Source organism: Rhinolophus sinicus, chromosome 14, assembly GCF_057876585.1.
Source record: "Rhinolophus sinicus isolate RSI-liver-muscle chromosome 14, RSI-T2T, whole genome shotgun sequence".
NCBI classification, from domain to species: domain Eukaryota; kingdom Metazoa; phylum Chordata; class Mammalia; order Chiroptera; family Rhinolophidae; genus Rhinolophus; species Rhinolophus sinicus.
The window spans coordinates 24,587,984-24,660,072 of NC_142514.1; the positions used below are offsets into that span (position 1 = coordinate 24,587,984).

General features: G+C 42.3%; 2 protein-coding genes across 2 annotated transcripts in view; one reads left to right on the forward strand and one right to left on the reverse strand.

Moving 5' to 3' along the window:
- The window catches only part of TFAP2E (transcription factor AP-2 epsilon), a 16,742-nt gene extending 7,880 nt beyond the window's left edge, over window positions 1–8,862 (forward strand). The window contains exons 4-7 of the mRNA XM_019726604.3: window positions 3,681–3,903; window positions 5,206–5,324; window positions 5,903–6,044; window positions 7,823–8,862. Of these exons, the coding sequence (XP_019582163.2) occupies window positions 3,681–3,903; window positions 5,206–5,324; window positions 5,903–6,044; window positions 7,823–8,105 (767 nt within the window). The 3' untranslated portion in view covers window positions 8,106–8,862. The remainder of the gene's footprint in view (window positions 1–3,680; window positions 3,904–5,205; window positions 5,325–5,902; window positions 6,045–7,822) is intronic.
- Window positions 8,863–12,512: 3,650 nt separating this feature from the next.
- Window positions 12,513–41,397, reverse strand: PSMB2 (proteasome 20S subunit beta 2). Its single transcript, XM_019726503.3, has 6 exons — window positions 41,176–41,397; window positions 36,625–36,747; window positions 34,144–34,214; window positions 16,319–16,481; window positions 14,781–14,830; window positions 12,513–12,747 (listed from the first exon to the last, which is right to left on the reverse strand). Exons 1-6 carry the CDS (start codon window positions 41,264–41,266, stop codon window positions 12,640–12,642), a joined length of 606 nt encoding a protein of 201 aa, XP_019582062.2. The 5' UTR covers window positions 41,267–41,397; the 3' UTR covers window positions 12,513–12,639.
- Between the last annotated feature and the right edge of the window lie 30,692 nt (window positions 41,398–72,089).

Genomic DNA, 72,089 nt, shown 5'->3' on the forward strand with positions numbered 1-72,089 from the left:
CCTGCTTCCCTCACCTTAGGTTCCATCCCTCTTGCCAATTTTGTTGTTGTTGTTGTTGTTGTTGATTTGAGGGGGAAGAGGCTCTAAGGAAAAGGGGAAGGACACGTGGGGGAAGCAGCAAAGTCTCTCATTCATATACACGAGCACATGTCCACCTGTCACGCACCTACACTCAGCTGCACCTATGTTTGCATAAACCTGGGATACCCTATGCTTCAATATACCAACAGGAGCAAAAGCACTCGCAGATATCCATATGCATGCTGTCACATTCCTGCAACACTCAGAGCAGGGCAGAGACTGTCTGTGTGTACAGCTGGGGCTCAGTATTTGTTGAGTTAGTGGGCACATACACAATCTCCCCTTCATTGTTCTATGACAGGGCATATGATTTTTGTGTGTAGTCATTTTTGTGACACACATATGCTCACCTTGTCCCTGTCTTCACCTTTAATTTTGCACCCAAGGTGATTGATTGCCTCACTTGCCTCACCCTAGTTTTGATCCTGTTCTGGGGACAGAGAAGTGGCCTAGGGTAGGGTGTGTGTGCTGCTCATTCTCTCTACATCCCCCACCTCACCACTTCTCTTATTCACCCCCATCCATGACCTTTTGGCTCCTCCTTGGTGCCTGAATGGGGACCCAGGGAGGAAGGGCAGGTTTACTATTAGGTGCTAACAAAGGAATGAGGCTCCCCCAGTGCGGCTACCCCCACCCCCAAATCTGGGTTGTGGGCCATCAGTCTTCCTAGTTCAGGTTTTTGTGTGTGTGTGTTTTTTTTTAAGGAAGGCGCAGCTCGGAGTGGCCCAGGTGGGGATCGAACCAGCTACCTTATTGTTAAGAGCACTGCTCTCTAACGGAGCTAACGGCCCACCCCTCTAGTTCAGGTTTTGCGGTCCCTTGTTTCATTCATTTATTCCACATTCACTGACACCCACTTGTGCCAAGACTCCACCCTCTAGGCCCTCCTAGGTGGTGGGGAAGATGGAGGTGGAAACAGATATGAAGTTTCAGTATGAAAGGACAGCAAGGGAGGGTGAGAGAGAACTGGGGTGGAACGCCCCGGAAGTTTTGCACTGGGGATGGTGCTTGAACTGAGGCTTGGGGAGGAGGGGCCCCTGCTCAGTAACATGGAGACGGTGCCTGAGACAGTGAGGAGTATTGTGGAACTTACAGAGCTTACACCCTGGTGGTCCCACGTCCCAAGTGGCACTTTACACATGTTCCATTTAGCCTGCACTGAATTTTTAAATGTTTGAATCAGTTGTCAATGTTTAAAAATGCAGAGATTTCACATAGAAATCCAAAACCCTGGTCTCACGAGAAAACAAACCAACAAACTAGGATTTCTGGCAATGTTGGTGTGTCCTGCATGGTAACACTCAGCGAGCAGCGTCTTTACACAGGGTAGCATCAGTGCCCGCTCTCCCACGTCTTCTTATACTGCCTGTGTGCTCTCCCCTCTTTGAAGTCTAGAGCCATGTTGTCCACTGTGGGAGCCACTAGCACACTTGGAATGTGGCTAGTCTGAATGAAGATGGGCTGTAAATGTAAAATACGCAATGAATTTTGAAGACTGAGTACAAGAAAAGAATGTAAAATAGCTCATTAGTAATTTTTAAAGTGTTGATTATGTTTCAGTGATATTTTTGATAATTGGGATAAATAAAATATATTAAAGTTGACCTTACATGTTTCTTTTTACTTTTTTTACATGGAACAATGAGAAAATGGAAATGTATATATGTGTCTCATGGTATATTTCTATTGGTCAGTGTGGGTCAAGGAGCGAAAGGATGAATGGGGAACCAGACAAGAGGCGTAGGCACAGCCAGACCACAAAGGAGGGTGAAGGAGGGCATAGTGATGGCTAAGGATGTGAACTTTGGAGTCCGTGGTCACACTTCAAGACCCTTTTCTGCTCCTTACTGCTGTGTCATCTTAACCTCTTTGAACTTTCAGTTTCTTAATTTAAAATGGGGATGGAGAATAGCACCCACTCCACAGAGCTGTTCATGTAAAGCACTTGGTGTAGAGTCGGCGCTCCCTGAAGGACAGGTGATACCATTTTGCCCAGCTAGGGAGCTGGGATGTGGTTCTCAGGCCACTGACCAGGCACTGACTGGGTTTAGGCTGGGGAGTGATGCATATTTCAGAAAGATCCCTCTGGAGCAGGGCAGGGAGACCAGAGCAGGGGCTGTGCTGAAATGCAGGCAGGAAGTGAGTGAGCATCTGTGTGTATGCAAGTGGAGAAATGGCTACATCCAGGGCACGTGGAGAAATGAAAGCCGTGGGACATGGTGATGGATGGGATGTGGTGGGAGAGGGCGGTGTGGAGGTTTCTGGCTGGGTGACTGGGTGGAGGGTGGGAATGCACATCCAGAGGGAAAAGCTGGGGGGCTCTGCTGGGCCAGGGAGCTGGTCGGCCTTGTCTGCCTCTGCATTCCCGAGGCCTAGCACAGCTCCTGGCACACTGGCACTCAGCAAATATTTGCCAAATGGCTGGAGGGCTACGAGTGCTGCCTTTGAGACCACAGTCCAGGGCTTGAGACTAGTTCTAAATGTATCAGCTGTACGTCAGGCACACTACTTCACCTCTCTGGGCTTCAGCTCCCTCATCTGTAAGATGGGAATGATAAACGAAGCCCCATCGTGGGTTGTCCTGAGGATTTAGTGAGGTCGTCTGTGTAAGCACATAGCAGAGTGAGTGCTCAGTAGCTGTTGGGCTCAGACTAGCCACTTGATCCCCTCCCAACCCCTCAACACATATACAAGGCCTGGCTTCTCTACCACTTCCTTGAAAGAAGAGAAGCCCTGGAGAAATGAGTCCCTCAATTATTCTCCCTTCCCCCTGAAGCTAAGCAGGAGGACGGAGGGTAGACTGCAGGAAGAACTTTTTACAGCCAAGAGCATCCAAATTGGTTTTAGAAAATCAACTTCTCAGATTCCCTTCCATGCCCTTCAAAGACATTAGTAGATAATTAGAGATGATTTGGGGTAGGGGGCTATCGGACATGCCTCCTTATTCCTGGTCTCCTTGAGCATCCCAGTGACTTGGAAGGAAGGGGCCAGGCTGGAGGCTCAGTGGGGTCATAACCTCCCTATCCCCAAGATGTGGGACTCCAAAGCCCCCAGGGCCCTCGCTGATCTGGGGGTGGGGAAAACGTGGGGATCACAAGTGGGCAGAGGGGAGTTGGGGAGCCCTTGTGATTGTGCAGATCTGGCTAAGCCCTGCGACCAGGACCGTGAGCCCTGTCTTCAGCTCAGACGCCATTTCCTCATTTCCAACTCCCTCTCTGATTCCACACGCCTACACTCCAAGACTGCGAAAGCAGTTTGAGTTTTAACAGGGAACCAGCCTGGCTCAGTGAAGGGAACATGGGTTCAAGAGCCAGACAGCTCTGGGTTCAATTTCTACCCTGGTAGCTGAGTGAACATGGGTGAGTCCTGTTAACCTCCACGTGCCTCTGTGTCTTCCTTTGTAAAGCAGGGCCAGCAGAACCTCTCTGTGAAAGGTGCTGGGACATTTAGATGCCGCTGTGTGTGTGCACAGCATGTAGCAGGGTGCCCAGCACACAGCTGGTGCTTCATCAACGCGCTCACTCCACTGCTGGCTAGTACCCTGTGGTCGCTGGCTCAGTGCTGTCTCTCTCTCCCCCGCTCTTGCTTCTGCTCCACAGTCCCCACCCCCTCCAAAGCCAGCAGCCTCTCAGCCCTCTCCCTGGCCACAGACAGCATGGTTGGCGGCATCACGAACCCCAGTGAGGTCTTCTGCTCCGTGCCAGGCCGGCTCTCACTGCTCAGCTCAACGTCCAAGTACAAGGTGACAGTGGGGGAGGTCCAGCGGCGCCTGTCACCCCCCGAGTGCCTCAACGCCTCACTTCTGGGTGGTGTCCTTCGCAGGTAGGGAGAAGGCCAGCCCGCAACGCCCTGCACAGTGCCGGGGCCAAACCCGTGGTCATTTCAGACCTTCTCAGGGGATCAGAGAGGGGCCAGCCTCACCCCAGGTCATAGGGCCAGCCACGCCTCAATTTCCCTGGGGGATTGTGCTGCTCTGGGGCAGGCCCAGGTCCCCAGCAGCAACCACAGGTTTGCGGGCTTGGGGGTGGGAGTGAAGGAAGAAGCCTGAGTACAAAGAAGGGTTGGAAGACTCACCCACATTGGCCGGACAGACAAGGCTGGGTCTGGGGAAGAGAGGGTGCCATCTTCATCTTCTCCCCCAGGACCCTGTGGAGCATAGGCCTCTCTGGTGTGTCTGTTTGGGGTCCATGGTGATCTTCACAGTTGTGTATTTGTCTCTCTTTGTGCATGTCCGTGTGCCTGGGGAGGGTATTTGTGCTTCAGGGCTGAGTTTTGATGTGTCTGAGGTGGTGCGTGCATGCGAATGCATGCATGCATGTTTGTGTGTGTGGTGTGGGGGACGGCCAGGAGGACGTTTCCATGAGTGAGTTTCGTGTTACTTTTGATGGGGTGTGTTGGCTAGAGTGTATCCTGCTCTGTGTGTACGTGTGATTGCATGTACATCTGGAGCTAGACATGTATGTTTACAAGTCGGTACCTGCGTGGGGGCTGCATTTGTGCAGGGGTGGGGGGTATATCTCCTTATTCCTGGCATCTTTGAGTGCCCCAGAGGGGCTTGCGTGAATCTGTAAGCGTCTATACATATGTCCCTGGGATCTTGACTTGATGTGAACATTTGTCTCTGTGTCCCTACGTGTCCCTGAGTATCTGAGTCTGCTTGTCTGGGCACGTCTGTCTCTGTTGGGGTGTGTTTGTTCTTGGCCCTCAGTGTGTGTTCGCATGTCTATGTGTACCTGTGTCTCCTGTGTGTGTCTGCCTGTCCCAGTGTATCACTGTATAAAGGTCTGTGTTTCCCTTGGTAACAGTGTATGGCCCAGCTGGTGTGCTAAGGTGGGGAAATGGCGCCAAGATGCGGCCTATCCTGCCCCATCCTGGACTGTCCCTGCTGTTGAGAGGATCAGGGAGAAACGAGGGGCCCCTGGAGCTGGATGCTAGGCCCCTGCCCCATCTTGGCTACAAAGCCAATAAAGTTAGGAAGAGGTTGGGAGCAGGCTGAAAGAGACCCCAGTATCCCCAGGGCCAGACCCAAGCCTCAGCAGGGGTTGGCAGAGGCAGCCAGGCCACTTTAGCCTACACGCTTCTCTTGTCTTCATAGTGTATCTGTCTCTCTCTGTGCATGTGAAGGGCCAAATCCAAGAATGGAGGCCGGTGCCTGCGGGAACGGCTGGAGAAGATTGGGCTCAACCTTCCAGCTGGCCGTCGCAAGGCTGCCAACGTGACACTGCTGACTTCACTAGTGGAGGGTGAGTGAGGCCTGGGGGTGGGCATTAGCCTGAGCACCTGTGTCATCCAGTATGACTGTGCGTGACTGTCTCTGATGCAGGAGGGTGGGTTTAGTCACATGTGTATTCTCTGTGCATCATACGTAAGCATGTAGTGTGTGCGGTATGTGTGTATCATTTTATGTGCATACACATGTGTACATAGGCCCATATAGTAGAGAGGTGTGTGTGTGTGTGTGTGTGTGTGTGTGTGTGTGTGTGTGGCGGGGGGAGTGGCCAGTGTTTCGATGTGGTAAAGGGATGAGGGGGTGAGTCGCTTCCCTGAAGGTTGGTGACTCTGGGCTTGCTCATCTCAGGTCAGGCTCTGGGATACATGCGGGGGTTCAGCTCCCACCCCTGAGCTCAGAGCCCATCCTTGGTGCGCAGTGGGACTGGGGCTGGCGTGAGGCTGTGGAGGGAACTCAGAGGAAGGCATCTATGTAAGCCAGATGGGGGAGGATGGCTGCTGGCCTGGGGTCAGAAGTTCAAGGTGGGGCTCCAGGCTCAAAGGTACACCTAACCATAGCGACAGTTCATCTGGCTTCCTCTCCCCATGCCAGGGGAGGCCGTGCACCTGGCCCGAGACTTCGGCTATGTCTGTGAGACCGAGTTCCCAGCCAAGGCAGCTGCCGAGTACCTGTGCCGACAGCACGCTGACCCTGGGGAATTGCACAGCCGGAAGAACATGCTGCTGGCCGCCAAGTGAGTGAGCGTGCATGTGTGGGTGCTTTTGGACACCATGCTCAGGCTGTCATGGGTGCAATGCACTGACAGACACCAAACATGGGCACAAGCGGCACCACACATGGCGTATCTAGGCTCCATGCAGTGCATATCACAGGGCACACATGGACATGTGTGAACATATCTGGATTCTATGCATCAACAAAAACAGTGTCACAGACGGATTTACAGTCTGTGCCAGACCCCCATACACTGTCCCGTGGCAGCATCAGCCCTAGTTCCATCATGGGCCTGAGGTTCTATGATCTTTCTCCCCCTGCCTGAGCCTCACCCACCAGCCCTTCTGCTCTAGGGACTTCCATCAGGGCACCGACACCCACCCAGGCCCCAGACTGACCCTCTCGTGTCCTCACTTCACACGTAACCCCTCTGCCAAGTCCCACTGGTGCCTCCCTTCACTACCATTCACATGCTGCCACCTCAACTCTGGTCTCCTAATCGCACTCCTGGACCTTTACCCTCGTGCCCCACTGTTTCTCAGACTCCCTGCACATGCACTGCTCCGCTGCTCAAGAACCTTCAATGGCTCCCACTGCTACTGCATTGATTTTCAAACTGGATTCTGTGGGGATGCCTTGAGGTCTGTTTAATGAACTGGTATTTTATTAAAATTTCATTTTCAGAAAGGATCCCATTGCAAGAAGGGACAGAAAGGGACAGAGAAAGGGGAGAAGTTTAAAAACATTGAAAACCACTACATTTTAGCAATAGGGTAAAGTCCAGACTCCTTTGAGGTCTCCACAATCTGGCCTGTACAAACCCCACCCACTCCAACTGACCTACTCACTGTCTCCTGCACCCCCATCCTCGGGCTTACTCTTCTGCTTAGAATACTATCCAGTCCCCCATCTAATGCACATCACAATTCCACCTTCCCTCCTCTGAGGCTTCCTCAAGTCCCCTAGGCAGAAGTGGCAGCACAGACTCAAGGCACTTCAGGGGACCTTTGAGGCTGCTCAGATTCTAAGTGGAGAAACCTAGCTAGGGCACGGCTCATCTCATTAATCAGCTAACGCATCAAGTACTTCCTGGGTCCCAATCATGTCAAAGATGCTGACTGGGTTCCATGGGGGGACAAAGGTAAGACATGAGGGATGCTCCTGCTTGAGCCACACACAGGATGCACGAAGAAATGAGTGGCCGCAAACTGGAGCTGAATTCAAATCCCAGCTTAGCCGCTTGGGCAGGTCATCTAACCTATCTGAAACCAATTTCCTCATCATATGATGGGGATGATGATAACAGTATAGATTGGTTGTGAGGATTAAGTGAGACGATGCCTACAGTGTGCTTGGCACAGCATCTAGGCCTCAATTCATGTTTACTACTAGTTATTATTTCAGTTATTCAAGGCAGATGCTGGATTGTTCCCTAATAATTTTAAAGACAAAGCTCTGCGAGGCCCTGGGTGCTTGGGGTGGGAGTAGGAGTGGGAGAGGGGATCAAAGAAAGTTTCCTGGCTAATCAAGTAGAGCTGGTCTTTGAATGCAGGCAGGAAGGGAAATCATAGGGTATTGGCCTGTGCTGTTTACTAGCTGTGCGATATGGGGCAAATCAGTTAATGTCTCTGAACCTTAGTTTCCTTTTCTGTAAAATGGGTGTGATCATCATTTGCAGACTATTGGGCGGGGTCAGCAATGATAAATATAATACATACCAAGTGCCCAGCACATGGTGGGTCCTTCTCTGAGCTCATACCTTTGTCCTCTAACCTCTGACCCTCGTTCCCCCATCAGGCAGATCTGCAAGGAGTTTGCTGACTTGATGGCTCAGGACCGCTCACCACTGGGCAACAGTTGCCCCGCCCTCATCCTGGAGCCAGGAGTACAGAGTTGCCTGACACACTTCAGCCTCATCACCCATGGCTTTGGTGGGCCCGCCATCTGTGCTGCCCTCACTGCCTTCCAGAACTACTTGCTGGAGTCACTCAAGGGGCTGGACAAGATGTTCCTAAGCAGTGGGGGCAGTGGGCATGGTGATACCAAGGCTTCGGAGAAGGATGCCAAGCATCGGAAATAATCACTTCCCATACCCCATCCCTGAAGGGCTCCCAAGGCCTGAAATGCAGTCTTAGCTCCTGGGGTGGCCACGCCTGAGAGGATTAAAAGGTGGGGTTAGAGTCAGGCCAGAAAGAGAATATTAATCCAGAAACCCTGCAGTTAGGGGTCTGGGTTGGACAAGGCGGGTGGCCTCTCTGTGTGGTTTGTTGATAAGGGCCCAGTTGTCTGCCTCACATGTGCAATTTTCTGACCCTGGATTGCTAAGAAGTGCTCGACAGGAGATTGGCATGCAAGAGCCTAGTTCTTGGGGCTGCTCCCTGCCCACGAAGGTGCCTGGGCAGTGCTGGGTGCCCTAGCGTCCAAGGCCTTTCTGTTTTCACTGATGGCAGGAGGGAAACTGTTAACAAACAGAGGTTCTACTGAGAAGCTGGCACCCTTTATCCCAGAATCTCCTACCCCCAGAAGAAGGGTGTAGGTAGGAAACCAGAGTGGGCTCTTTGGGCCCCTCCCACTCTTGGAAAGACATGGGCGGGAGGCGCCCTCAAGGAACAAAGAAGACAAAGCACAAATGGTGGAACTTGAATCCAGACTGCACTGCACAGTCCTGTTACTGTCTGTCCTATTTATTTACGTGTTGTAATTAAATTTGAAAGTTTCAAAATGTCCAGTGCAACTTATTTATCCCAACGAGTGTTGGACTCTTATTTTGCTGTTTTCTGCTCATGCACCAGGCTATCTAGCTGGACCAGGATGGAGAGGGTGTTTTTGCTCACAAAGGGCTGTGGGGAAGGGCGGGGAGGCTGGGAGGGAAGAAAGACGTCAGGGACCCTGAAGTTGTCGCTGGGATTTCGTATGTGCTGTTTCTCTGGACCCTGCAGTTGACGTACCTCCCCAACTCTCAGACTGCTGTCTCATTCTCTTAATAAATCCTTTTCACTGGATGTGAAGCCCTCCTTGTCCTTTAGCCCAGGCCTGTATTTGCCTCCCAAGAGGCCCTGGGAATTAGGAAGCGGGGTTGGGAAGGGGCCTCCAAGGGTGAATCAGAGGAGGGGGCTGTGGGCACCTGTGTGAGAGAAGGTACAGATGGTAGGTCTATCTGGCTTGTCACTGTGGCTTTTAGTTGTGTGTGTGTGTGTGTGTGTGTGTAAGTGACCCCTGGGTCTGTCTGTATGTTGTTGTCACTTGGTGGGCCTGTGTGTGAATGTGTCAGTCTGGCTGTTAGGTCTATGTGATGTGTTACCATTGGTGATAGGTCTGTATGTGTGTCAGTATGAATGCTGTTGACGTGTGTGTGTGTGTGTGTGTGTGTGTGTGTGTGTGTCTTAAGCCAACACTAATCCAGCACTCTTGTCTTCTTGAAGATTTCATTCTTCAGGCATCTTTTCTTTCCTGCATAATCAGTGTCTCTCTTACTGAATAGTCTACTAGATCATTCCCCAAAGCACACATTCTAGGATCTCTTACCTTAGAAAACTTAAGTCCTCTCCCCATTTATTTCCTTTGCAGTTCAAGTTTTTGAAAGATTGCTATACCCCTAACTCCACTTCCTCACACCTCAGTTCACTCTTCGACCCACTTCAATCTGGCTCCTATCCCCACCAGTCTATCGAGAGCCACTCGGCAAGGTCATCAGTGGCCACTAAGTCAAATCACAGGCCTTTCCTCTGAACTTAGCAGCATGTGACATACTTGACCACTTGGTCTTTCCTGAAACACTCTCTTCTCTGTGGTTCCCAACTTCTCCTGGTTTCCTGATCTCACTGGTTCCAACCCTGGCTCCTTCTCTACTTGGCCTCCAACAGTTGGCCTCCCTGAACTCCAGGTATAGATGTACAAGTGTCTGCCTGATGTCTCCACTGGATTGTCTAACAGGCATCTCAAACTTATGTCCAAAATGGAGCACTTGACTGAAGTACTCAACTTTTAATCTCCAATACATTTCCCCTCAATAAATGGCACCACCCTCTACCCAGCTGCTCAAGCCAAAAACTGGAGCTCTATTTGCTTCTTTCCCTACACCCAATCCATCAGAAAGCCTATCCTGTTCTATCCCTTCTGCCACCACCTTAGCCCTCCGGACCACTGCAAGGCCCTGCAGGGAGGTATCTGGACTTTGCCTACCTCTTCAACCTTATCTCAAACTACTCTCTTCCTTTGCTCCAGTCATACTGGTTTCCTTTCTGTTCCTCAAATTACCATTTTTTTATGCCTCAGGGCCATTGCACTCACTGTTCTGTCCGCCTGGAAGGTTCTTTCCCTGGTTCTTTGCAGGTGTGCTGTCAGAGAGCGATGTTGAATGTTCTGCAGAAGTGAAAGGAACATGGGGTCTGGGCATCATCTCCCAGGTAAAGGTCTGAAGATGTGATTTCCTAAGAAGTTTCATTACCTCAACCCACCCATATGAAAGGAGGAATGGAGGAAAGGCTGGAAGTATGCTGTGCTTTAACCAAAGCCCTGGGCCTGGCAAGAGGCATTCAACTACTAAAATTATCTTAAGACTATGGGAAGTTGAGGGGGATTAAATAACACTTAATGCCCACCACATGGTAACAAATCAGCGAAAGGTTGTAAGTACCTCTACAGTGAACAAGGAAGAAACTAGTTTACTACAAACTTTTTCAGTGCCTGACAACTTTCCCTAAGTTAACCAGGTCCTCAGCAAGTCCTATATTAGAGATAAGAAAATTACAGCTCAGAGTAACTTGCCCAGGTCAGGGTGAGTGGGACTCACAGATCTGTCCGATCCGCCCATCCCTTCATTTCCACTGCACCCCATGGCCCCCCGGAGAGGCTTGCAGGCCTGAGCTGAGCAAGGGGAAGCAGGTCCTCCCATCCCTTCAGGACCCAAGGCTCTGCTCCTCTAGCAGATCAAGATCATAACAGTGCAGAGGCAACAGTACAGTGTGGAGACTGCAAGTGGCATACGAAGCTTCTAAGGTCTCACTGTGATTCTTCCCAGTAAGGTTTCCTCCCCCGACAGCAAAATAGGGTTTTTGCCTCTATCTGGGTTTAGTCCTAACAAAAAGTCAATGACGATTAAAGAAAAAGTACACAAGAATGGTTTACATGGCTTCCTTCTTGCAAAGCAAGTAGCTGCAAGTTAAATGGGGAGTTGACTAGGTAAGCATCACAATTTCAGGTGTTTATATTCATTTATGGAAAAGACTTTCCTGTTTTCTTCTAAATGACCACAATGCTCCAGGAGGAATGAGGGCAGCCTTTGAAAATCTTCCTTCCCTCAAACCTCATCAACAGCCCTCTGGGAAATGTATGATTTGGACCATTTTACAGATGGGAAAATCACAAAGCAGGACTGCCTGTGCTTTAGTAGTGGCACTCAGCTGGGGCAGGTATCACAGTCACCTTTGGGGCTTTAAACAACAGGTGTCTTAGAAAGAGACTCGGGAATCTAGCCAAAAGCCCAAACCTACGCATACTGGCAGTGGCACTGGAGGTTGAGCCAGCCATATGCATCATCTTTCCCCCATTTATCCAATGAGTAACTTTCTTATGGTATAAAGCTTTTACCATTGGTGTGTTAAAAAGTGTATGACATTCAAATCTGATGTTAACGCAATACTGTTAATACTAATGTTCTGATCTGTAAGTAGTGTCTTAGATATTTCACTTCATATACACCAAAAACCTATCTTTATGTGGTAGTAAGAGTAGCACGAAATTGGATAAAGTAGGGCTAATCTTACTCGTACGATTGGAAATGTTAGAAATGCAAAATCTCAGGCCACACCCCAAACATGCAGAAACTACAGGGGTAGGACCCGGCACAGTTTCAATAAGCCCTGCAGGGGACTGGATGCAAGCTAAAATTTGAGGACCAGTGCTGCAAAGCAGCTTCAGTAAGGTGGTTCTATCATGACTGAAGAATTACTGGGAAGCTTTAAAAAATATTCCTATGTTCCAAACCTACTTAGTTGGAATCTGGGGGTGAGTGCAATCTTATTTTTAAAAGGGTACGTGTGTGTGTGTGTGTGTGTGTACACACACTGCATGTTTTATACAGGAACAGTATACCTCCTAAAGGACAGATGAGAAATCAGTAGCTGAAGTTTCCTCGGGAAAGAAAAGCAGGTTATCAAATTATAGGGGCAGGAGAAACATTTCTTACTATGTCTTTGTACTGTTTGCATTTTTTAAAAGTGCATGTATGACCTATTCGTGTCAATTAATTAAAAATTTTTAAGCTTAGGGGCAAAAAGAACCAGTGCTTCAGAGGGAACAAGACATTAGCAAGCAAGCTGGGCAGTGAAATAGAATGTGGGGTTGTCAGCTGCCCAAGGGCAGTGAGAGTATGAAGGGAAAGGGACAGGAAGAAAGACAGTCCTGGCAAAAAGTCCAATGCAAATAATCCTCCGTCCATTTCCTTCCTGGGGTGATGTCAGGTGAACTGAGACTCAAACCAGAGAACTCAATTTATCCATACTTAGCTTTATTCTGAATTAGCCATATATCAAGAGTGCACATCCAAAGAGTAGAAAAAAATAAAGGAGCCCATCAAAAAAAGTTCCCTGGCACGTGGGACATAGGGCATGACGTTAGGAGCCCTGTTTAGGGAAGGAAATGTTGGCCAGGTCATGGATGCCATTTTTGTCAATGATTCGAACACTGAAGGCTGGCAGATTCAGGATGAAGCGTTTCTGGAGCTGCAGAGAGACATGAAGGAAATTAGTCAATAAATATTTATTGAGCACTAACTATGGGCCAGGCTCTGTTTGAGGCACTGGGCATATAGGCAAATAAGAATCCCTGCTTTTGTGGAGCTTACATTCTATTGGGGGCCATCGGTACCAGGACACTGAGGAAAGCCCCAACTGCAGTGGGAGACTGACAGGATGGTAGTAAGCAAGAACTGGGAGATGGAGCCAGGAGCTTGTCTCTGGTCAGTCAGCTGACAAAAGAATGAGACAATCCAATGCTCTATTCCCACACTCGGCTACCAATCAGCCTGGTAAACACAGACTTCTCTTTTAAAATGTCTCAAGGTAGTAAGCCAACAAAGGATGACTGCCCTAGGAACAAGCTTTGGACCAAAGCAAGGTATTCCTAGGTACCCCCAGTTTGTTCCAGTCACCCTCCCACACTGTAAGGACTGGGTGTGTGTACGTTTGCATGTGTAGCTGGAGGGGTGTTGGGAAGGATGTCAGCAGAACTGCTCTTGGAACAACCCCTGCTTCGGTCTTCTCCAGTACAAGCTGACCTGTCATTGAAGTAACATCTCTGCTTTCTCGTAAGACTCAGCTTCAGCTTGAGGCTGTTCCAAAGGAACTCTGGTCTACATGCCTCGAAGCAGGCAGCCCCACTGACCTGGCTGGAGATTACCGAGGAACACCGCTGGAGGAAATCTCTGCTTCTGTGGCTACCCTTTCTGGATGCCTCACTTAGTCTCCAGAGAGAAGGCACAAAGATCTCTACCTGCTCCCTTAGGAGACTATTCCAGAAATGTCCACCTCCCCAGGCCTAAGCCCTCCCTTCCTTGATGTTTCCTAACTCCTTTACTGCTAAGGACTGGGCAGCAACAACCCACTCACTTCCAGAGTCCTCTCTGGCTGATGACGCCTAGGTCCAGAAACAAGCTCCAAGATCAAGAAAAGGTGACCATAAGGCAATATGGGTTTCTAAAATGATCGTCTTTAGGCTCTATGAGGAATAAAGTCTCAAAGCACTTGATATTCCTGGCTTCTTCCTGGCAGCCCCTTGCAACGCTTGGGACTGCCAGACTAATCGGGCCTTTCAGCTGAATGGTTAAGAAAAGCACATGAGTTTATTCTCAGCTTCTGCTTTGGAAAGGGGATTTACAAACGAGGAAGAAGTACTGTGGACAGGAAATGACGGACACGTGTAAGAGGCAAACTGACATTTCGTCCAAGGCTCCTCCTGCTCTCATCCTCTTACTCTCTCACCATGAATTCAAGTTAATCCTTAGGCCACAAGAAGAGTAGAAGAATGGAAAAGCCTAAGGGAGCTGCTTTCTTTTCCTCCTCACCCTCCATTCATACCCAAAAGCCTCTGACTCTCAGGAGTAGTACTAGAATGAGTGGGATCCATGTTTCTGGCCTCATAAACTAAAGGCTTCTCTCCTCTTCTGCCTGCAGCTTCCTAGTTGCTTTCCATGGTGTCCTGAATTCTCAGGGAAAGCTTTCTCTCCAGGACTCATGCACTGTTAAGGGAGCAGGTAGTATGGCAATTCCAGGTGGCACAAGAATTGAGCAGGTATAAAATCTAGGGCAGCCGTTCTTAAAATATGGCCCAGTTACCACCTGCAGCAAAATCACCTGGGACTGCTGGTTAAAATATTCTCAGGCTCTACACCAGGACAACTGAATCAGGAGGGGGTTGGGGGTGGGGTGGGGTGTTGAATCTGTTTTTTTTAAACAAGTTCCTCAGATGATTCTTATACATGCTAAAATTTGAGAACCACTAGTCTGGATGAACCAAAAAGAAAAGTAATTAAGCTGTAAAATTGACATTGATGAAGAGGTAACCCGTGAGAGGAAAAAATAAGCTTGTTATCCACCAAACTCTATCACTGGTAGCAACTTCACATCTGGTTAGTGGGTATTTATTACATCTCTGGCAAGGATCAGAAAAAAATGCAAGTGAGGAGCTAGAACAATATTGGCAAACAGGGGAGACAAAACTTTTTCAGTCCTTTCAGGATCTCATGGGAGCTACTCACCTCCTCTAGACATTTCCTAAGAAGCTCCACTGCCTTCTCCCGTGAGATAGCTGAAAGAGAACACAGAGGCCAAGCATTCAAGGTGCTGCCATTAAATCCAACTCTCCACCGCAATTTGTGATTAGTTTCAAACTTCTTGCGTGTCACACAAACGGCAAAGACAAAATAAAATTTGAGAAATAAAATAAAAATGCCTAGCCTTCTAGCTTACAACAAACTTATTCCATATGCAGTTGAGGGTGCTCCCCCCAATGCTCTGGCAGCCACAGCCATTGCAAATTGATTTGCTACAGAGAAGGGTAAGCATGACGGAATTCTGCCTCCCATGGCCAGGGCCTGCCTCTAGAGAAGTCCAGAGGCCTGCCTCTTTTTTATAGCCCAACCCCCCACCTCACCTCCCCTACCCCCCTTTTAGACCAGGGCTTAAACCAGTTCCATCTGCCCTAGCCAGCTGCAAATCAGGGAAAGGGAGGACAGGGCCAGAGTTTCAGCCTCACTTTCCCAGCTGGGTCTCAGTTTAACAATGGAAAGAGAATTCATAGGATGGGGCAAAGACTCATAAAAGAGGAGCCAAAGGAACTGTCCATAGGCATGGCAAACTGGGATGACATATTATGTAGTTAGGCTTCAGGGGTGGTTGGTGGTTATTTTGGTGGGCAAATCAGCTGTATTACTGACAGATGCCAAATCAAGAAACAGTCACTGGGAGGCCATGCTAATTCTTTTCAGGATGTGGCTTGGGGCTCTGGCAAGGCTGAGGTTGAGAGAGAGGGCAGCACCAAAAAAAAAAGGAATAAACAAGCCAGATTTTCACTATACTGACAGGGAAGAATGGAATGTAAGAAGTGGTTATCTGTGCTGCCTCGATATCCTGAAAAAGCTGACTCCCAAACCCCTATTGCTCACAGTGGCTAAAGTTGAGGGTGGGATTGGGGTCAGAAGATAGAACTTAGCATAAAAACATCCCTGTGTCGGAAGCTTTGCCAAGCTGACAGTTTACTGACAAGTAGAGGGCCACCTTTATCTTGCAGGAGCAGGGAGCCATTAGGTGTAAGAACCAAGGGCCCCGAATAGTGGCCTATAAAAGCTCTGACATTTAAGCAAAGAAATCCTCAGTTGTCACACTGGGAACCTGTTCATCCTCACAAGCTCAAAACAAACACACCAACCACTTGGTTTACTTCTTCATTCTCAGCAGTTGAGATACTAATAAGCATCCAGGTAGGGCAAAATGAATGAAAAACAAAAACAAACAAAAAACCAAACTGAAGAATTATTTTTACTCACTACTCCAACCCCCTTTAAAACAAAACAAAACCCAGCTCTGGACCCATGCAGTATCTCATTTTGTTTGGCAAAAAAGGGACTTTTGCGAGCTTTTCAATAACCCTACTGACAGGAGAGGACACCAGCATGTGCTTCTTAGAATCCATCCTTTATTTAAGCCCTGGCCACCCAACTCCAAGGGGTGGTGCACAAACGGAAGCAGCAGAGGTGGGGTTCTCCTACCACTCCCCACTCAGACTGCGGGAACTTACTTGGTGTGTAGTATCGGTCCAGGATACTGAGAGTCAGGAAGGCACCATAGCCGTGGGCGGCAAAAGGGGCCTTGGCCAAGGCTGCCAGGTAGTCCATGTAGTAAAGCGCTGGACCCTCATGCTCGTCGTAGCCAGCCAGGAGCAGGTTGACATGATACGGGGTCTGCCAAAGAAAGACATGGCGGAGCGATCGTCAAAGTAGTATTACCAGCATCTCTTCCCACGGCAAATGGGAACATTCCAACTCTTAATGAATAAGAACATAGCAGCGCTAAGTAAATCATGATGAAAGTAAAAATTTAGAGAAACCTAAAAGACCTAGAGTGTGGTAAGAAGTAAAGGGAGGTCAGCTTGTTCTCTTTGAACAGAAGAGCACTTGGAGCACTTTAAGGTACATGAAAAAGCTTTCTTCTTAAAGCCTATGGAGCAGAACCTGTTACAAAAGCATTTCAAAGGCAAAGCATGGGCGCTCTTGTCTCTCCTAATTGCTGAAACCAACAAACAATTCTGACAGTGTCAAGCCACAGACTTAGAGAAAGCAGCAGCTCCCACCACATCCTCCAAAGTAAACAGGCTCAGTCTGAGCACCTCCAGCAAAATCTTAAGTGGTTAGCTGTATGTCCCACTATTAAAGAAGTAACTCTTAGGGTGGTGAAGGATAGTAGGTCTCAAGCATTTAAGTCAAATCACTGAACTTTTAATGCAGACAATAATACTGGAAGTTCATGAATACAAAAAAACCCAGAACTACAGATTTAGGTGACATGCTAACATTTTCCTAACATGACAAGGTTCCCCTAAAATAACTAAGAAGTAATTTTTATCAATGAAACAAATAAAAAGTAACTGTAACGTGGATTTATAGGTGTCTTTTCTTTGTTTTACCTGTAAGTCTGAGAACACGAGCTCCTACAGAGAACCCTGACTAAGCCTGCCTTGTTCTTCATCTCCAAATGGATGATTTTTTTTTTTTTTAAACCAGCTGGGCCATTTTCCATGTTAAATTCAGTCTGTCTATGCCCCCAGGCATCAGCAGTGAGACTCCCATTTTGCATGGCTTCCTTTTTTTCTGCAAAACGTGGTTTTCCTCTTCCATTTGCCTCAGTGAGCAGGTAGTGAGCAGGCCTTGCCCAAGGTTATGTGTCCATCCCTAAACTTATGTATTCCATTGAGTGCACATTAAATGAAACTGAGTACCTTTATGCCCCCTATTATAAAGCATAGACTAATAACAGCTAATGGCCCTAAAAGTGACATCTTACATTCTTGGAACATTGATTAACATGGGCACTTGGCAGCCTGAAGAAATTCATGTTAGAAGAATACATGAAAATATTATATACTTACTTGGAATTCTAAGCCAGCTGTGCTAAAGATTACAGAGTAGCTCTAACCTGCAAACAAATTTCTGCCTTGGGGATAAGACGGTGGATAGTCTCAGAGGAGTAAGAACTGACCAGCAGTAGTCCAGTCTTCTGAGAAAATAATTACCTGCCTATCACATTTCCCAGTGGGTAGTGTGCTACACTCTGCCAGGCTCTGGAATTCACTGCTGCATCCTGTGACCTCAGGCAAGACACTTAACCCCTGTGAGCTTCTGTTTCCTTATGTGTAAAACTGGGTTAATTAATCCTTCCCCTTTCTATCTTCTAGGGAGTATAGTGAGAAAAAATAATAGAGGTGAGGCATCTCAAACTCTGGAAGAAAAGATGCTCCCTAAATTCCTAGAATATTAGCTACACTCCAGTCTCCTTTTGACAGCTTCCACTTTAAACAACAGTGAAACTGTTTAAATTTGCTAAAGATAAAAAAATATACAGCATAACTAATAACATTTTTTGAAGTGTGAAAACAGTACTGTAAAATCAGGCAAACATAAAATACCTTGTGTTCTTACAGCTAAAATTAGAATAGCAAAAGGGGTGAAGGTGGGGTGGGGGTGTGTGTGTGAGAGAGAGGATTCTAACTGGTTTCCCTCCCCAAGAGATTTAATAATATAGTCTCTTACCTATCACAAAAATAAGTTCATCTTTTTGCTAAGAAGATAACTGTACTTGTCTTCATTCACGAGCCAAACACCCACTATATATTTAAGCAAAACAATTTTATCAAGTTGCAATGGTATATTAAGAATCCACCCAGATATCCAAAGAGATCTACCCAGCAGAACACAGGTATATTCTGCTCCAATGAAGATCTTGCCCATAATATAAGATTACACTGTATTTAAAACAATTAATGTGATCTTAAAAGCCACCACCAAAAGATTTTACATGCAACTATGTCAACAGAATTCCAAAAGCAAAGTGTATTGCTTAATTGGTCTATATAATATCATTTATTTATGCTTAGGCATCTGACACACACACTTGTCAAAGTTGGTATTCAGAAGCTACAACACGTGGTATAGAAGATAACTCACAAATTATTGTGTGACTTCAAATTACCAACTTTTGCATGTGTGAGATGCTTAAGCATAAATAAATGGTGTTATCTAGACTAATTAAATCAATACATCTGTGTAACAACTTGTAGTTTCTGAAATTCTTCTGACAATGCTCCATCAAAGATCTCTGGCTCACACTAGTTCTTTAAAATTTTAAATAGTCTTGTGTACTGTCACTCTCATGCTCTTCTACAAATCATGGCATTCAAAGTGACAAAGCCATAGTTATAGGTTTCTTGACTGTTACATTTCTTCATTCTACATATTCTTGATTCATTAGTGTTTTCTTGGAATGAGACAAATCCCAAGCCATTCAATTCCGTGCTAATCTTACAGCATATACATGTGTGACTGCTTGTGGTGTAGTTAGGGAAATACTTGGAATGTGTAAGACACAACCCATCTATTCAAATATTTATACCAATTATAAGTTCCATGAAGGCAGGACTATGTCTGGGATATTTAATGATATACAAGCATATAGTATATGCTCAATAAAAATCTGTTGAATAATAATCACACTAGAATGCATTACATATGTTTTAATACATGTGGCTAATACCTAGTATCACAAGAAGAAAGATTCAGAAAATCACTAAACAAATGTCCTACTTTTGAGAACTGGCTCAAGTTCAAATCCACTGGAAGCCTCTGTCTGAATGCACACATGTTTTTTCCTAGACTCCTGGGTCCTTCTCTTTCTACCTTCCTTAAGACACTGGTTGCTAAGTAAGGAAAAAGTTAGGATACAGGTCAGGCGTTTAGAATTAAATAAAGGGGAGAACAAGAACATAAATAAACAAACATCTCAGGAAGAAACAGCTGGGTTACACTGCAGAGTTAGACCCGAGCTTGAAATTTGGCTCTATTACCAGATGTGTGGCTTTAGAAAAGTTAGTCACCTAACCTCTCTCAATTTCAGTGTTCTCATTGAAAACATGGAATTAATACCTACTACAAAAGGGCTTCAGTGAAGATTCACAGAGATAATGCATATAAATAATAAGCAGGGTGCCTAAGACAGTAAAGTCTCAAAAAATACTAAAATTATTAATAGGAAAACACAATCATCTATGAAAGTCAGTATCTATGAAATAAACAGGGCAAGTACTCAAAAGAAGCCCATTTATTCCTGGCACTGAAATACAAGTGAAATTTTTCATATGTCTTCATAAAGGGACATGGAGAGATGTTTACAAAAAGTGCCCACCGTGCTGCCTGACACATGGTAAAATGCAGTAAACAAGTTTCCTCCTCTGTCCTTCCCACATTCTTTTCAGGGGCCCTAAGGTGACCGTGTTTATTGTCAAAAACATTCACAAACATTAATACTTAGAGCATATCTGGTTTATAGTCAACCTACTTTAACCCATCTTGAGATTGACATAGGCATAGAGTCAGAGATTTCCAGAAGCCTGAAAAAACAAAATGAAAAACAAACCCTACATCCAGATTTGGAGAGCAAATTACCATTTATTAAGTACTTTCATGCTGTTTCCGCCCTTACAGATATGTCCATCCTGAGTGCTAAGCCTCACTTTCTAGCTACTTTTTCATTGGTTCCCTTCTTCCCCACGATCAGTATCACATGTGAGCATTTTCCAGTTATTCTAATAGGAACACTAATCAATCGTGACTGAATTTCCAGGAATCCTCTAGCTTTTACAAAGTCATCCTTATTCTGTGCCTGATGTAATTGATTCTTTGCCAGTGTCCACTATTCTAATTGTTTAGGTAGCAAATCTAGATAATAAAACAAAGTCATGAGGTCCCCATGGGGAGGAATTGTATCTTATATGCCTCAGTATCTTCTACAGCAGAGGCCAGGACTGAATATTATTTATCATTTTGAACGAACCTAAACATCCAAATAAATAACCAGTAAATGAATGCAAACATTTAGTTGAGACACTCGGCCCAAATGGCCTTGAGGATCGCCATCAATGGTTTGCACTGCAAATACCAATGTGCTTAGTTTTAAAGTTGTAGCTAAGTGATATACAAAGAAAAAAATTTAAAGGACCCATCCTGGAAACTCAAAAAGAATTTTAGCTTCTAAAATAAGATACCATCAAAATTTTGCCTCTTTACAAGGGGAGGGGAACCTTAGACAAATGTATTAGTATTATCTTTTCCTTCCTTAAAAAATGCATGACATAGGCTTCTTTTTAAAGTGGAGAGCTTTAAGTCATTTTGACATTTCCTTATCTATACAACAGAGATAATAACAGTGCACATCATTATAGGGTTGTGGCAAGGTTTAAATAAATAAATGTGAAGTCCTCGATGTAATTCCTGTTACACAGTAATAATACAGATTAGTTATTACCACCATCATCACCACCACCACCACCATCATTTTTAGGATCTTACATTATTTAACAGATCTGACTAGATAATAAGGTGATCCAGAAGATGAACCACAGGCAGCCGATAAAATGATCCACCTTTTTGATTGCTAAAAGGGACAAGAGTTAAGCCAGGGGAATTAGCCAGTAAACACATCTTTTACGTACTTCTCCCTGGGATTGAAATGGATTTCCTAAGTACCTCTGAGCCCTGCAGAACTGAACTCTGTTCTACTTTGTGCATTTGAGCTCAGTTCCCGTGTACGTTCGGGGGTGGGAGGTGTACATGGCACACAGATGCAAACTTCCCTTGAGTCAGATGGAATGGTTCCCTCCCCTCCAACTCTTTCGCTTACAACTCTTTGTATATTTCCTCTCATGAAAACGAAACACTGTAGTGATTAAGAAGAGTGCGAAATTCCATAAATTTTACAGCTAAAGAGAACAGTTGTGATAAATACATTGAAACAACAAAATCAGTGCCGAGTGTCTGGGCGGTGACAAGCAGCGGTGTGACATCTGGCGGAAGCCAAAGTCACAGCAAGGGGGAGAGAGGAGAGCGTGAGGAAGCATCCTGCAGAGCATGGACATAGAAAAAGACGAATTGACAGTCTTCCTTTGGAGCCAGGCCAACCTTTGCCACCTCTAATTGAATAGGACGATGTTGCTCTGAGAGAGAGGCCTTGGAGAACGGTGCAGTGTCTGTCGCGATGTGCTGCACCACAGAACATAAGCAGTGTGTGAAGCATACTTCCGTTCCTGGAGGGGTAGTCATTTGGAAGGAGATGCAGAACCACCAGTGGGACAAAGGAGTTTGTCTAGTGATGACAGCGTTTTAATAAACTTCTAATACACTAAACAGAGCCTGGGCTTTGAAGGGAACAGTGTTTGCTCTTTCTTTTAGTCCAGCCAATTGTAAAAGTTGCCTAAAATTCCATTTTTAGCATTGAGTATTTCAGAAAAATGCAATTTATAGAGTTAGGAGGGATCTAAAAGCTCAATTAGTTTATCCAACATCCCTTTTCCAAATGTGGGGACTCAAGTTCAAAGAGGAGACAGTGAGTGATTTGCCCTAAACCACACAGCTAATTAGCATTTAGAGTCAGGACCAGAATCCAGGCTTCCTGATTCCAAGTCTTGTGTGCTTTTCTAAGAAACCATGCTGCCTCCACAAAATGGAAATTAGTGTGAAAATATGATTCAGTATGCAAATGTCAGTTTCACACTCAAATATTTCAGAATGTACTACTTTGCATACCAGCATCTATTGTTCTCTATTTCATGTATCACATCTTATATGACCAATAATATTTTAAGTTTTAAAAGGGCAGGTTTAACATCAGACCATCATGACTCCTCTAAAGGGTCTAAAACTATGTAAGATGTATAGTAGGTGCTCAATAAATACATATGATAAATTGATACCAACACCTTAATTACTTTGCCAATGCCCAACTTTTCAACTTTATTAACAAATAAAATGGGTCAAATATTACTTTCTTACACTGGTGCTCTGAACTTTGAATCAAGAGCTTGTTCACAGAAAATGAAATTCAGAAACCAAGTGGAAAACATTCACTAAAAAGAAAAAAAAAAGAGCTTGTTTCCAATAACCAACAGACTTTACTAGCTATCTGCTTTGGGTGGGTTTGGTGTTCTAACTTGCAATGCTCACTATTTCAAACAAAAAATATCTCAAAGATTTCAGCAATTCATGATCTGAGTACGTTTCCCTGCTCTAAAAGATTATGGTTCTATGGATGGGGCGGGGGAAGAACTACCTATGCCTAATGCATAAGCAATATAAAATCATTTGTATCCTGACTTTCTCTTTGACACAGTCCTTTTTAAGGAAATCCATCAATTGCTTTTTTTATTAACAATGGTGACTATGCCTTAAGTATAAATGTACACAGTTTATAAAAGGTTTCAACTAAGTCCTATGAGAGTTCTCTGAGACTACAACACAGACAATTATGAAATGGGCAGATGCCCCAATCAATTTCACTTTTGCATGTAGAATGTGAATATATTATAAATTCAATAATTGTTACTTAGCATTTACTCTATGAAATGCATTATGTCAGGTAACGAAGATGGAAGCCTGAATTTGGAAGGCGCTCACAAAGTTGATGGGTAGGAAGGATTCTGGATAAAAGAAACAGCATATGTGAAGGCAAATAAACACAGAGAAACATAGAATGTCTGGGTACTGGTGATAACAGGATATGTACACCTCGTGAATAAGGTGATTTCAGCAGGAAGGAGAAAGGAGGAAGTGGGGTGATCGAAACTAGGACAATATTGTCATTGGCTTCCTCAAGAATATGCGCTTCAGTATATAAATCACGGAGAAACCAGTGAAAACCACCCCCACTCTCCTGCCAATCCAAGCCGTTTTCATGTCTCAGAACATTGCAGAAGCAGTAGGAATAGAGGGGAAGATATGGAACAAGAGATGTATTTTGAAGGTCGAGCTGACAGGAATTAATAACTAGCAGACTAGAAGATGAGGGAGAAAGAGTTGTTAAGAGGAATCTCAATGAGGGGAAAGGTGGTAGAGCAAATGTAAAAGACTCAATGGGGACTCCATGAGCTTAAGTTAAGCTGTCCAGAGGCAACTGGAAAGAAAAAATGGTATACAACTGAGATCATGAATGAAGAGCCAGCCACTTAGGAGGCTTTATTTACACAAACACACATTCCTATGCTTACATGTGGAAGACAGTGAAGAAAATTCCAACGGGACACTATGGCAGAGGTATTACTGGGTTGCCATAAGAGCACAAAGAAGTTCAGGGTGACAGGAGTGGCCGGATGGCTCAGTTGGTTAGAGCGCGAGCTCTCAACAAGGTTGCCCGGTTCAATTCCCACATGGGATGGTGGGCTGAACCCCCTGCAACTAAAGATTGAAAACGGTGACTGGACTTGGAGCTGAGCTGCACCCTCCACAACTAGATTGAAAGACAACGACTTGACTTGGAGCTGATGGGTCCTGGAAGAACACACTGTTCCCCCATTCTAATAAAAAAAAGAGAGGAAAAGTAACCTACTCTAAGGCACAGAGCTAATAAATGGTGGAGGCATAATTAGATTGAAAGCACTACTAGATTGAAGGACAACTTGGAGCTGATGGGGGCTGGAGAAACACACTGTTCCCCAATATTCCCAATAAAATTTATGGAAAAAAAAAGTTGAGGGTGACATATGTGTATGGGGAAGTAGAGAAAGTTTCCCTGAGAATGCTGAACTGAGTCTTAACTGGCAATTAAAAAGAGTTAGCTAATTGGAGACGTGGAAGTACATCAGGGGAGAATAAATGGAGTGTGTACAGGCAGAGATACAAGAGAGAACCACAGCAAGTTAGGAAAAGTGCAGGTGATTTGGTATGAAGAGGAGAATGTGAGTGAGAAAAGGGTAAGAGACAGAGCAGGGGAAGAAGTGAAAGAAAAGAGATGAAGCAGAGAGTCTAATCTCTAAGGCTGTGAACTTAGAAGTTTAAGAGAGCAATTCTGGAGAGCTAAGAAAAAATGGACATTTTTTTTCTTTTGTGATCACAAGCAGGGACCAGTCCTGTTATCTACTGTTACCATACAGACGGGAAAAGGAGCTGTGAAGTTGAAAGGTAAAGTTTCCTCTTAATCCTGTGACTAAAAAAAGTCTGAGTTTACCCTAATCAGAATGAGAATACTACACTGAGCTTCACCGACAAGGAGGCTAAACTGACTGCCTGATTTTTCTTGGTCTCTCCTGTTTCAGACGCATTTATCTTTTGTGGTAATAAAAACCAAACTGACCCGCATTTATAAATTCTCGTACTAAACTAAGAAATAAGGAAACAAGTGTGGCTCAAATGAAGCAAACCTTTGATTTTCAGACGCCCAAGACAAAATAAAAGAAACATTACTCTGAAAATGAGACTGTCTAAACAAGATTTCCCTTTTCTTTTCTCTGTCTTAGGCCATTCTCTGAAAGTGTGTGTGGTATACCTGTTTGATGTTGGCAGACACAAAATCGTAATATAAAAATTGTCTTCATTTTTCTTTAATAATGATTAGCTCATGTCCAAATGTTTTTGCTTAACACACGGGTAAAAAGTCTTATAATGGCTGAGTTCTTGAACTTAAGCTCAGGAATGTTACTGCTAAATTTACAACCAACATTTTAAACTTTAAAATCAAAACACTTTAAAATTATTTGGGTAAAAAAGATAAAGGGATTAAGAAGTACAGCTTAGTAGTTACAGTTACAAAATTGTATAGGGAATATAGTCAACAGTATTGTAATAAGCATGTATCGTGCCAGATGGGTACTAGATTTATGGGGAGGATCATGTCATAAATTATATAAATGTGTAACCACTATGCTGTACACCTGAAACTAATATAAAATAATACTGAATGTCAACTATAATTGAAAAGAAAATTATTTGAATAAACTGATTTTAAGTGCTGTAAGTCTTAAGACAGGCATGTGTTTTAGTGGAAAAAAGCAATAAAGACCTGTGATCAAGTGTGGCTTTATCACTTTATATTTGTTACCTGAGACAGTCACTTGGTCTTGGAGCCTCAAGTACCCCATTTGAATGTAAGGGACAGTACCGCTTGCCTGACAGCTGTGAGGAATGAAAAGTGCTCACTGTGTTCAAGTTCCTGGAAGAAGGCCTAGTAAGTAGTAGATGCCCAATAAATGTCAACTGAATCTGAATTTTAGGAGGAAAAAATTTAAATATTATGTGTATTTCAATTTTTAGCAAAGCTAAATTTTAAAGTTCCCCTTCAGTAATCCCAAAATTTTTGTAAATTTTACTTCTCTAAAGTCATCACTAATCCCAAGTTTGAACAGTTCTCCTATTAAAGTTGTAATCTTATCGTAATTAGAAGTTTAGAAATTTAATGAGTTGAAATGCAACATGGCACAGATGCCTTATTATACCGACTAGTTAACACAGTATTTGTTTTCTACATTAATTTTACTTGCTAATCAAAAATACTGCTTTCTCTCAAATAACATCAAAATAAAATTGCTGATTGTGCAATGGTAAAACCAACAACACCATGTCTGCAACAAGGCCACTTGAATTCTTTTTTTAATTAGCTGGCAGTTTCTAGGGAAAATTTTAAGACTCCATGTACCTTTAAGTCAATTTTCAAAAACTCGAGTGCAGAAGCCATGCTCTGCACACAAGGCACATATGAAGTTGTACATCCTAAGCATGCCCATGAGTATCTATTAATGTTGAACACCATAGCTGATTCATCTCCCTGAGTTAATAAAGAAGGCTGCTGGAAAAGACTATTTAGGACCACATATGATTGTATATGTTTTCAGACGTCCATAGCAACTACAGAAACTGTACTAAGGAAACCCTGGGGAGACGACTATTTAGGAGCCCTTCTATTAGAACAAAGCTCCCGACTGGCAGCCTAGGTCCAACACAAGTTACTCCTACTTCTTCAATGGACACGGAAGCTCCTCATTGGTCTCCCTGCTCCTTTCCCCAAATGCTCCATCCATGAGCAGCCAATGGTCTGACCAAATCTCATCTAATCATTTTAATCCCCTCTTAGCCAACAGGCAGCCAGAGAGCCCCAATGCTTTTAACACCAAGTTTTTTCATTAAAGTGTTCATAATGTGGACTACCTCTCTAGTTTCAATCTCTTACTATTCTTGTAAAAACCTCACCTGTATTTAACAAACTAGTTTAGATTGTGGGTTTTTTACATGTAGTAAAAACTACATAAAGATATTTATATTTGTTTTTCAATCAATAGAGCCCTAATTTGTATACAGTACCCTGCTAGTTAAAACAGACAAAAAATCAGGAATAGGAGGCTCAGAGGACTATCTGTCCCTGCCCTGAACATCATTAGAAAACCACTGTGCCTAACCTAACATACTGTCTCACACACCTCCTTGGTCTGCACTTCCAGCTCTCCCTTTTGTTTCATCTTTGCCTTAATGGTCCTACAAGGCTCAGATTAGGCTCTGTTCCGAGCACCTACTACCTATCTGTATGACGACTGCAGCACTTGCCACTCTGCAGTGCATTTGACCGTTTACTTCTCTACTTCTCCATCTGAAGTCACACACTGAGCTTTGCACCTGTTTTCTCGGCCCCACGTACAATGCAGGCTGTAGATTTCCTGAATGAATATGAGCACCTCTGGAACATCTCAGCTACAGGAAACACACACATTAGGAGACATCAGAAAGGGAAATGTGGAATTCTTGTGGGTTATTTCAGTTTATAAAGATTCAGAGATTATTATTTCCTCTCCCTTCCTTTTTTCTTTCCAATCTAGTTAATCCTACTTGGTCTACTGTCTATACTCAAAAGTGATAGTAAATCTGAACTTATTTTTTTCATTTTTACCTTTTCAAAACAAACATGTTGTCTTTCCTGCCTTCTTACCCTTCCTTTTTATTTTCCTAATTTTTGTGTGTGAAATTAACACATACATATAAAAGTGCATAAAATATACACATGCAGCTTAATGAATACACATGTAACTACTTCCCAGGTCAAGAAATAGAACAGTCAACTACTTCTTCAACTAATGTCCTCCATTTTAGATAACTGATTTTTAGGAGAGAAGAACATCTCATGGAGGTTTTGGGATCAGCCCCTGGATTCATATTCCTGCACGATCCTGTGCCAGGGCAGACAGAGGGGCACCAAAATGCCAGGGTATAAGTGTATTTGTACCTGTGAGTGTGTGTGAGGGTATGCCCACACAGGCCAGGGCACTGGTTTAAAGCTATCGTAAAACCTGGGGCAAACTGGCACTTCTAATGGTAACATTTTCAAAATAAAAGCATGTTTTTACTGAGCAGACATAGAACTCTGCTGCTCCTGGTTTAAACTAAACCTTGATAGGAAACCACATTATTTTCAAGACAGAAGTTTCAAACGAATACAAATTTAGACCAATTACCTATATTGCTTCACCCGATTGTGGGTAGGAAAGATGCTTTAAGTGAAAAGTTGGCATTATGAGGTTGCACAGTCTCAGCCACCCAAGAGGCTCATTCCATTCAACCAGAACAGGGGTTCTCTCTGCTCGCAGCAGGCATCCAGCAGAGTAGCACATATATGCTCTCTGAGTGAGAAAGCAACACCTTCTCACATACAACCCCCTGGAGAGAGATGGGGAAGGGGAGGGGGGAGGACTTTACACCTGCAAACTCCTAACTCTATCAGCACTAGGGCTGGGAAAAACAGCACATATTTTTTAAAAAGAAGGAAATAAAAGGTTTCCTGATAAAGCCGGTAACTTTCAAAGAAGAATCTTCTTAAGCCATTTTTTCTTAGGAGATTAGTAAGTATAATGATTCAACATAGAAGTCTTTGTCTTCCTAATGGACTTAGTCAAGCTCTAATGACTGTATAAGCAAACTGGTTAAATGGGAAGCTGTCAGAATTCTTACTCTTCTGGGTAGAAAAACATTATAAGCACAAAGTATTGTCATATTAATTAAGGCATCTCAATTTCAAGGCACATCTGTCCCTGGGCCTTTGGATAATCAAAATCACCACTAAAAATAAAACAGCAGTATCTCCAGTGGGACAGACATGGCCCACCCCCAATCCTAAGAGACTCCTGTGAGATGTGACCTGGGATGCACAATGGTTTTGCAATACCATTGAATATCCATTTAAGTGTAGCCATGTGTTTTCAGTTTTCACTTTATGTCCTATTAAGGCTGGGAGACAAAAATAATTGACAGACATATAACTCTTGGTCCATTGTGAAAATCCAGTTAGCTGACTAGCTAACTCAGGTCTGGTGTAAAAGAAAACTGTTCTCCAGGTCTAAAAGAACTGCTGCTTGACTAAGTTCCCTGAGTTTTATGATGAATATCTTGATTTTTTTCAATTTCCCCATTACCAAAGTAAGCCAGCTCTGTCAAGATGCCCAGGCTGTGTGGCAGCGGAGTCAAAGGCTGTCACTTGCTCCAAGGCATTGCCATCTGCGGCAGCACATTTTGTCTCCGGAAAATAAACACATCTGCCTTTGCCAGTGTCCTCCCACTGTGCCGCCCATCTGGAGCAGGTAAGCTGGAAGGCAAGCCTGGGCATGGGTGAGACAGGGGCGAGCAGGGGAGATGAGGCCTCAAGGGAGATGGCACATGGAGGAAGAAGGCAGTGCTGTGTCATGTCACATCCTGCTAACCACATTTGCCAAAAAGCATGTGAAATTACCCTTGTTAGTGATATTTTAATCACATGTAACAAATGGTTGGTTGTGTTTAGGGGACAAGACCTGCAAAGTCAAGGTTTCACCTGGGCCATCTGTTCATAAAGTCACATGACCTCATTAATACCAATAAACAGATGACGTCTTTGTGCCAGCCATCAAGGCAAGAGGACAGTAACTCTAGTGGTCAGAGTGGAAGGCTCAAAGTAACAGGATTCTTCCAGGACAGGCGCATACTATACGTGCTCAAACATGTGCTGGAACAGGTCCTGGTCACTTCTGGAAATTCTTTCATACATATTCCTTCCCTTTCACTGAAACAAATAAATTCAAGTCTGATTATGGTCTCGACATCAGATTTTTAAATCATACTCTTTGGGGAGGGGGAAGAAACCATAAAAAATTAGTCAAATTCTCTTTTTCTCCCAAGATTTCTCAACTAGCCCACAGGAGAGCTAGTGCTAACCTCCAGGAACAGGGCTTTTTCAACTACACCACTGATTTTCAAACTTGGGTAAAACAGGACAGTGAAGCCACTTTTTCAAATGAAATCGTACATGGAATCCCAATACATAAAGTAGATAAAAGCTGAGTTGATCTATATGAAGCAGATCTAAAGTTTTGCCACACTGCCCTTCCTCATTGAGCTTCCTGAGGCAGCTTCATGGACTAAAATTTGAAAACCACTATACCAGGCTGGATTATATTTTCCCAACTCATTATTTTTATTGTTTATTTGCTAAGCATTTACAAGTATAGCCCTATAGAAAAACTACCAAAGGCTCACCAAGCACTTCAGAAAAGGTTCTGTGAAAACACTTTGGCCAGTGTGGAGTAGTAGTTAAGCCCTGAAGGTTACACACCATGGAGGCCAGCCTTCTGTTCTAAGTCTTGCTACAAACTCCACACCCGCAAGGGTATCAGATTAGGCTCAGTCTCCACATATAGAAATAGAGATCTTGGCAGATAATAACAGAAAAGTTAGGGCATTCAGATGAGCTACACCAAATGTGCCACACCAAATGTGCCACATAATTCATTTCAAGCAAGAAATAGCCCTCATTGTATATCGCTTTCCCTTCTATAGCCCAGTAATCAAATCATAAGGAGAATTTAAACAACCATCATGTAAACTATGCCTGTAAGTCATCACAAAATTTTCAAAATAATCCTGTTAAAAATCCAAATAATAGTTCTTAAATGAGGGAGTCACTTATTAAATATATTTTCCAGGGAAGTATCATTCACTCATTTAAAATATATTTTATTAAACCAATGGTTAATTCTCAGTTCTCATAATTTGCCACATTTGATCACTGCTTCTCTCTTAACAGATGAAGAAATTGAGGCTCAGTAAACATAAGTAACTTACTCAAGATCATACAAACTAGTACATATCAGAGAAGAGATTGAAACTCTAGTATATTTGACTCCAAAACCCATGCTCAAAAAAGCCTCATAAATATTCAAAATTGCGGCGTCAAATTCATAGCAAAAGCCTAATAAGCCCCTTTTCTGCCTTGGGATCTAACCAGGAGCAGACCAACTTAAAGGTACACATGCATTTAAATAAAAACTCAAATGAAGGCTCTTGCTTCCCCCCACCACCACCGTGTCTTTTTTCATCTCTTCCCGCTGATCTCATACATTTTTCACGTGGAGAAGTAACATTCATTAAGAATACTTTAATAAAATTTCCTTCTAGTGTATAAATGCACAATAACATTGTCAGTGGTCTATGTGGGCCTAACTGGATGATATTTATTCAGCAAATATTTATTGAACACTTACAATGGGTACATATACTTTATATAATCCTATGTGGATAGCTTAGCATTTTAATAGAACTGAACATTTCATGCTTTCCCAAATGCACAAACATATGTGTACATTAGTCCAGTAACTAATAAAGGAGAAAGTATGAAAGAGAATGGTTTTTGAAGTTAGAATCTTACCTCAGCCTTTTATAAGCTCTATGTGTGCTTTTGGAATACTTGGACAAGAGAAATACTTAAGCTCTCTATTAACCAGCCTTTGTATCCTTGTAAGTAAAATGGGGATAACACTCATTTTACGGTGTCATAATAAGCATTATATGACACCGTATATCACTACCTAGCATAGCACTATTCAAGAGAGCTCTCTATGATGATAAAAATGTTCTGTATCTTCAATGTCCAATATGGTACCCATTAGCCACATGTGGCTATTAAGCACTTGAAAAGTGGCTAACGTAACTGAGGAACCAAAATGTTTTATAGAAACAAAAGTTTACTTCTCATTCAAAGTCCGGCAGACTTTCACCCAGGAACTGAATTTTAAATTTTATTTCATTTTAATTATTTTAAATTTAAATAGCCACATATGACTAGTGACTACTATACTAAACTGTGCTGATCTAGAACAAAGCCTAGCACATAATAGATGATTGATATTGGTTTACTTCTATTTTCCCTATCAATATCAGTAATTTTTTTATATCCCCTTCTTTACTAGCAGATTAAACTAAAATAGCACAACAAAGCATCTCCCATAGGAAACTAACTTACAGCTGTTAAACTGCTTCTTCATCCAAACAGCAATAGCAGCATAAAAACAAAAGTGATTTATTAATTAGTTGTATGTGCCATACACTGTGCTAACAGCTTTGCACGATTAGCTCATTTAATCTTTAGAGTAAGTCAGTGAAGTAGGTGCTATTACTTTATAAGTAGGGAAATTAAGCTTAGAATTTGTCCAAAGACACCCAGCTAGCAAGTCCGTGGGCAGATTTAAGTCCAGACAGTCTAATTCCAGAGACTGCTTAACCACCATGCTAAGTAAGCTGCCTGCATCTTAAAGAATCAGTTTACGCAGTAAGATTGTGTGCTCTATACTAAATGTCCTCCCAACCAAATACCACTGCCAAACACACACACACACACACACACACACACACACACACACACGCGCGCGCAGCCAGTTGGAAATCAAACTATTTGAGCTACAGACACAACGTTATGCAAGCTAACCCCAAATAAGTCTCATGTCCTAACTGGTGTGACTGTGTAAGTGTACCAAATCTAGTGACTGCACCTATTAGGAAGACTGAAAAAACGATCACCTTTCTCCCCAGAATAAAAGGACTAAAATATACACTAGTATTTTAGCACAAGTAACCTGTTTTGATAAAAGGGCGGGGGAGCAGGGATTGGACCAGGCATCGGTGGTCAGTATTTATTGGAGCCCCATATCACTATCTATATGGGATATTTATTTGTTAAGACATCAAACATTTCTGCTAGAAGATTAACTGGATTCACTACATTTGCATGAAGCACGCTGTCACTCTTAATTCTAAAAGGAGCTTAATTCATTTAATGTGCAGCTTTTATGACAAAATGTTTGTTGTGCCCAAAGCTGAAATTCTTATTCCAGTTCTGCCTGACAAGTCCAGAGACACATTTTACACAGCAAGCTATAGCATACTCTTTTTTATTGAATTCGACAGGAACTTCTGGGTAGCAAGAAAGGTTACATCTGACCCATTTTCCTCTCTCCCAGAGAGAAAGGAAAGAAAAGGCCATTGACCTTTACCTAGATCAAAACAAAGTATGTAAATTTGACTCCTCCCAATCCATCATGTCTCTGGCTTCTGTTCAAACTTCATGATCCTTCCTATTGCACAAGCCCCTTGGTCAAAGCCAGCTCTGAGAAAGAGATTCTATTTATTAAGTTCTCAATCCAATATTATTAGGCACTAAAAAATAAACTGCTTTAAAGGTCTGTAACAAGTAACTTTTTAAAAACCACCTATACTTGTTTAAATTTCTGTCTTAACTCAGCTTAAGCAAGTGCAGATGAAGGTAAAATCATAATAAAAAATACAAACAGCACCAATATTCTAGAAGCACTACTGAAAAACCAAGGAGCTGATGTAAGGCAGAAGAGTCAAGTAATTATGGCACCATTAATGTAGCTTTGCCTGACCTGCTATGTGACCTGGGGTTAGTCTTTTTGTTACTTTATGCCAGTCATTCCATATCAGTGACATAGAATCAACTACTAGGTATCTCAGTGGAATAGTGAATAGATTAAATTATTAGGCTAAATGCTCTGGGCAAAAGTCATAAGAATGTTAAATATTATGATTTACAAGCATTCATTTTCCTAGCACTCCTGTGGGGTTAAGAAGTTATCCCGATTTCATAGATGAATAAACAGGTTTAAGGTCACATGGTAAGGCTCCATTTACTTAGTCCCCATGGGAAGGGAATTAATACACAACTTTAGCAATCATATGAACTTTCTTGGCACATCCTACACAATCTTTACTATTCAATCCTTAACTTAATGTTGCAACTTTTAACATGCTATCAATAGAACAAAGAGAGCTCTAAAATAGCAACAAGTCCAGAAGAAGTGAGGGGGAACAATTCTGTACGCTTTGGCAAGAACAGTCATAGAAAGACACAGATAATCTCAAGATGAAATGTGCATTATTACTATTTTCAAGATTTTACCTCCAGTAACATGTAGCGACCTTCAACCACATGAATTAAGAAACATGGTTTGCTTTGAATATAATTTTAAAAGGCTGTCACTGGCCTTTATGATGGTGTACCCCAACCAAATTCTCTGGGAACGTATACTTGCCCTCTGGGCTTTAATTAGCAACTATGCAGAAAGAGAAAACAAATCCAAAGAAACTGAAGAATGTATGAGTAGCAAGAGGAAGGGCTCAGAAAGGCCACAAAAAGGGTAAAAATACTATTCATGTGTAAGGGAATATAAAAGAAGCATAGAAGATTTTTTTGCTCTTATCTAAGGCTGCCTGTTATATTGCTTACCCGGCTCCGAAGACAGTCAGCCAGGTTTCGGCGTGTGAAATTAGCTGCCGCTGTGGGAGACAATTCATAACCTGGCACAAGAGATGAACAGTCATACTTAAGTGAAGCAGAAAAAATAACAGTACCCCAAATCATTCCACTACTCCTGTTCGTACAGCATACCACCCTCTGTACACTCAGGAGTATTTAAAATACACAGAACAAGGAGTACAATCTTACTTCTTGTCCCTTTCCCCATATAACAGCTGTGAAATAGTTGGTTAGTACTGACAGTAATTCCTGGCCACAAAACAGAACCAAGGTGGATCTAACTATTTTTGTGGTGAGATTAAATTCACAGCCTTGCATAAGCCATTCATTCATCAACAGGCTGGTTTCCTCCATATAAGGAAAGGGGTACAAATACTCAGGTGTTGAAAAAAAAAGAAAGAGGTCTTGAAATGCCAATCTTTTAAGTTTATTCTAAAAGATACTGAGAAACGAGGCTGGCGGTTAGGATAGCCTCAGAGTTATACTGTATAAGGTTTTCTTAAAAAAAAAAAAAAAAAAAGAGAGAGAGACTTTATTAAGAAGCATAATTTTCAAAAGGACAAGCTACCAAAAAAATTGTTTCCATCACTATCTACATTTTTAAAAAGATTATTTCAAGCATAAAACCTCTAAAAAAGGTTGTAATGCCAGCAAAAGTACAGCCCAAAGGCATGGCATCAGGTGTGCATGTAACAGTGCACACACTTGGGAACATAACCCCAATAAAATGGTGGGAGACAGGACCAGGACCAAAAGACACAAGAATGACCCACAACTCAGCAGACCCACACAGAAAATGCCAGTATGGAAAGACAGCACGTGGTTAAGTTATTCCCTACAACATTTTAAACACCAGTGTGTATCAGAAAAGATGTAGATTAAAATTCTAACAAATACTTACCAAACAGCTACTATGTTTCAGGGCCTATGCTACGTACTTTCATATATATTAATGAATTTCATCCCACAACAAGTCTACGAGCACATATTAAATCATAATGGAAGCAATTCTGGACAAGCAGGAATACTTTCCAATTCTCTACCTAAGCCCCCAAACACAATTAAGGATTTGAAGTTATCTTAAAAGCAGAAAAGTCTGATGCCATCGGCAAGTAGATTTTTCTTTCTTTCCCTTATTTTAGCTCAGTTCCTAAACTGTAACACGCATAAGAATTACTGTATAAGGTTACATACACAAAACTATACTTAACAAGTGATTTAAGGGGTTTTAAGGGCAATTTTAACCACACATGGTTTTTGTTTTATGCACGGACTTTAGACCCTAACACCCAGGTAACAAGCAACTCTCTCCACTCTTAGTTACTCTTCCTCCCTCTCCCAGAACAAGACAGTGAAGTACTGCTGTACCTACTACTATACTGCAGAAGCATGACTGGTACCCTTCACCTGCCATGCAGGCAAAAAGAAGAACCACTCAAAAATAATTCTTGAAATATTCTAAGCTTGCTTAAACCTAAGTACATGTGCTTTAGGTTCCTGACTGGTGGCAACTGAGCTGTGTTCACCTTTGACCTCTCTATGGTATGAGGCAGAGTGCTTAACACAGAGGAAGCCCTCAAAAATATTTATGGAATTAAATGCATGATGCTAAAAAACTATACAAATGGATCATACCTAGTCATGTTTCATATATAATTATGTTCAAATTAGTTCCTTCGCAGCTCCACATTATGCCAGTGCTACGCATAACTGTTATTAAACTGGAAGTAACTAAAAGTAAGATTCTTTCTGCTAGAGAATCACTATAAATGTTTCTGGATCAGAGGACTAGTGGCTACTATTATTTGATTGGGGGGGGGGCTTTCCCAGTGGATAAAAGTTCATTAGCCCCAGAGAGAACTCATAAAATACCTCACAAAAACATAATTATCTTCCTAGACAAAAGCCTACCAGAGAGGCATGGCAGAACCCTTTTATGATACAGTAAATCTCCTACAATTACACACAGCTTTAAATTTACAAAGCAGTTTCATATATATTATTCGTTAATACTATTATAATTCCATTTTAGAGCTAAGGAAAATAAAAGGCCCAGAGAGGATAAGTGACTTGTCAAATAAAAAGGAGTAAAACCAAGTTTAACTTAGGTCTTTTAGCTCCTAAATTCAGATACAGTTTAGCTCAAATCACATCCTCTGAAATACCTGACACTTAAAAAGCCTGATATTACCATGCACATCTCACAGATGGTGTTAGTTTCCCCCCCAAGTATCCGTGTTATGATGGTTGTCTTTTCTGCTCTGGGATTTTTGTAAAAAATCTTTAGGATCAGAAGGGTCTAGATAAAGTTTCAAAAATAGGAAGACTCAAATAAAAAAATATGACCACACTGGCTTGTTCACGTGTAGAACTACTAAGTAGAGAATCTCTCCTTCAGTTCAAAGTTAAAGACAAACCAACCAAAGCTACTATATTCTAAGTATTACCCACCATTTCTCATCTTATAAAGTTGCACATTTTTCTGAATATATTCTGCAAACTGTACAGTGTCTCCAGCCTCTCCAACACACAGGAGTAAGATTTTTTCACTCATCTTGAACATCTTGTCATGATCTGCTCAAAGAAAAAAAGTGTTAGAAATTACCTTATCAGACATACCCTATAACATAGGCAACCATAAACAGATTTATCAATTACTACATTGAATAATTTGACAAATCACTGTTTTTAAAAGACTTTAATAGGCAACTGTATTAATTACTCTCTTTACTCTCCATGTTAAACCCATCAGCATATTTTATTAATGTCACCTTCAGCTGGAGAATAGATATGAAAGTTGACAATTGAAAATACAGCTAAAAACATTTAAAGGCATTTGAAATACAAAGAAGGAATCAAGCCAAGGGCCATTATCTTTAGGCTCACAATTACAAAGCCATGAAATGTCTCTACAAATACAAATATTAATAATTATTATATTTCTACACATACAAAAGGACTAGTGCTACAATTAGGAGCCATCTCAAGAAAGAAATCAACTGAGAATATAAATCACCTTTAAAAAATAAACTATCTCCATTTCCAGAGCAAAGAGAAAATTAAAGTAAATGCCAAAGCAAAAATTCTAACAAATATTTTAACACTAAGCTATTTAAAAACACCTCAAAAATCCTAATACGCTAATCTTATCTAGCTGAACCAGACTCATTCAGATTAGATAGATAAATAAATATTCAGATAGCAATTAGTGCCTAAGGAAGAAAACTCTACATTCAGGCTGCCTAACTTCAGAAAAAGCCTAAATCTTTCTCTTACTCTCACTTTCACTTTTCATTTTTCAAATAGTGCTGAATAATCTTCCCTGGGAGACATGTTTCCTGTTTGAAAGCTTCTGAAATATCAAAATCCCTTAATAGGATTTAAAGAACAAAATGCTACAGTCAAATACTTTACAAATGTTTGAGAGTTGTAGATACCAGTAATATGGCTTACTTTGAAAACACACACACACAATGTGTATAGAATCAAATTGCCTTGAAACTCCTAAACAACTTTTATTTCTTAAAGACTAAAGGAGATTTAAAGACTGTTAGCTTGCAAATTTGTTTAAAAAAGAAACAAATTGACTTATGGCTATATTATCTATGCCAAGAAAAAGGACCAGAAGAGTATTAGATGCCACTGGCACCTGTATTCTTGCCAGTGGCAAGAGTAGAGGCAATTTTCTTTCCTTCCTTTTTCTTATCAGTAATTCCTAAAATATCTATAGTTAATATGCATCATTTTTTGTAAGAAAACATTACTTAATAAGTCTGCACTATTTTCATAATGAGAAAAAAGCTGTTGACCTTAATACAAGGCCAAAAGTGTTTTTAAAACATCTACTGCCTATCCAGTGAGTAGTAAAGGGGGATATAAAAACCAAAAGTGATAGATGTTAACAACTCCCTGGGTTATGTAGGAAAGAGCCTATGTAGCTCTAGGGAATTTCTGATCCTGGCAAAGAACTTAAAAGATCCACGTACATGAAACAAATGGACAAGAAAATGAACATCAGTGTACCATTCTGTGGAGTCAACTGGGCTAGAACTCAAAAGACCTTAGTTATAATCTGTGCTCAGCACTGAATTTGGTTAAACTGTTTGCCCTCTCCAAGCCCCAGTGTAAAATGGTACTCCTATGACTTACTGCTTCCTAATTCATAGGTGGGGAAAACTGTGCATGTACAATATTATTAGACTCAGTGTTAGACAATGTAGTTCAGACTATACATGCTACAGGAATTCAGGGGAAAAAAGCATTCTGCGTGGGTTGGAGTACTCTGAACAATTCTATGTAGGCCAGGAAACAAGAGAGATGAAATGTGTCATATAACCAAATTGAAGAGTTGTGCCACTTTAATAAGCAAGCAATCTCTGGGAAATATCTTCTCTATGGTATTGAAATATCTTACAAAGTGACAAGCCAAAAACATTGATTGGAAGTATCATTCTCATTTTATACTTGGAGAAAATGAATCCCAAATAGTTACTCATTTTCAGCATCCTTGCCTACTCTACACAAGTTCCTTCACGAAATGACAGGTAGGAAAAAGTTCTCATACAATTCCAAAGCTCCTATTACAAAACTTTTTATACCAGAAAAGATTATAAGATAAATTAGAGACTAAGTTGAGTGCAATTATTTCCAATCATTTTCAAGACTAAGTCAAATTCATCTTTCTTCCACACCACAGTGATCTTTCTTTTCTCTGAATACCCTGAGGACTTACTTCTGAAATCGTCAATTTAAAAACTAACCTAATGTTTACTATTGATACTTCTTTTATCATATAAAATCATCTTGCAGCATTTATTGCCTTGTTTTCTTAATTTCTTAACCCACTCTACGGATTATACCTAATAAGTCACATCCCTTATAACACCTAGAAGTACTGTGTACATAAACAGGTTTAAAGTACATTCTACTTTTTGAAGTGATTTAACATACATCATATATGGTGACACAGAACACCTGTAAAGGTACTGACTTGGTTATTGCTCTACTTAGAAACTGCTTCATGCTAAAATCACTTGCATGTCAAAGGTCTTAGTATTCAAAATAACGGACAGATTTATTCTAAAAACAAATTTAATCCTTTGGAAAGCATGGTTTATAAACAGAACTTCTACAAACTAATCATGGAATTTCATACAGTAAGTTGACTTACAGAACAATCCATACCACATAAATGTTTAACAAACCACTTTCAGTTCTCTTTTTCTTCTTCAGAAACAACAACTCAAGCAAAGTCCCTCAGAGTTCTTTCCATCTCCCCAAGTGATGAAAACCTGAGAGGTGAATGTCACACAACCAGTGGTGGACACTTTTTCCCTTTGTTCACATACCTCAAGAAACCCCAGATTTAATCATTTTTCTTTCCTTAAACCCAAGATGAACTATTACCTGCCCCTCAAAGCTTTCCCTAATCTCTAAAACCAGAAAGAATCTCTTCTTCTTCTGGATTACCTAAAAACAGTCTCTTCTTCCTCTGCACTACCTGAGAAGTTTGATTGTACTTTTCACACGCAGTGTAATTTTTCAGCTTGTGCTATAATGATTTGTATACACATCTGGGTCCCTTATTAAGCTGTAACTTCTTTTAAGATACAGGCCACATCTTACTCTTCTTTGCATCCCATCAGCACCTAGCACTGTAAAGGGCACACCGGTGCCCAAAACCTACTTGTCAAGTGAACATGAAGTCATCTGAGCCAAAGCATAATAATTTCTCAACAGTAACAAGTCTATGGTCAATCATGAAAACACACTCTTAGATTCCGCAGATCAACAACCAAAAATCTTTAAACAATTATTTATTGAATACTGACTACAGGGAGACAGTATGTATAGTAGTTATGGGTAAAAGATATGGAGTCAAACTGCATAGGTTTGAACCTGGGTTCTGCTACTTGTGACATTGGGCAAATTTCTTAACTTCTACACCTCAAAACTAACACCTGTAAAGTGGCGATATTATAACGTGTTTCCCCCAAAATGAGACCTAGCCGGACAATCAGCTCTAATGCGTCTTTTGGAGCAACAATTAATATAAGACCCGGTCTTACTATACTATAATATTACTATACAATATTTTACTATGATATCATTTTATTATAACATCATAGTAAAATAAGACAGGGTCTTATATTAATTTTTGCTCCAAAAGACGCATTAGAACTGATTGTCCGGCTAGGTCTCATTTTGGGGGAAACACGGTAGTGCCTATCTCAAAAGGTTAAATGAATTAATGTAAATCGCTTAAAACAGCACTTGATACATAAGCATTTAGTATTATTACTATTAAGTATCTGCCACTGTGCTAAGCATTTGCACAAAACTTTTTCATTCAATCCTCCCAACAAGCTTGTGAGGTTAGTATTACTCACCTGATTTAACAGATGAGGAAATTGGGGCACTGCAAAATAGTTTGTACAAAGTCATAAAGCAAATAAGTGACAGGGCTGTGGTCTCAGAACTCCCCTAACTACATTAGTATAATAAAAAAACGTGACAGCCAGTGCCCTGGAAAACTGGAAAAGGAGGATCAGAATTGAGACACGGGAGGATACACGCAGTGGAAGAGAAATGACAAGTTTCTAGTCACACAGTCTCACTCTCCCCAGAATTTCACCTTATGCTGCCAGCAATCTAACCTCATTAGTAGCAACAAGAAATTCATCAGAGATTCTGAGATCTAAGGAGCCTGGTACCGGTAGACGCTTAAACACTTAACTGAATTCCCTTAGGCAACTGTCGCCTAGCAAGCTTTTAGCGAAGGCCAGAGGAGAGCGCTGACCTGGAAGTGCTGGGAGGAGCAAATGTTAAGGCCCTGAGCTTGTGTGCCTGTCTCCTAATTTTAGAAAAATAAGCAAGTACAAATCAGGGCAGGCCGGGTTCCACCTCCCAGACCTCCCTGGTATTCATTCCCCCCCTTCCCCGAACTTCTTCCCGGCTGCCCCTATACCCAGGCCTGGCCGGGCCTCGCCGGCTTCCTCTCACCGTCCTTCATCTGGACAATATTGCTAGCGGCCACCCGGTCGGAGGCAACAAGGACATAGTCGGGGCCCTGGATGCCGATGAGGTACTCCATGATGGCCGGACGCCGGGGACTGCAGGTTCGACAGAAAAACGGGACTCCCGGCTTCTCGGCCTCACCAGTGAGACAGCACCACGGACCGCAGTTTCGCTCGACGCAAGCCGCGCGACTCCCCGGGCCACCGGCGCTCTCGGATGACGTACAACTGTCGCGAGACGTTGGAAAGTGGGCGTGGCGTCGGGCTATTAATCTGCGTTCGTTTCTTGGCCTGTCAAGTCTGCTGCGATGTCCGCGTTACAGGTCACTTACGTTATGTAACGCCCAGTTTCTTTAGTTATAAATTAAGAGTTTAAAACTCCTTTGAGGATGAAATCACGCACTATATGTAAAGTGCCTAGCACATATGAGTATTTAAAAGGCGTGTGTTCATAGGTGGGTGTTGTTCCATAAAATAGCTCCATGAACTCCGCCCCAACAAGCCATATTGGAGAAAAATAAACTAGACAGGAGCCGTATTTACATGTTTCACAAAAATAAAATATGGTTGGGTTAAAGATAAAAGCATGAAGACTAAAATCACAAAAACAATGGGAGAAAAAATAATAATTTGATAATCTTTGGAAGGGATATGTGTTTTCTTCTAAGCATGAACAGGGAACCCAGAAACAGTGTAGGAAAAGATTGACAATTTGGCTACATGAACTCTCTATCTGGTGAAAGTCATCATAATGTTCAAACATAAATACCAGGGGTGCCAAAAAAAATGTATACACTCGTCATGCAGGGTGTCATACGGTGTCTCTGGTCCCACTCCCTGCATAAGAACGCAGGACATGGTGAGGCCAAAAAGGAACACCCACGGAGCCATAGGTAGGAGAGTCACACCACTATAGTCTCGCTGGCGGCTGGTTGGAGACACAGGAGGCAGGAGCCACATGATGAACAATCCACCGTCCACTTCTCTGCCAGCCAACCAACCCACCAACCCCTTGCTAACTGCAATCGGAATATCCTGGACACAGCCGGGCTCTCTGGGCACAGCCAAGGTTTCTCAGGGCAACACCAGTCCTTCTGGGCACAGCCAGACTTCCTGGGCTTCAATCTGCCATGCTAATTGCCACGGCAGTTATATTAGTGGCCAAGGTCTCACTGGTTACAGCTGACAGCTGACTAACCACAGCTGATGGCCATCTGACCACAGTTCATGACCATTTACTACCCGAGCCAACACCTTTCCATGTGAGGGCGAGAGCCTGGAAACTGCACTCCTGGCTCTGTTCCCACAACACATGATGTGTGTTCATCTTTTGTTGTTGGTATATATGGAGTATTACAATTTTAATACGGTTTTCTCCTTTCTTAAAATGTGTATACATTTTGGGGGTCACCCTCTGTATAAATTGAGAATGTGTTTCAATATATGAAATAGTTAATATCTGTAACTTAAAAGGCATTTATTTTTACAAATCAATGGGGGAAAGACAACATGATTTTTAAATGGCCAAAGGTTAAGAACATGCGATTCAGAAAAGAACCAACACAAATAGCCAATAAACATGAAAAGATCCACAACCTCAACAGTACTTAGAAAAATGAGAAATAAGAAACATTGAGAAATTATAAATTGTTGGAAAGATTATAAATTGTCATGAACTTTTTATAGAGGACAAATGCATATTTATTAAAATTTAAATGTACATAATTCTTTATATGTATCCTAAACAATTACATGCACAAATACCCAAATATTTGTATGCAGAGATATTCATTGTAGCACTGCAACAGCAAAAAAGAAGAAAGGGGAGGGGGGACAAACTGAAATGTTCATAAGTAGAGAAATTGTTATATAAATTATGATACACTCAGGCAGTGGAATATCATGCAGCCATTACAAAGAATAAAATGAATCTAAATATGCCTATATATTTCATGTGGCCCAGATAAGTAAAAATAAAAATGCATTCTTATATGTAGCATGATGCCTTTTTGTTTTGTTCTTAAAAACTAGATAGATAGATAGATAGATAGATAGATAGATAGATAGATAGATAGATAGATCGATAGATGCCGGCCTGGTGGCTCAGGCGGTTGGAGCTCTGCGCTCCTAACTCCGAAGGCTGCCAGTTCGATTCCCACATGGGCCAGTGGGCTCTCAACCACAAAGTTGCCGGTTCAACTCCTCCGAATCCCTGCACCTAAGATTGAACACAGCACCTTGAGCTTAGCTTCCCAGATGGCTCAGTTTGTTGGAGCGCGTCCTCTCAACCACAAGGTTGCCGGTTGGACTCCCACAAGGGATGGTGGGCTGCGCCCCCTGCAACTAGCAACGGCAACTGTATCTGGAGCTGAGCTGCACCCTCCACAACTAAGACTCAAAGGACAACAACTTGAAGCTGAACAGCACCCTCCACAACTAAGATTGAAAGGACAACAACTTGACTTGGAAAAAAAAAAGTCCTGGAAATACACACTGTACCCCAGTAAAGTCCCGTTCCCCTTCCCCAATTAAAAAAACCCAAAACTGCATATATATACCGTGCTTCCCCGAAAATAAGACCTAGCCAGACCATCAGCTCTAATGCGTCTTTTAGAGCCAAAATTAGAGCTGATGGTCTGGCTAGGTCTTATTTTCGGGGAAACACGGTATATATATATGTGTATATATATATATATATATATATATATATATATATATATATATATACACATATATATGTATATATATATATGAATATGAATGGAAAAAGATATATCTACAGATGTTCCAACCTCAAATTATATGTAGTTGTTACCTCTGGTAAGAGTCATTGGAAGGGAGGTCTTTCATTTTTTATTTTATACACAGCTGTATTGTTTGAATATTTCACAATGCACGTGTATTACTCATTTCTTTTTTCTAGGGAGGGCGCAGCTCACAGTGGCCCATGCAGGGATGGAACCGTCAACCTTGGTTATTATCAGCACCATGCTCTAACCAACTGAGCTAAGCAGCCACCCCTTACTCATTTCTTCTAAATAGGAAAAAGTACAGTTATCTGTTTATATCTTGCAGCCATTCTGGAAAAAGCTGAAATACTCCATGATTAGTTTCTGACATACACAATTCAGTCTTCATACCAGCCATACTAGCTTCCTGAGAAATAGAAACACAGTTGCAATTATATCTCAAACACAACTATGCACTTAGTTTGCTTCTGCAGAAATTTGTAGTACTTATTCTGTTCTGAATGTTTCTTCCAGCTCTCTGCCCATGAAGGAACATAGACCCTGAGGAGTTTGGGGCAGCCCATCTATCATGGGATGGACGCCCCGGGCAAGGAGGTCATTAAGTCAACCATCCCACTATGAACACAGATGCATCCATCATCCTAGAAATCCTTTTCTTAAACATCACTGCGAAGCCTTTCTCAAGCCTTTCTTTCTTTTTCTCCCTCTTTCTCTGTCATTGTGTGTACTTATGTTTTTAATTGCAAAAATGACATAGTTATGCTACACAAACACACACACACACACACACACACACACACACACACACACACTACAGAAAAAGTAAAGAGTTAAACACCTCTCCCTCCACCAAAGGTAACTAACTACCCACCAGGTATCTGTATCCTTCCAGACCTTTTTCCTTCATACATACCAATATTCATTCTTCATTCATTCACAAATGCTGCAGAATTCTGAATTGGAAGAGCCACAATCTTTTTAAAAAGGACTCAAGGATCTTTTAAGTTGGCCCATCGCTCTTCTTCTCTAGGACTCATTTGAAATCCCCTCTAGCTGAGTCACACCAGAAATTCTCTTGACTTCTTGTTAATATAGAAGAATGTGAATTTCCAAGATCCAACTTGTGCTATCTCACTAGGAGTCAGGGAGAATTTCTCCTTCACTTAAATTCTTAGAGTAACTGAGTCTTAGAATTAGCAAAAGTGTCTGTGGAGGTGCCAGAAACAGCGTGTTGTAGCCAACTTTTTCTGTAAAGGGCTAGATAGCAAATATTTTTGGCTTTGCAGGCCATACAGTGTCTGTCATAACTACTCAATGATGTCATTATAGTACAAAAGCAGTCATAGCCAATACATAAGCAAGTGACCATGGCTACCTTCCAATAAAACAAAAGCAGGTGAGGGGGGAGGGGAGAGATAGATTTGGCCCATGGGTCATAGTTTGCTGGCCTCTAATGTAATAGGAGGCCTGTAAATCAACACCTAACTCTGATCCCAGCTCTACCTTTCCAATCTTAACGGAAAATTCATTAAGCCTTAATTTCCTTATTTATAAAAGAGACGTTCAGAAGAGAGATTTGCTTTGTATTTCTCTTGAGTTGGGAAAGGGATGCTGGCTTGGTTGATTCCATGAGTATAAGAAACCATGTCCTGATCCTTCATGAACCCTAGGGAGTTATTCCCTGGTGTATCTAGGGAAATGGCCATTGTGGGAGGCTACCAGCCTTGCCAAGACTCTCAAGCCCCAGCTTGACATAGAAGCACCACTACAGCCTGCACTCCAAAGACCCTGTGAGTTAGAAAATAGGGTTGTGACAGTGTTAGATTAAAGATCAGAGGCTCATCCCTAAATATTTAAGAATGTTAAAGTATTGGATACTGTTGATGCCCTGCCCATATCCCTTTTACCTACTTGTCGTAGCTAGCTGCTATCCCCCAGCTACTATAAATATTGGTCAATAACTCACAACTATCTCTTTTGTCAGTCTAAAGCTAGTGTCCAGCCAAGACCACATTCTTGCTTAGCATTTTGCCCCTGCCCAATCTTTTTTTTTTAACTTTTTATTTATTTAAGCGTGTTTTTCCAGGACCCATCAGCTCCAAGTCAAATAGTTGTTTCAGTCTAGTTGTGGAGGGCACAGCTCACAGTGGCCTATGTGGGGATCCAACAGGCGACCTTGTTGTTAAGAGCACCGCACTCTAACCAACTGAGTTAACTGGTTGCCCCTCCCCTGCCCAATCTTGCTTGTGCTACTCCTTTTCTCCTATTATAAATTGCTGGAAGCACTCCTTTGGTAAATGACTTGAAAAAGCATTCTCATTTTGGTTCTGCTTCAAGGAAATTCACTCTAAAATAATTGGTACCAAAAGTGATCCTAGTTATGGGATGCTGCAGAAGCAGTTCTAAGAAGGAAGTTCATAGCTATACAGCACTACCTCAAGAAACAAGAAAAGTCCCAAATAAACAATCTAACTCTAAACCTAAAGAAATTAGAAAAGGGAAAACATACAAAACCCAAAGTAAACAGAGGGAAGGAAATAAGTAAGATCAGAGTGGAAACAAACAACATAGAAAAAAAAAAAAGGAAAGATCAATAAAACTAAGAGCCGTTTCTTTGAAAAGATAAACTTAATTAATAAACCATTAGCCAAACTCATCAATAAAAAAAGAGAAAGCCCAAGTAAATAAAATCATAAATCAAAGAGAAGTTACAACCAACATCACAGAAATACAAAGAATCATTAAAGACTGCTACAAACAATTACATGCCAACAAAGTCAAGAAGAAATTTATAAATTTCTAAAAGCATATAACCTTCCAAGACTGAACCATGAAGAAATAGAATGTCTAACAGATCTATTACTAGCAATGAAATTGAAGCAGTAACAAAAACCTCCCAACAATAAAAGTACAGGATCAGACAATTTCACAGGTGAATTCTACCAAACATTTAATAAAGAATTAATACCTATCTTTCTTAAACTATTTCAAAAAGTTGAAGAGGAAGGAGTGCTTCTAAACTCATTCTTTGAAGCCAGCATTGCCATGATACCAAAACCGGATAAAGATATTACAAAAAAAAGAAACTTAAAAGGGTCAGCATCCTTAAAGAACTTAAATGCAAAAATTCTCAACAAAAGATTAGCAAACCAGATTTAACAATACATTAAAAGGATTATACACCATCACCAAGTGGCATTAACCCCAGGGATGCAAGGATGGGTCAATATCCATAAAGCAATCAACATGACACATTACATTAACAAAATAAAGGATAAAAATCATATGATCATTTCAGTAGATGCAGAAAAAGCACTTGACAAAATTCAGCATCAGAAAAACTAAGTGGGTATGGAAGGAACATACCTCAATATAACAAAGGCTGTATGCGACAAATCCACAACTAATATATACTCAGTGATGAAAAGCTGAAAACGTTTCCTCTAAGATCAGGAACAAGACAAAGATATCCACTATCACCACTTCTATTCAACATAGTATTGGAAGTCCTAGCCACAACAGCAATCAGGCAAGGAAAAAAAAACCTAAAAGCTTATATTTGGAAATAAAACAGGCCTGAGTTGAAATCTTGACTCTACGACTTACCAATTGGGAGATCTTGACCAAGATGTTCAACATTTTTTATTCTGTTTCATTTTCTATAAAATGGGGGAAATAAATGTGATAGTACTTGCCTTGTATAGTTGTTGTGAGGATGAAATGAGATAAAACCAAGTGCTTAGCCTGGTGCCTGGCATACAGTATGCATTTAATAAATTATTATTATCTTATTCACCATTTTCAAATGCCCGGAGTTGTCCAGTACGTACATAAGGAACCAATCAATGCCCAGTAAGAACTGTCCATCAGAGTCATCTACCCACTATGGAAGGTGGATGTGTCAGGGCTGTACCAGAAGGAAGTTTATTACGGGAGAGGTTGGGCTAGACAGAACACAGGGCACCAAACCAAAGTGTGAAAAAGGGGAAGGCAGCCCATCAAAGTCTCAGCTGGAGAGGCAGGGTAGGGAAGAAGGCCAGGGATGGATGAGGGTGTGTTTGGGGTAACCAGAGAAAGATTAAAGTACAAACAGGTAAATTGTGCAGATGTAGAATGAATACCCTGAAAGGCAATATCCTTTCTGGCCCATCTACCATGAGATGATAGAGGCAGAGTCTCAGAGAAAAAGAGCCAGGACAAATAAGAACCTTCTCAAATTTCAAGTTCTCTCTCCTGCTTCCCCATTCTGACCTGGGAAAAAGAAGTTTGGCTGTCAGAGGCTTTAGAATGAAGCCAGGCCTGGGGAAAGAGGTTAAATTGAAAACCAAGGACTTAGATATTGGGCAAACTCTGTGACTGGGTTTTGTACTCCAAGTTTTAGCTTTTCCACCTTTAAAGGAAGACTTCCCCCAGAAAATCTCCCAGTTTCTCCACCCCCATCATCCCAGGAGTATGTGGTAGACCTAAAACACAAACACCAGGCTGGCTGGTGTTTTCAGCAGCTAGCTCTAGCATCCCAGAGGCTGTCCAACGAATGACACCTTCCTGCTCCTTGCATTACCCCCAGGGACCAGGGCAGTCACATCTGCTGATGGCCGAAAACACAACTCTGCCAATAGGTCCCACAGGGGCTGACTCAGCCCCAGTAGAATTGAAGTGGTCCGTGATCAAAGGTCTGTTGCTGCCTTGTACTGTCTGAAAGTGACTGCACCAAGCACATCCCTGGCAGCCAATTGCTATTTAACACGTGTAATTGTTTCAACCTCTTGGCCAGAGGCAGGGGAAAGGACCTAATGATGCTTAGAGAATTCCAGTGGCCCAAGAAACCTACTATTACTCAGATAGTGATTCTGGGGTCCTTTAGGAAAAGTCATAGAGGACTTATTCTGCACAAACATCAGAAGTGTCATTTCTGCCATCTGACTCATGGTTTCCAAGGAGATTATACAAAGCCAGGAAGCCTGGTGTACTTCCTCGCTGGGATTGGGTCTATAAAGGAATTCAGGACCATGTCAAACCTGCCTTATTTCTCCCCCTTCCATTCCCACTCCAAATCCAGCTTCCACCCTGGAGCCCACTCTTACCTACCCCATCACCCATTCAGAGATCCAAGGAAAGTTGATGAGCCCTCTGGATTAGGGCCCTTTAACCTGAAAGTTCCTGCGCCGTAGCACTCCTCCTCTATATCCCCACTCACCAATATGTCTGCGGCTTTGGGCTGTGGAGACAAGAGTACGACACAAATGTGTCCTGACCCAGCCACCCCAAAATGATGTTTGGAAGACTGAGATTCCAGGCTGGAAGCCCATCCTGAGCCTGGTCCTCCTTGCTGCTCATCCTCTGAGAGCATTTGCTTCCCTGATGCTTCTCCTGCCATGAGAAAGTGTGGCAGGCCAGCTTGCTGCTGGCACCTGCCACACTGTAGCATAACACCAACACTAATAACAAAAATAATCACAGTGACAACAACGGCTTGGTCTACATGCAGAAGGTACTTGTCATCTCCCCAGGAGCTTCCTGGCCTGGGGCTAAACTGTGACGATGGACCTGGCCCCTGGCCCACACTGTCGCTGTCGCACACCAGACTCATCTGAATGGCTGACGTTATCATCACTGTCATCACCATTCTTGATAACTATTCATTTATTTCTGCAAAACACACTTACAGAGGACAAAGCGCATGCCAGTTTCTGTGCAAGATTCTAAAGGAGTTACAAAGTTTAACACCTTCAAGGGGTAGTCCACAGGGATAGAGAGGGATCAACACATAATTCCAGTATAGGATTATACAGATTGTTGTAGATGGATAAATTCCCAGCCCTAGGAAATGACAAGCCATAATGAGTGCTCAGTAAATGTATTTTAATGAATACTGAATGAATGAATGAATGAATGAGTGAATGAATGAACAAAGGTCTATGGGATCTGAAAGGGGAGGTAAGAATAACTGTGTTGGAAAGAAGTCAAAGAAGGCTTCTCGGGAAGGTGATGTTTGAGCTGAATTCTGAAAGCTGAAAAGGCAGCACCATGTACTGGTTAAGAGCGTGGAATCTGGACCCAGAGCGCCTAGGTTTGAATACCAGTTCTGTGTGGTTTCAGCATGCTACTTAATTCCTCTGTGCCTCAGTTCCCCCATCTGTAAAATGGATTAATAACCGTACGTCCGTTATGGGGTTGCTGTAAAGATTACATGAGTTAATATTTGTAAAGTGCTCAGAATACAGCACTAGTACTACATACATAGTATAACATAGTACTACCTAAGTGTTTGATAAATCAAACAACTGGCTAGGAACCCATCAGGCTGATAGGGTGGAAAGTTAATGGTGTGAAGAAGAGCATTCCAAACCATGTAATGGTACTGAGGTTTCCAACAGGATGGCATCCTCAAGGAATAGTGAGAAGGCAGTGGGGAGCAGGGGTTTACCAGCGTACCTTGGATGTCAGGGTAAGGCGTGTGGTAAGCCTTTACTTTTTTTAAATAAAATTTTTATTTTGGAATAATTTTTGATTTACAGAAAAGTTGCAAAGTAGTGCTGAGAGTTCCAAGATATCCTACATTCAATTTCCCCTAATGGGAACATCTTAAAGGGAGCCATTGCTTTTAAAGCAAGAGCATGATATAGTCAGGCATGTAGTCTGTTAATATCATCCAGTGGGAAATGGTGCACTCAGGACAGGGGCTGATGAGGAGGGCATGGATGTGAGAAAACTTCTGAACCAGGACAGCTGGCTACAAATGCTCTGGAAAAAAGGAACTGAGAGCACAGTCAGGAGATGCAGGCCCTAGGCTGGGCAGCCCTCTGTTTGAAACATTCGCTCAGCAGCTATCTATGTGAGTGACCTGGCAGTAATCTCCCTAGAGAGCTCAGGAGCCTGGCAGGTCTGGGGGAGTTCAGATGGCTGTGCAGAGCCCGAGGTGGAACAGGCAATGGCCAGAGCTCCTTTCCAAGTTCTGTGTGCTTCTCTAGCTCCAGAGGTTGTTGATGAGGCTCTTTATTCTTAGTGACTATTTAGATCTGCTTAGCTTTCTGGCCCTCACTTGTGGAAATGAGCCAAAGTGAGACCAGAGCAACTTATGCAGATTCATCCCTGACTTAGGATGTTATTCATTTAAACCGAGAGGCAGTATGACGTAATGGTTAAGTGCATGGGTCAGACTGGGTTCAAATCTCAGCTCTATCACTTAACAACTATGTAACCTCGGGCAGGTTACTTAACTTCTCTGTGCCTCAACTTCCTAATCTATAAAACAGAAATAATGATAGTCTGCCTCATAAGGATGATGGAATAATTGAGTTAATTATTATATGAAGAGAATGTATAATAGCTCCCAGAACACATTAGTTCTTATTTATGTATTTAAATCATTTGATTAATGTGATTCAATCAACTGTTTCAATTATTTATTACTCCTATTATTTCCATTTTATATATGAGAAAAAGTGAGCCCAGCAGAATGCAAGCCTCTTATGAGCAGAGGCTTTGTTTGTTTTGCTTCTTCGTATCCCCAGTACAGAGTATGGTATCTGGATCATAGTATTACTTGATATTTACCAAATACTTTTTAAATGAGTGAATAAGAAATACTCTACCTCCGGGGTTTGTGCAGGGTGCTGATGCTAATTCAGAAGCACTTTGGAAGACCTGTTCCATGGACAAACAGCTTCTAATTCAGTGTTTGGTAATTGTCCCACTTAACACATCAATATTAACACTATGTGTTTTGTTTAAAAAAAAAAAGTTAAAGCAGTCATCGTGCACTGAGGTCTGATCTAGGTAGAGGACTATTTGGCAGCAAGGAACAGAAATATACCCAATCTAGCTTAATAAAAGGTTGTTTATATTGGAAGGACTTGAAAAACTCACTGACCCCCGCTCAACAAGTAGTCGATGTGATCTCGAACTAGAAAATCGTCAGGCAGCAACTCCCCCAATTACTGTCTCTTAGGACCCCATAATTTCTTGCCTCTTAATTTCTCTGCATGTCTGCTCCATTCTTCTCTTAGTGAACTGGCTTCCTCTGTGCCCACATACACTATTATGGCTGCCCCAATGGACATGAAGTTAGAAAAAAATCTGGTCGGCCCAGCTAAGGGCAAATGTTCCCTACTCCCATCTAATCATCTATGATCAGGGGAGAGGATGGAGGGATACAGAGTACTCCTCCTTTTGGAAGGGGACATCCGTGGCGAAGAATATAAAGGGCATCTCTAGAACATGGTCCTCTTTCTTGAAATTAAATAAAACTGGTAAGTAAAAGTATCTGTCAACATGGGTGAGATTTCATTTTTAAGAGGAGATAAGCCTGGAAATTTACCCAGAGCCCTAGAAACACCCTTTTCCCAGGCACTCCACCTGACCTTGGCTGAGTCCTCTCCTGCCTGCCTGGTTTCTACTGCTTCTAAACTCAGTTTCCAGAACAAAGAGGCCTTCACCAAAAGGTCTGATCATGTCAGGAGAGCTGTTTTTGGCTACTTAACATAACTGGAGAGAGGAGAAAAATCTCTCCTAGGCCTATGTCAACAGAACTTCCCTCCCAATATTATTAGACTTCAAGGACAGGGCTTAAGGTGAAAGGGGAGGACCAGGTTTGGGGAAAGAACCTATCCTTCTAGGAGCAGTACTCTGTGCTTTATATTAGCAATATTTTGCAGCATTTCCCAACTTTGCATTCACTAGGTATAACTGGGTTCCTCACAGAGACCCTGCAGGCTGAGATTTTTATCCCCATTACACAGATGCGAAAATTGAGGTTAGAAGAATTGAAGTGACATGTCCAAGTTCACAAAGTTAAATGGTGATCTGAGAGTGGAACCTAGGCCTGTTGGACTCCTAGGACCAGAGTTCCACTGTACTGCTCTGCCTGGCATGCTTTTGGGAGCCAGATTGTATCTGGGGAGAATATAGAGAAGGCGAAAGCTTGCAAGTGTCTGGAGGTGCAGGGAATTAACCAGCTTCTCGGCCCCTCAAAAATGGATGGCCTGATGAGGCTGGTTGGGGACTGCAGAGAATGAGGAATCGATCTGCCATTCCATGTGAAAATGGATTGTAGCCCTAGCCTGCATGTGTCAATGGAGCTGATTAGCACTTGCGTGAGTCTCTAGCCATCAGCCTTGGCCATTGATTGGCAGGTGAGAATCGTTCTGAGAGCAGCAGGGAGCCAGTCCTCTCCCACCTCCATCCCCACCAGCTCCCTCCCTCCACAGAGGTTTCTTCCCCCTCCCTGCCAGCTGAAGTCTCCAAACCTCCTCCAACTCCTAGGCCTAATGGGTGCTCAAAGCTCCTCTAGCTGCCCTTGACCAAAAGAGGAGGGTATAGCTGGTACCCACCTCACTGGGCCATGCTAGGTGCAGCTGGTAGAAGGACAGATGGCCTTTCCAAAAGACACTATCTCATTGGAGGGTCCAAAGTGAGGGCAGGTGCAGGGTTCAGCTTGGAGCTTACATGATGCAACGGACAAAGCAAGGGCTTTGCCCCATATTGACCATGTGACCTTGGGCAAATCATTTGCCCCTCTGGGCTCCCGTTCCCTCATGTGTATGTGTGAGGGTTAATTTTATGTGTCAACTTGACTGAGATAAGTGATACCCAGATAGCTGGTAAAACATATCTGAGTGTGTCTGTGAGGATGTCATTCGAATCAGTAGTAAAGAAGATCTACCTTTACAATGTGGGTGGGCATCATTCAATCTGTTGATGGACCCAAATAGAACAAAAAGACAGAGGAAGGATGAACTCTCTCTCTCTCTCTCTCTCTCTCTCTCTCTCTCTCTCTCTCTCTCTCTCTCCTTGAACTGGGACATTCATTTTCTCCTGCCCTAGAACATCAGAGCTCCTTGTTCTCAGGTCTTCAGACTCAGGCTGAATTATACCACCAGCTTTCCTGATTCTCTAGCTTGCAGGGGCATAGTGTGGTACTTCTCAGCCTCCATAACCATGTGAAACAATTACTACAATAAATCTCCTCGTGTGTGTGTGTGTGTGTGTGTGTGTGTGTGTGTGTATCTTACTGGTTCTGTTCTTTGGAGAACCCTGATTAATACAGTATAGGATTAAAAATAGCTTCCCCACTGGATTGTTTGGATTAAATAAGGAAGTGTATGTGAAAGTGAAAGTATTTTTACAGTCCCTGGCACACAGTTAGAACTAAAACTGTTAGGTGGAAATTAATTCTCCACTCTCCTCAAGAGGCACCCACTCTGGGAAGCCTCTCTCGTTGACCCCTCTTCTATCTTTGTTTCCATCATTTGAGTGTCATGTGCAAATGACATCAAGAGCCTCAGCATTTTCCCTGACCTGGAGAAGCTCTACCTCCAAGGAAGCTCAGCCCGTAGTAATGGGTTGCCTTTGGGGACTGAACTGTCAATTCCCAGCAAGGGAACCAGATGGGCTCAGATTCATCAGACCCCCAGTATCCATCTGGAGTGAAAGGTTCTATCTTAATCTTGCCACCTGGTATCTAGGGATGCCCTAAACATTTTTGTGCCTTACAGGCTCTGACCTCTTCCATTACCTGTAGTTGTAGTTAGTCGACATGGCAGGCTTCCTCCACTGATTTTCTCTCCTGTCCTTCCAAGTCCTGAGCTCTGCCCAGTTGATAGTGATCTTGATTCCCTGCCTTGATCTTGTCAAACTTTTCCACAGGGGCCTGGACTTGTCTACTTGTCTACTGATGGATGGTCTTACACCCCATGTTGTTTAGGCCTTCTGTCACCAGAGGTTGGCCTCAGCCTTGCCTGAGTTGGGCACTGCAAAACCATCAAAGGTCTCTAATGTTACAGACAGATGGGAGCTTCCTCCTGAGTCTCCAAACATGGGGAGTGTCACTAAGAGTTATAAGCTAACCCCTAGGGCTGTAGTGGCAAATGAGAATTGTGGTCAGGACCATGGACAGAATCCACGGAGTACAGGCTTCCTGGGGGTAAGGATGCATTTAGTGGCTCTGACTCCACGCTGAAACAGTGAAAGGGGCGCAGAGTCAGCACCATGGACAGACACCACAGTCTTTGTTATCCTTGAAGTTCACAGTCTTTAAGACCCTGGGTTAGTCAAGATTTCTCTGACTCCTAGAAATGAAAACTTACTTCAAACTAGCTTAAGCTAGTCTTTGGATGAGCCAGATGAGCGAGATGGGCCCTTTGGTGGTTCTGAACGTGGCGACTTGATGTAGTGAGCAGTGGGAAGTTATAGGCTCATTCTTTACCTTACAACAAGATATGATTTCTTTACCAAATATAGTGTTATTCAAGTTATCTATTTCTTCTTGAGTAATTCAAGGAAATTGTATTTTTATCCAAGTTGTCAAATTTATTCATGTAAAGTTATTCTTGGTATCCCCTTATTATCTTTTTAATTTTTGTAGAATCTACAGTGATAATCTCTCTGGTTCCTGATATTGATATCGGTAATGTGCACCTTCTCTCCATTTTCCCTGATTAGTCTGACTAGAGGTTTATAAATTTCACTGATTTTTCATTATTCCTGCCACTGCCTCCATTGTGCCAAGTTTAGAACATTATCATTTTATTGTGGCAGCCTCCTTAAGAGGCCTTTATACTCTAGCCTCCCACTCTAGCACACACTGCATTCTGCTGCCAAATGAAGCTTCCTAAAAAGCCTCTTTCACATGAAGACTTTCAATGGCTCTACATTGCTTTTGAATAATTTCCAGGCCCTTTTGCTTGACATTGGAGGCCCTCCCTCACTGTCTGACAAGCACGCACATCTCTGAGTCATCGCCCACTCCTCCCCTGCACGAACCTTATTCTCTCTCAACCAAGCAAGTCCATTTGTCATGCCCATTAAATATAGGTCATTTCTCAGCTCTATGCTTCTACAACTCTTCAGCTGTCCACTGCTGAGGGACAGATTTGGAGTCTGAAGGCCAAGATTGGAAATGCTGTTTATCCTATTTATGGGCCAGATGGCCTCGCTTTCTTCATCTGAAAAATGGGGATAACAAAGCCTGCTTTGAAGAGTCATTCTTAATCCGTTCAGCAAGTACTTGAAGGAATATTCCTTGAGGCTTACCTGCATACTTGTGTGCATGTGTACACACGTGTGCATACACATGATGAGAAGCAATGCTGGTGCTCCAGCATAAAGGGACGTACCCGGAAGACAAACACAAAAAATAGTAATAGCTAGCATTTACTGAGTGCCCACTACATTTGTTTATTGAGTGACTACTATACTCCAGGAATATAGCAGTGAGCAGACAGCAAAACTCTCTGCCCTCTTGTAGTTTACATTTAATCCCTACATTCTAATCCTACACTTAATCTCCTGAAAATCTGAATCATAGGCTGCATTCTTTTCTTCTAATGGGAAAAGAATTAATTGTGGTAAAATACACATGACAAAATTTACCATATTAACTAATTTCTGAACTCTTTTGTTGATTTTGTTCTTTATACCATAAAAGTGAGATCATATGGTATCTGTCTCTCTCTGTCTGGCCCATTTCACTCAGCATATAACCGTCTAGGTCTATCCAGGCTGTTGCAAATCCTAAGACTTCATTTTTTTATAGCTGAGGAATTATTTATATTTTTTATATTGTGGTAAAAATAAACATAACATACAATTTACCATCTTAATCATTTTTAAGTTTGCCGTTCAGTGACATTAAGTACTTACACATTTTTCTCTACCATCCATCTCTAGAACTCTCCTCATCTTGCAAAACTAAAACTCCATACCCATTAAACAATAACTCCCCATTCCCCCAAGCCTGCAGCCCCTGGCAGCCACCATTCTATTTTCTGTCTCTCTGAACTTGACTGCTCTAGGTACTTCATATAAGTGGAATCATATAGTGTTTGTCTATTTTGTAACTGGCTTATTTCATTTAGCGTAATGAGTTTCATCCATGTTGTAGCATTGCCAGAGTTTTCTTCTTTTTAAAGGCTGAATAATATCCCATTTATGTTTCTTTTCTTAAATAAACAAATCAATACATGTACATGGTTTTAAAAAGTTAACCAATACAACAAGTCTTATCACACACACAAAAAAACAGCAGTCAATACCCGCCCAAGTCTCACTTCTCAAAGCAACCACTTAAAATCACTTTAGCTGTGTCTACTGATATTTACCTCTGAACAGCATGCCTGTATGCCAGTTCTTAATTTATTATGAAAGATGATAATTTAATATTCTTATAGCACTCAATCCCCACAACTCACATCCCTTGCAGCCTTCTGATAAAATTATATCACAAATTTTAGTTAAGTCAATATTCAGGGTTTGCCTTATTGATTTTGTACACATGATTCACTGCTGAAACTAATATTGCATTAACTTTCTTGTACAGATTTTTTTTGTCTTCCCTTGTTTTAATGGCCTTTCTTTCCTTCCTCTCATTTTCTTAGTTTTGCGTATCCTTATCAAGAATTCTTCCCAAACTCTTTAACAGAATGTAAAAACCTTCTAAATGCTAATTTCCACAGGATGAAACACATCAGGTAAGCTAGTAATTCACTTATTTTCCCATAAGGTGTCCCTCCTGCAGCTTTCCATGTCCTGGCTCACTGTGTACTTACTCTCTGGGCCTTCTGAACAGTAGTTGTTCAATGGCTTCCTTTTGTAATTGTTCTAGGATGGATCCCCTGTTCCTGGACCCACATCTTTTTCTCTTGGTTTAATTCTTGATTTTGATGGAACACATCCTTTAGTAGCTTCCTGAAAGAATATATGAGAAGCAAAATTTTTGAAATCTTGAATTTCAGAAAATTCATTATTCTACCCTCACAGTTGATTTATAGCTTAACTGGTATAGAAATTCTTTAGAATTTTGAAAACATTGGTCCATACAATGAGAGTCCATTGCCATTCCTGATTCTAGATTATTCTTTTCATGTATCCTGTCCTTTCTGTATGGAAAAAGATTTTACCTATCTCCTTGACCATCTAAATGTTTATGCTAATGAGACTTGGTATTGGCTTATTTTCAATTATGTTCATCACATCTTTAGTGAGCTTTTTCACTCTGGAAACATATGTCTTTTAGCTCTGAGAAATTTTATTCCATTATCTGTGAATCTCTCTTCTAATCTCTAGTTTAACCTCTCTTTCAATATCTAAAGAGCTTTCCTCCACCTGACCACAAGCATTCTAGAAAACAAGTCCCATGGGCCCTAGAATCTCACTTCTCGGATTCTCCCTTAATGTCCTTTCTTTCATTATGACATTCTACCCTGATTTTTGCTGTGCCCAGTATTCCTGGCTGGAGCCTTTCTGGTTCACTTTTTTCAACAGAATAAAACCTCCGTTCCCTGCCAGGATATGAAAGATGTAGTCAGCTGTCTGCATGTGATAGGGAAGGGACCTGCTTCTTATGCAGACTTTCAACCCATTCCCTTGTTCTTAGCCCCAAGCCTCTCTCCCACCTTCTGTGGTAACTGTTGTCTCCAATATCCGTTCTTCCCCTGGTCCTGGGTCTCCAATTGGCTGGCTCCTCTTTGGCATCCTTTGCTGTAACACTTGGTATGCAGCTATCCCAGCTCTGCCAACTCCTCCATTCACTTGACATCTTCTAAAAATGTGTTGACATCTGTGGTCCACCATTGCCTTTTTTATTCCTTTACTTTTATTTTAGTGAGGTTTGTTGAGGGAGAAGATATAAATGCACGCACTCCATCTGCTGCATTTAACCAGAAATCCAAAGACTGCACTCTTAATTACTATGCTATATTGCCTCTCAAACGAGACAGTACCTCTGGGATCCTACAGCCCAGTGAGGATGAAATGAGATTACACATGTGAACATACTTTGTAAGCTCTACAGAGCTATGTGAATGAGAGGGTCTATGTTAAATTCCCCTACTAACGTGCCCTCCTTCCTCCTCTCTGCTCTCTGATTCCTCCCATCTCACGGTACAATTCAAGCTTACTTCCTCCTTGGGGCCTTCCCTGCTCAACTCAGCTAAGTGGGATATTCCTGAGCCCTGAGCCACCACAGGATTCTCTGCGTATCTCCCTTGGCCCTAAACAGAGCTGCTTTACTCTATTGTGGGCAAAGAGCTGCTGGCTGAGATGTATAATCAAATGTGGCTCTGTCAGTGTACAACAGGAGAACCTTCCTCCTTCTTCCTACAGGCAGGAGACATGGGCTTAGCTAATCAAGGATGAGGTTCTGGGACAGGGGAAGGGGTGTTTTGTTTCTTTGGTCATAAATTTAGGAGTCAACGTGGCTTCTGTTGCTCTGCATTTTGAGCTGTGACTGTGGACCTTGAAGCCCATCTTCTCCCTCCTGCCTCCTATGCCTTCTCCAGACCTCTCCGCTGAGTAATGGGGGCAGTGGCAAAACTGCACCAACAAGTCTGTGCCACTGGTCCAGAGGCTGTGTCCTTTTACTCCCTCACTCTTATTGGAGCTCTGATGTGGGTTCTGAGAGATTCAATTCATATCTTAAGCCAAGATGATGGTGGAAAACAGAGCTTAAGCCAAGATAGTGGTGGAAAATAGACTATTCTCTGGCTGGAAGCAGTACATCTCTGCCTTAGAAAGATACTGATTATTCACAATAGTTAAAATGTGAAAGGAACCCAAGTGCCCATCAGTGATGAATGGATGAGCAGAGTTTGGTATACACATACAGTGGAATATTATTCAGCCTTAAAAAGGAAGGAAATTCTGACATGCTACAACAAGGATGAAGTTTGAGGCTAAATGAAGTAACCTAGTCACAAAAAGACAAACACTCCATGATTCTATTTATTTGAAATACCTAGATTAGTCAAATCCATAGAGACAGAAAGTAAAATGACAGTTGCTAGGGACTAGGGGTTGGCGTGGGGAATGGGGAGTTATTGACTAATGGGTACAGAGTTTCAGTTTTGCAAGATGAAAAAGTTCTGGAGATGGATGGCAGTGATTGTTGTACAACAGTATGAATATCCTTAATACCACTGCACTGTACATTTAAAAATGGTTAAGATGGTAAATTTTATGTTATGTATATTTTACTATAATAAAAAAATGGAAAAAGAGAAAACATCCTGATTATTTTCCAACAGACAGATTCCATCTGACAGTCTTTACAGAACGTTCTACTAGAGAAATGTGCCATCTCTTGGCCCTGACCGATGTGATTATTATGAATGAAAACTGAGCTTTAACCCATGGCTGCAGTTTCAGGAAGCTCTTTGAAGGTCAGTGCTCAGGTCCTGGGGCACCTCTGGAACACACAGGTTACACTCACACTCCAGGACTGCAGGGCACAACTCTGTGCAGCGGTGATATTGCCCTGCCCCATGTGTATGCACCAGGGCAGAAATCCCGTCCCTCTGGATTCTCCTCTGTCCTTCCCAGACCCTTCATCTTGGAGACCCTTGAAGCTGAGGCTGACTTGGCTGGAAGTAGCCAGCAGAAGCTAGGTGGGAGAATGGCCAAGGAGAGAAAGATAATGAGGTGGTCATGTCACTCTGGTCTGCCTCCATCCTGCTACAGATCGTCCCAGGCCTAGGACCCCCCCGCCCCCCTCTTTCTGTTATGTCTACAGCTATGTTGTCCAACATGGGAGCATTGCTGTGTGTGGCTATTAAGCACTCGAAATATGACTAGTCCGAAGTGAGATGGGCTATAAGTATAAACTACATAACAGAATTTAAAAACTTAGTAACAAAAAAGAATATAAAATATCTCATGACAAAAATGTTTTACTATTAATATATGCTGAAACAATAGCATTTTGGATACATTGGGTTAAATAAAATATCGGCAGTGCCCAAAAAATGTATACACGTGACTTGTATTCATCTTTTTTTATTGGTGTATGTTGAGTATTACAATGTTAATACAGTGTTTTCCTTTCTTAAAATGTGTATACATTTTTTTGGCACCTCTGTATATTATTAAAATTAATTCCATCTGTTTCTTTGTATTTCACTTAATTACATTTGTGGCTCACATTATGTTTACAGTCTGCAGCCTGTCCTGAGCTCAGACTACTTGGCTGGGCCCTGATCCCCTGCTTGGATCTTGTCATGCCTTTCCACAGAAATGGAACCCTTGTCACCGTTGGAGTTCCTTGCTGGATGGAATAATGAATGCAGTAATGCTGTACCCACCTGATGTGGACCTCACCTCCTACCTGGACTCCTTCCCACTGTGCCTTCTGGTTTGGGGGCCAGAGCACTCCCTCTTCTCTTCCTAGTCTGAAAAGATGCTGGGTGTCCGGCCTAGACACAGGCCCAGAACTCTCTAGGAAGCCCCTTACAGGCTGGGCCTACACTGTCTGCTAGGATAAGGACAGGTGGCCCCAAATGCTGTCTTTTTCTTATTTTCTCTCCTTCCCTCATTCACCCAAGCCTCCCCGCCAACCCTACTCCTCTTTTTTAAAAGTCTAATTCTGAGCAGCCGGTTCTGTTCAGCCTGACTGGTTTGTTATGGCTTATAATCTGCGCCAGGATTAATTAGCTAATTACTGACAAACGTCCGCTGGCAAGATTTTACTCCAGCTTGTCAGCTTGAAGTGTTTAATTATTTTAATCATTTACTTTCATCTTCAAAATTTATGCTGCCAAGAGAGTTGCAGGGCATCTTTTAATTATGATTTGGGGTTTCTGCTGGGCTGTGTTCTGTTCCTGGGGATAGGGGACATGATTTTTCACTAGACCTCCTCCACGACCTTCTACTCCTATGGTTCAGTGCCATGTTGCATGGGTGGGAGGCAAGGATCATCTCTGGACCCTGCCCCTTATGTACCCCCAGAACATGATGTGCACAGAAGCATGACGTGGATTTGTATTTTGCGAGTACCTTTTGTGTGCTGGACATCATGCTAAACATTTATATTATTTCCCATTTGTGAGCATTAGTGAGCACGAAGAGTGTGGGAACAGCCTGAGAGTGGCCTGGGGTGGTCAGTGGTGAGAAGAAAAGTAACAAATGGATTAGTCTACTTATTTATCTATGGCATAATTTAGTTATAGTAAAGTAAGATCATCTTAAGTATAAAGCTTAGTGGTGTCACCCACCCAGAACAACATGCCCTAGAGACTCTCTTATACCCTCTCTTAATCAATACCTCCCAAAGGCGACCACTTGTGACTTCTACCACCATAGATTTGTTTGTCTAGTCTTTACTTTTATATAAGTGGAGTTATATGGCATGTCCTCTTTTCTGTGTGACTACTTTCACTCAACATTTTGTCTGTGATAGGAAAGGTTCTTTAATATAAATCATATTTCCTGGCCAAGACTTTGGTTTGGGCCCAGCTGAGACACTTAACCCAAGTCCTTAGAGAGAGTTTGCCATGGTTTCCTTTCTCATTAGCATTGTCCTGAAAATGAGTTTGGATGTGACTTTTCTCCTTCAATCCCTCCCTTTCTCCACTACCTCCTCTTTTCTCTCCCCTTCCTCCTCTCCTGTCTCCTCTCCATGGCCATAGATATGTCTATCACCATGTCTTATTAGGAAGTTATAATTCTGAATGCAAAGGCTTAGGTGTTTCCTAAAGACACATGGTGTTCAGAGGGGGAGGTTGTGAAAGGCAAAGAATTGTTCCATTATGGGCTGAATTTTGTTCCCCAGAAAAGATAATGTTGGCGTCCTAACTGCTAGTACCTCAGAACATGACCTATCTCAAGATAGGATCTTTACAAAAGTAATCAAGTTAGAATGAGGTCATTAAGGTAGTTCCTAATTCGATATGACTGGTGTTCTTGTAAAAACGGGAAATTTGGGCACAGACATACAGGGAGGACGCCACGTGAAAATAAAGGCAGAGATGGGGGAGATGTTTCCATAAGCCAAGGCACCAAGGCACACCAAAGATTGCCAGCAAAGCACCAGAAGCTAGGGGAGAGGTGTGGACCAAATTCTCCCTCCCAACTCTCAGAAGGAACCCACCCTGTTGACACCTTGAACTCACACTTCTAACCTCCCGAACTGTGAGAGAATATTTTGTTGTTGAAGCCACTTAGCTTGTGGTACTTTGTTAGAGTAGGCTTAGCAAACTAATCTACCCCCAGAGGGAGCTCTGGTCAGTTTCTCTGAATCTGTGTCATGGGACTGGTAGCCACTTCTGCAGCATCCTCTGTGCTGAAGCCACCAAAGGTTAATCCAGCCCCAGACTGGAAGGGACTGAGGTGACAGCTCAGAGCTTGACAGCTAAGGAGAGAAAAAAGATCAACTTAATGAGCTTGGCAAGGCCATTAATGAGGCACCAGGCAACATCCAAGGGGCTTCTGTGACAGCCTACACCAGGGCAACACAAGCTGAAAGATGCTACAAGCCAGGCCAGGCCAGATTCTGACGTGATGTGATCTGTCCTCTTGATGCCTTCCTTCCACAGGGCCCGGGATCAGGGTGGGTTTGGACTCAGACAGTCCTTGCCCAGTGCATGAGACGGCTTGGGACTCTCCTCCCCTTCTCTAGATTTGAGCAAAATCCTGCACATGGCATGGCATTTTCTAGCATGTAGTTCATACCTGAGTCCACCCTTGTACACTCCTGCACCTAACTGTGCCAACCTCAGTGATGGGACTCTACTCTGTATGTGTTTCCCTCCTCCCACTCCCACCCATCTTTGAAGTTCCATCTGGAACAGTTTGCTTCATAGGAATGTATCTGAGCATCTTGCTAGCCTGTCTGGCAAATGTCTAGGGAACCTCCTGTCCCAGTCCTACAAAACCCTCTTTCCCTGCTATTCCATGCCAGAAATCCCACCTCTTTTGAAGGATCCCATCCTTAAGATCAGAGCCTGGTCTTACTTCTGCCAGAGCCAATGACTCTGCCTAATAAGCCCCCTCCTTACCTACCGCTGCGGGCTATCCCTCTTCTCTCCCTGGAGGTCTCTGTGGGGTCTGAGTTCCAGTCTCAGTCTGTGTCTCCTATATCAAAGTCTAGCTTGTGGCGACTTGCATGTTGAGGGGACAAGGGACAGACCTCCAACCATGAGCTGTCTGAGTATCTCAGTCACAGGTGAGTATGAGGCTTGTGTCTGGGGGCCTTATAATGAAATAAGGACTAAGAAGAGAAACAGGATGAGACGTGGGTTCCAGCCCTGGTTCTGCGTTTAGAGCAAGCCAGTTCCCTTTGAAGTTTCAGTTTCCTCACTTGGAAAATGAGGACAATAATCTCTACAATACAGAATTGCACAGATAAAGTAAGAATATAAAATGTAAACTGCATGTGCTATATCCATACAATAGAATATTATTAGGCAGCCATAAAAAGGAAGGAAATTTTGACATGTTATAACATGAATGAAACTTGAAGGCATTATGCTAAGTGCCAGCCAGTCACAAAAGGACAAATACTGTATGATTCCACTTATATGAGGTACCTAGAGTAGTCAAGTCCACAGAAAAAGAATGTAGAATGGTGGTTGTTAGGGGCTGGAGGCAGAGGGGAATGGGGAATTAGTGTTTAATGGGATACACCGGGGTTTTTTTGCAAGATAAACAGTTCTAGAGCTGGGTTATGGTGATGGTTACACGACAATATGAATTTACTTAATGTAAATATACACGATGATGTAAATGTGAGAAAGGGTGGGGTGGGGTGTCTAATAGGAATGGGATAAAAGTGTCTGGATTGCAAGTGAGACATTGGAAGAACATAACCTGGGCATAGATGAGATTTGCTGGTAAAAAGAGAAGAGGGTTGGTTGGTCCACACCAGCATTTAAAGGCTAGAAGAGGAGCACTGAGGTATCACAAAGTAGGAAGACGATGAGCATAGAGTGTTGTCACAGATGCTAAGGAGAAGAGGGTCTCAGGAGAAAGGCAAGGGTCCCCAGTGTCAAGTGTTTCAGACAGATGGTGAGAAAGGCAATTGGGATTGGCCTTTGTACTTATTGGTAGTTCTGTCAGGAGTGATGGGGTGGAAGCCAAACTTCAGCATGTTGAGGAAAGAATAGAAAAGAAGGAAGAGAACCCATTGATCACAACTGTTCTTCCAAGAATTTTGGTAGTGAAAGGAAGAAGGGTAGTTAAATGATAACTTGAGGAGAGAAATGTCCATTTTGAAATGAAGAAGACCTAAGCAAGTTTATAGGCTAAAGAAGGAGCAGTAGATCAGGAGAAAGGTGAAGATACAGGCTGAAGGCACAGAAGCGTGAAGGGTTGACCAAGGGTCACATATGTCCACATCCCTGTCCTCCCTGTGTGTGCCGTCAAAGAGCCAGATCAATTCAGACTCTGCCTGTGCTGATAAGAAGGGACTCTGCCATTTGACATGGGCAGATGTGGGTGTGTCAACACTGAGATTAACCACATATACCCTCGCTCCTACGCCCTGCACCCACATATACCCTTTCCAACACACTACCTGCCACACAGTAGACATCTTTAACGTACGTGGAAATTTTATTGAATATTCCATCCCATATTCTTCACTAGGTAGTGGGGATCAAATGATCAGCATATCTAAATGCTCTGTAAAATATGAATGATACAAATATTATGTATTATTTTTATTATTATTGACAGTCTCACACACACATAAGCCCATGAACACACGCAGAGACTGTCATGTATCAATCTTACACATACAGATTCACACAAAAGCACACACTGTTTGGCTGCAGTATGTATGTTCACATGGGTCCATGACTCCACTAAGACATGCTCACACACTCCCCTGTAGACCTACAGAAATAGGTCAGGCTAACACACACACGCACACACACACACACTGAGGCTCACGTGCCCGCACAAAATTAAGCTGAGAGTCTTCCAGTCCAAAGAGGGCTGAGTTGACTCAACATCCAGGAGCCAGGGACGACATGTCAGTTAGCAAATGATTTCACCTCCCAACAAATTTTCAGGCTGTCTCCTGTCTTGGCAAATTTTGACTCTCTCTTGTCTTATCTCTCTGGCCACCCCTTATTGGCCTCTTCTTCTTCTGCCCTATTCTTCAACTTCCCGTGTCCAGTGAATATTAATTCTGTAGCTTATGTCTCCTAAAGATCTTCTAAAGGTAAAGAAGTCTAGTTCTCTTCATCCCAACTGAGACTCTCAGCTTTAACTTGAATTCAAACAACGCCCTCCTAACTGGGTGCCCTGGATCCACTCCTGCCTTTTCTAACTTATTCTCTGTACCTCATCTAAGTAATCCTTTTACACCACAAATCTGACTGCATCCTTTTGCTGCATAACATCCCTCATTGGCCTCTCATGGCATACAGGATAAGATTCAAACTCTGAAAAAGGACTTAACCATGCCCTCCGTGTTCAGACCCCACCTTCCTCGGTAGGCTCATCTCTCACCCTACCTCTTTGCCTTCTACACATCTTTTCAGTTCAACTAAACCCTTCTCAGCTCCTCAAATATACCACGCTATCTCTTGCCTTAGGGCATTTGAACATAGTATTATCTCTGCCTAAAACACCCTCTCCTACCCTCAATCCCTCCTTTTACCTAAATAATTGATCCTTCAGAGCTCAACTCAGCCATCAGCTCCTCCTTAAAGCCCCTCCCATCCATTTATTTATTTGTCCAGTTATTCAGTGAGGCTAGTTGCATGTAAACTTTAAGACCCTCAAGGAGAATGCTCAGTCCATCCCTGGACCTGCTAAGGAAGGGATGAACCTGGGGGAAGAGGATTGGAGGGTCCCAGTGATTTGTCAGGAGGCAAAGGTACTGGGAAAACAGGGGTTCACTGAACATAGGCTGAGAGTACAGAGAAAAATGGAAATTCAATAATGAGAACTCTAGGAATTTCTCCCATATATGTTATAGTTAAAGGTTCTTCTCTGGCCATAATGAATTTATAAAGGGCCTGTGGGAAACCCTATACTGACCAGGAAAACAGATTTAAAGATAAGCATTACTGTTTCCACTTTTCAGATGAAGAAAACAAGAGTCAGAAAGGTTCAGTGATTTGCCCAAATTCTCACAGCAAATGAGTGACAGACTCAAAGTTCAAACCTAAGTCTGTCTGAACCCAAAACCAAGTTCCTTTTTTTTTTAAAAATCATTCCAATCCTAAAGCAAATCCTGGGAGATTTTCAGACACCCCTAAACTGTCATGGACGATGATGGCATGCTACGAATAATCAGGTCTCCAGTTGCTCACGTAGTACTCCTCTGCCACAACACCTCTGCAGCTACCCAGTGTGGGATTAAGCTTCTGCTGAGTCCCCTTGTCAAGGGTGATGGTTGGCTGTGTTCTGGGGCTCCCAACCTCTGCCTCTAAGGAACCAGGTCTTTTATGGGGGTGTTATTGGAGGAAAAGTGTTCTTGTATCATTGCAAGAAGGAATTCCAGGACATACAGAATAGGCAACGCAAACAAAGCCAAACAAGCAGTGGATTTATCAAAAGAAAGGAAATATTATAACACACTCTCAAGATGGCGAGAGAGTGGGCTGGCCCAGAAGAAGAGCAACTGTACCAAAGAACAAAGAGGCTTAGGATTTTATTCAAATGAAGGTGTGAAATATCCAAGATTTAGGAGAGGTGTCACAGGTGTTCCCAGGGGCATCCCTGCTGTCGTTGCTGACCACTCCTTCCCGTGGGGAGGTGGGATTCCCTTATTTTTACTTGGCCCTTGTCCCAAAGCCAAGTTCTTGATCTTGATATACTTCTGCCCATTATTACTACTGCAGAGAGTTTAGAGAAAGGTTCAAATACGCCAGGAGATGGGGAGCCCCTTGATGATTCCCACACTTAATGTCCCCATGGCGCCCATCCTATGTGTGCTGACAGTTTGACAACTTACACAGCAGCTGGTTTGCTCGGAGGAGATCTCTGTTAATTAAAATAGCATAAAGGGAGAACAGTGCACAAACCGTGTCAGCTGGTAATTAATGCAAAGGAGGGCCCAGGCGTGCAGGAATGCCTAGCTTCTACCCGCCACAACCCAGCTTCACTAATTGTCCCTAGTCCAAAGTTGCCACTTTGTCCCTCTGGCCATGAGCTGCTACCTGCCTGGCTGCCTCCATGGATGGGGTTGGGAGGACCCATCCTCTGGGGCCAGAACCTGAGCTATTACTTTTACTGGGCTCTGGCCCCCTCAACCTCCCCTGAACTGTCCACCTCTCCCAGGAGATCCAGGAGGATAAGAGGAGCCAGAGTTAAGGCATCCAGTGTCCAGGCTTCGGGGCCATCATCTCTGAGGAAATGGTAGTCTCTGCCTGCCCCTGCCCCATCAAGCAGACCCCTGCCTTATTACCAGGACAGAGGTCTTGAATTAGCTGGCCTCAGTATCCGGTATATTGGAATGAGCTGAACCCCGCCCCACCATTGCCTCTGCCCAGGGCTTGGGTTTGCTTCCCTGCTGAACCTGTACGCTAGTCCTGAATCTCACTGCTCTGCTGAGATCCTGCCCTCTTTCCTGTTCCTTTGCTCATTTTGTTATCACCGTATCCCTGGCATGTTCACTGCAAAAGGACGTTTCGCCATTGCACAGATGAACAAACTGAAGTTTGGAGCAGCAAACTAGCTTGTATAAGGCCAATAGCTTTCCTTTCTCTGTTCAGAGGCTATGCTCTTCTGGGAGTCCAGCCATAGGTTCTGCTGTACCTTCTTTTTCTGTTTTTAATAAACTTTTTATTTTGGAATAATTGTGGATTTATAGAAAAGTTACAAAGATAGTACAGAGAGTTCCTGTATACCCCTCACTCAATTTCCCCATTGTTAACATTTCACAGTGCCTTGGTACATTTGCCAAAACTAAGAAACTGACATTCTATAGCTGGCTTTGAATCAGGCACAATTTTTTTTTCTAGGAGATGAGCCCGATATTTCTTTCTTCTCCATCCAGAGGATCAACGAAGAGTTTGGTTGCTTACAATGTGACCCCTTCAGTACCAACATACACGCCCTTCATTCCTACCACTCCTCCCCAAATAAAGCCAGAAAGACCATCAAGGAGGAATAGCTATAGGGCCAGAGGCTCAAACTCCCAGGCAATGCCCTTAAGGTGCTCCACTCCTCAAGCCCTTCTTTCCATATGCCCCCAAAGCTACCTCTTGCCCACAATCAACGCCCCTCCTGCTAATCTCTTGACTAACTCTACCATTAATCATTGTGGGCATCCATCCAGTGTCAACTCCATCATCAAACCTCTCAATCAGATTCAATTCCGCAAATATTTATTAATAACACAGAAACAAATTCAATCTAGTCCCTGACCTTGACCAGCTTCTGATATGTTGAAGGACATAGAACACGTCTCTCTATGATTAAAACATCATCTGGTCGTGCTCGCTTCGGCAGCACATATACTAAAAACATCATGTGGTAAGTGAAGCCGTGTAGCACAGTGGTTAAGAGCTGGAGGTCTTCAGTCAGAAAGCCATGTGACTTCGGGTAAGTGACATTAGTTTCTGTAAGCATCAGTTTTTCAACTCCAGAATAGGAATACGAGTAGCACCTACTTCACAAAGTGTTTATGATCATCTAATTTTTAAAAAACTAAATACCTATCATTTATTAAGTAGTTAATTTCTTCCAGGCACCGTGCCGGTTGTTTGGCCTCGTTTAAGTCCATGCTTACAAATAAAAGCTTACTTGCCTTTACAGGCAAGGCTCGGGATGAGGGTGGCCTGAATCAAGGCAATGACTTGGGAAAGGACAGGTGGATTTAAGAAACAGGTTAGAAGTCAGTACCTGATTGGATTCAGGGACACCGAGTGGAGGACGATGTCCAGGTCTGTAGCTTGGGCCCCTGAGTGGTTATTGGTGCCATCTACTGTGAGCGGGAACCTGGAGGAGGACTGAGTTTAAGGAAGGTGGTGAATTTGGTTTGAGCATGATGCGTTGAGGAATCTATGGGACATTCAAAGGGGGATGTCCATCAGACAGTTGCATCTATGGGCCCAAAGGCAAGAATGAAGAGAGGGAATTTTGAAGCATGTTTCTAGATGATAGTTGAAAGCATTTGTGTGGATATGATTTCACAAGTAGAGTCAGAAAAATAAAAGAGGATAGAATTCAAGGGAATAACAATATTTAGCATGATTAGAGAAGGAGAAGCCTATAAAGGAGATAGGACATTTCTTTAAATATTTGGAAAACTTTTTAACATTATTCATTCTTTTTTTCTTTTTAAAAGCATTTTTTATTTTTCAATATTTTTATTTTTCAGTTACAGTTGACATACAATATTATTATAGTTTCAGATGTACAACATAGTGGTTAGACATTTATAAAACTTATGTGGTCTGACAATTAAGTTAGCGAACTCATCCTAGAAAAAGTGCTACATACCTCATTGCTGAATATCACTACGGTCACCTTCGAAGTACTCCCCTTGGGAAGCTGTGCACCAAAGCCAGCACCTAGTCCACCCTTCAAAGCAATTTTGGAACTCTTTTTCTGGAATGACCATCAGAGCTGTCGTATTACCCTTGATGTCCTGAATGTCATCAAAATGTCTTCCTTTCAATATTTCCCTTATCTTCAGGTGAGTAGGGAGGGTGTTCCAATACAGTTATTTGTTTACTGGCTAAAAACTCCCTCACAGACAGTGCCACGTGAGCTGGTGCATTGTCATGATGCAAGAGCCATGAATTGATGGCAAAAAGTTCAGGTCATCTAACTTTTTCACGCAGCCTTTTCAGCACTTCCAAATAGTAAACTTGGTTAAACTGTGTGTCCAGTTTGTACAAATTCATAATGAATAACCCCTCTGATATCAAAAAAGGTTAGCAACATCATTGCAACAAGTTTGCAAACTTAGTACCCACCTGACACCATACATAATTATTACAATATTATTGGCTGTATTCCCTATGCTACACTTTACATTCTCATGACTATTTTGTAACTACCAATTTGTACTCCTCAATCCCTTCTCCTTTTTTACCCATCCCCCAACCTCTCTCCCATCTGGAAACCATCAAAAAGTTCTTTGGGGGGGAGGGGTGTTTTCACTGTGTGAGGGATATAAATGATAAATGTCTAACTTACATTGTTTTGTGCACCTGAAACTAATTAAAAAATGTTAAAAAAAATAGCTGAGTATCTTAAGGCATCTCAATAGTGTAAGAGCTCATGAAAATATATTTAACTTGAATCTTCTATCATATAAAACAATTAAAAAGCCAAAACAACTCAGAATAAGAATATAAACACAAGCCTTGTCTTTTTCCATTTCTCAGAAAAGGGAAAAGCTAATTTGAGTAGAATACTTCTACAATGTATTTTGATGGCAATTTGATGAAATAAATACCACAAGCCAATGAAATATTTTTAAAAGGAAGAAAGATCATTGCATATATCCAACAGTGAAAAACTACATTCACTTGTGAGAATATTTTTTTACAGTTTAAGTAGATTAGTGTAAACATCAGAATAATAATGTTGGTTTTTAATTATAAAATATTTAAAACATACTGATACAAGTAAAAAATAATATAATGAATAAAAAAATGTTCTCTGTATCTATGGGTCTGTTTATGTTTTGTTTGTTCATTTTTTTTTGTTCATTAGATTCCACATATAAGTGAAATCATATGGTATTTGTCTTTCTCTGTCTGACTTATTTCAGTTAGCATAATACCTTCTAGGTCCATCCATGTTGTTGCAGATGGCAAGATTTCATTTTTTATGGCTGAGTAATATTCCATTGTATATATGTATATGCCCCTTCTTCTTTATCTATTCATCTATTGATGGACATTTAGGTTGCTTCCATGTCTGGGCTATTGCAAATAATGCTGCAATGAACATATGGATCCATATGTCTTTTTGAATTAGTGTTTTGGGTTTTTACAGATAAATACCCAGAAGTAGAATTACTGGATCCTTCTTTGTCACTTGTTATAGCCTTTGTTTTAAAGTCTATTTAGTCTGGCGTAAGTGTTGCTACCCCAGCTTTGTTTGTTTGTTTGTTTCCATTTTCATGAAGTATCTTTTTCTATCCCTTTACCTTCAGTCTTGTGTGTGTCCTTTGATCTGAAGTGAGTCTCTTGTAGGCAATATACATAGAGGCCTTGTTTTCTTTTCCATTCAGCCACCCTATGTCTTTTGATTGGAACATTTAATCCTTTTACATTAAAATAACTGTTGATAAATATGTAGTTATAGCCTGTACTTTTGACTTAGATTTCAACACTCCCATGGGCTACATGGCTTTGGTTCCCACTCACCACTGAAGGAATTCAGTGTTGTTTTGGCATTTGAAAGTTTGCCTTTGTTGATTTCAAGCTCAGCTACACACTTTTTTTAATTGGAAGGAAAAACCCTA

Coding starts and splice junctions, on each gene's coding strand:
- PSMB2 (XM_019726503.3), bottom strand. CDS start 41,266: ATGGAGTACCTCATCGGCATCCAGGGCCCCGACTATGTCCTTGTTGCC. Junction 36,748..41,175: donor TATTGTCCAGATGAAGGACG/GTGAGAGGAAGC, acceptor TTCTTTGAGCAG/ATCATGACAAGATGTTCAAG. Junction 16,482..34,143: donor CTGACTGTCTTCGGAGCCGG/GTAAGCAATATA, acceptor TTTCTTTGGCAG/ACCCCGTATCATGTCAACCT.